The sequence below is a fragment of the Ostrinia furnacalis genome, unplaced genomic scaffold, assembly GCF_004193835.3.
Source record: "Ostrinia furnacalis isolate ACB-3 unplaced genomic scaffold, ASM419383v2 OfSCF4672, whole genome shotgun sequence".
Taxonomy (NCBI): domain Eukaryota; kingdom Metazoa; phylum Arthropoda; class Insecta; order Lepidoptera; family Crambidae; genus Ostrinia; species Ostrinia furnacalis.
In genome coordinates this window covers 527,073-597,573 of record NW_021134911.1, presented here as the reverse complement: position 1 = coordinate 597,573, position 70,501 = coordinate 527,073, and the positions used below count along the sequence as shown (strand labels likewise).

At 36.2% G+C, this 70,501-nt stretch overlaps 9 protein-coding genes across 16 annotated transcripts in view; 4 read left to right on the top strand and 5 right to left on the bottom strand.

Moving 5' to 3' along the window:
- Tango6 (transport and golgi organization 6) overlaps window positions 1–2,287 on the bottom strand; it is a 5,436-nt gene extending 3,149 nt beyond the window's left edge. Inside the window, exon 1 of one of the 2 annotated variants that reach the window (XM_028314372.1) lies at window positions 2,094–2,287. Coding sequence is in view for 1 of the 2 variants with exons in the window: in XM_028314370.1 (XP_028170171.1) it covers window positions 293–344 (52 nt within the window). In the remaining variant the exon portion in view is untranslated. Of the gene's footprint in view, window positions 1–292; window positions 456–2,093 lie in introns of those variants that run through there. The other variant, XM_028314370.1, reaches the window with a different exon arrangement.
- Window positions 710–1,609, top strand: Nedd8 (Nedd8 ubiquitin like modifier). The gene is made up of 3 exons (XM_028314373.1): window positions 710–853; window positions 927–1,057; window positions 1,429–1,609. Exons 1-3 carry the CDS (start codon window positions 836–838, stop codon window positions 1,511–1,513), a joined length of 234 nt encoding a protein of 77 aa, XP_028170174.1. The 5' UTR covers window positions 710–835; the 3' UTR covers window positions 1,514–1,609.
- Window positions 2,288–2,936: 649 nt separating the features above from the next.
- On the bottom strand, window positions 2,937–16,990 carry LOC114359884 (ubiquitin-conjugating enzyme E2Q-like protein 1). The gene is made up of 5 exons (XM_028314414.1): window positions 16,700–16,990; window positions 6,475–6,664; window positions 5,637–5,838; window positions 4,857–5,099; window positions 2,937–4,474 (listed from the first exon to the last, which is right to left on the bottom strand). Exons 1-4 carry the CDS (start codon window positions 16,828–16,830, stop codon window positions 4,864–4,866), a joined length of 759 nt encoding a protein of 252 aa, XP_028170215.1. The 5' UTR covers window positions 16,831–16,990; the 3' UTR covers window positions 2,937–4,474; window positions 4,857–4,863.
- A 12,676-nt stretch (window positions 16,991–29,666) lies between these two features.
- On the bottom strand, window positions 29,667–39,753 carry LOC114359864 (PQ-loop repeat-containing protein 1). 4 transcript variants are annotated; one of them, XR_003656456.1, is made up of 7 exons: window positions 39,327–39,753; window positions 38,916–39,052; window positions 38,269–38,394; window positions 36,566–36,782; window positions 35,376–35,508; window positions 31,296–32,557; window positions 29,667–30,958 (listed from the first exon to the last, which is right to left on the bottom strand). XR_003656456.1 is itself a non-coding variant. In XM_028314389.1 (6 exons), the coding sequence occupies exons 1-6, from the start codon at window positions 39,527–39,529 to the stop codon at window positions 32,501–32,503; spliced, it is 825 nt and encodes a 274-aa protein (XP_028170190.1). In that variant the 5' UTR covers window positions 39,530–39,753; the 3' UTR covers window positions 31,401–32,500. The 4 variants fall into 4 exon arrangements, 3 of the variants coding, with proteins under 3 accessions (XP_028170190.1, XP_028170191.1, XP_028170192.1); XM_028314389.1 differs by lacking the exon at window positions 29,667–30,958 and having other exon boundaries at window positions 31,401–32,557; window positions 38,269–38,346; XM_028314390.1 differs by lacking the exons at window positions 29,667–30,958; window positions 38,269–38,394 and having other exon boundaries at window positions 31,401–32,557.
- Window positions 39,754–40,193: 440 nt separating this feature from the next.
- On the top strand, window positions 40,194–41,333 carry LOC114359896 (mitochondrial import inner membrane translocase subunit Tim21). The gene is made up of 3 exons (XM_028314432.1): window positions 40,194–40,646; window positions 40,770–40,952; window positions 41,103–41,333. Exons 1-3 carry the CDS (start codon window positions 40,308–40,310, stop codon window positions 41,250–41,252), a joined length of 672 nt encoding a protein of 223 aa, XP_028170233.1. The 5' UTR covers window positions 40,194–40,307; the 3' UTR covers window positions 41,253–41,333.
- Window positions 41,334–41,370: 37 nt separating this feature from the next.
- LOC114359895 (transmembrane protein 231) lies at window positions 41,371–42,936 on the bottom strand. The gene is made up of 5 exons (XM_028314431.1): window positions 42,618–42,936; window positions 42,369–42,538; window positions 42,146–42,274; window positions 41,826–42,054; window positions 41,371–41,736 (listed from the first exon to the last, which is right to left on the bottom strand). The coding sequence occupies exons 1-5, from the start codon at window positions 42,754–42,756 to the stop codon at window positions 41,480–41,482; spliced, it is 924 nt and encodes a 307-aa protein (XP_028170232.1). The 5' UTR covers window positions 42,757–42,936; the 3' UTR covers window positions 41,371–41,479.
- Window positions 42,937–47,014: 4,078 nt separating this feature from the next.
- Window positions 47,015–51,123, top strand: LOC114359898 (hemocyte protein-glutamine gamma-glutamyltransferase). Its single transcript, XM_028314434.1, has 9 exons — window positions 47,015–47,746; window positions 47,842–48,725; window positions 48,838–49,033; window positions 49,111–49,299; window positions 49,385–49,604; window positions 49,680–49,944; window positions 50,021–50,305; window positions 50,401–50,526; window positions 50,602–51,123. Exons 1-9 carry the CDS (start codon window positions 47,110–47,112, stop codon window positions 50,752–50,754), a joined length of 2,955 nt encoding a protein of 984 aa, XP_028170235.1. The 5' UTR covers window positions 47,015–47,109; the 3' UTR covers window positions 50,755–51,123.
- Window positions 51,124–53,522: 2,399 nt separating this feature from the next.
- LOC114359889 (annulin) lies at window positions 53,523–68,371 on the top strand. 4 transcript variants are annotated; one of them, XM_028314419.1, is made up of 12 exons: window positions 53,523–54,052; window positions 61,281–61,505; window positions 61,933–62,211; window positions 62,571–62,722; window positions 63,139–63,379; window positions 63,703–63,863; window positions 64,404–64,589; window positions 64,980–65,090; window positions 65,412–65,591; window positions 65,937–66,137; window positions 66,437–66,679; window positions 67,463–68,371. In XM_028314419.1, the coding sequence occupies exons 1-12, from the start codon at window positions 53,932–53,934 to the stop codon at window positions 67,676–67,678; spliced, it is 2,316 nt and encodes a 771-aa protein (XP_028170220.1). In that variant the 5' UTR covers window positions 53,523–53,931; the 3' UTR covers window positions 67,679–68,371. The 4 variants fall into 4 exon arrangements, with proteins under 4 accessions (XP_028170220.1, XP_028170219.1, XP_028170223.1 ...); XM_028314418.1 differs by having other exon boundaries at window positions 61,915–62,211; XM_028314422.1 differs by lacking the exon at window positions 53,523–54,052 and adding an exon at window positions 59,996–60,244.
- A 354-nt stretch (window positions 68,372–68,725) lies between these two features.
- tilB (touch insensitive larva B) lies at window positions 68,726–70,275 on the bottom strand. Its single transcript, XM_028314417.1, has one exon. It carries the CDS (start codon window positions 70,273–70,275, stop codon window positions 68,977–68,979), a length of 1,299 nt encoding a protein of 432 aa, XP_028170218.1. The 3' UTR covers window positions 68,726–68,976.
- Window positions 70,276–70,501: the final 226 nt, after the last annotated feature.

Below are 70,501 nucleotides of genomic sequence, written 5' to 3'. Positions count from 1 at the left end.
GAACATTAAAATAAAATCTACATAATTATATCTTATGTTAATACATAAGATATAGTTACTGAATAGTAAATGATGCACGCAAATTTAATAAATAATAAACCCATTAGAATATATCCTAGTTTCAAACTTCCATTTTATTGTTTGGTGGAGATAACAAATATAAACTCAGTAAAACTATGTGCAGCATAAGACTATCAAAATTAAATAACTGTAATAATAAACATGTGAATATTTAAGAAAAACTCAGCAAAAATTGATAATTTTGGAGGTTATAAAGCAAAGCATTTCTTACCTTCAAGTGTAATTTTTTCTATGTTGGAAAATATCTGGGACACTTTAGCCATATTTAGAGCAAATTATGTTGTGTAATTATAAAAAGAAATGTGGCACAATTCCACTGTGAATGTGATTCCACACAACAAAACAAACACCAGGTCTTATGTCAATGTCAATAATGGTCAATAATGTCAGTTCAGTTGTCAATTTGTTTTTTTTTAAAGATATTTTACGGCTTTGGTTAGTGTCAATTTGTGACAACATTTGTGACTTTACACTTAAGGTAACCGCACACAGTATGAACAAAAGTAATGATTTTACATTAACTAAACGCAAATAGTACTGTGTGGTACTGTGTTCTGTGGGGCAGTCTGTTCACCTGTCAATTACGTCAAATCAAAAGTAAATGTCATTGTCGAGATCACAGATGAGAGTCGAGATAGCCGAAAAATTACTTACTGCATTTCCTAACAATTTTTACCGATATCTGCAAAATAGTTTACTGCAGATTATAATAAATAAGTATTAAACAGGCAGTTCTTTTTAAACTCAATTTAAAATGTTGATCAAAGTGAAGGTAAGAATCGTTATTAGCATTTGAAATTTTATGTAAAAGCATTTTGTAAATTCTATGGCCTCGTGTTTTGCAGACTCTTACCGGGAAGGAGATTGAAATAGACATAGAGCCCACAGATAAAGTGGAAAGAATTAAAGAAAGAGTTGAAGAAAAAGAAGGCATTCCACCCCAACAACAACGTCTTATATTCTCAGGAAAACAAATGTAAGTCACTTGGTCTTCCATGCCTTTGTTTATTATTTTTTCATCATGTAATCAATAAATGAATAATCCGGTTGATGCGTAGGAGACTGATCATGGTTCTGAGTCATGGATTATTACGAGAGTGTTACTTGTTGATGTTGATCATTTATTTTAATGACAAATCTACCTTTACTTAGCTAAAAATGTCCAATTTATAATCCATGAAAAAGTTACAGATGAAAGGACAAGATCAGGATCTGATCTTTTTGATAGACAAGTTTGTTAACTTGTACAGGAACAAACTTTAAATGAAAGTAGGTACCTATAGGTATAACTTTAATTAATTGATGTGTACTGTGCATTGTGATATAAAATGCTCATTTTTGTTGCAGGAACGATGAAAAGACTGCACAAGACTACAAAGTCCAGGGTGGTTCAGTTCTTCATTTGGTTTTAGCGTTGAGAGGAGGAGAGTGATCTGTCTGGTGATAATTTGCTTCTCATATTTATAATACTTACTATTATTTTTCAATATCATACTTGTAAAAAGTCAACATGAAAATAATGATTTGATTCTATTGTTTTAATCAAATATTTCTCCTACCCTATTGACAGTTATGAATGTGATTAGGCCTAGGTTTATTCTAGCATTTCTAGCTGTCTGAAATTATGCCTATCTGGGTAAGTTTCTTTAAGAAAAGTTCAAAATGAAAATTATCTTTATTTGGATACACTAATTGAATTAGTTCTTACAAATCGTCAAATGCTCTTATGGAGCCTTTAAATGCCTCATTCATGCATGTTCAATCTTGCTGTTGCAAAATTGCATTTCATGCATAAAAGGAATAAAATAACTTTTTACATAAACCAAATACTTATACAATACATACATAACATATAACATAATATTGATAAACATACGATAGAGATAAAAAAATTGTGTCTGTGTAGGTATTATGTGACGTGTTAGGTGTTGTATCCCAGTGAACAAAATCAAATTAAGGGTTAACCCTACTTCTAAAGCTATATGTTTTGGAGATGAAATAATTTAATTTACCTGGGCCTTATAGCTTGAGATTTGATATGTATGCTGCCTGTTGGACACTTTTTAGACTACACATTTTTCTGGTAATAGTACAATTTCATCCCCCTTATACCGTTCGCGTTGATATCTTATTTGTTAAAGCTAAAGCTAAAGCAAAAAGTCCGTTCCTTGTCTTTTGTTCGTATGTACGGCGACTGACGCTACGAGGAGGAGGAGGTAGGTAGGAGCAAAACAAGATCCACCATGCCACCAGGCAGGATATACCATCATAATCATTATTTTATATCAAATATCATCATAACTTAGAGCTCTAATTATCTTGACACTATGGTGGACGCCTGTGGGTCTAGACAAAGTGCAAATTATAATCGCAAACCAGTCGAAAAGTGGTCGAAAAGCCCCTTTTTTGTATGGAGTTTTGACGGATTCGATTTGCGATTCGATCAAAAAGTGCGTTTTGTCTAGGGGGGCTGACCTGCCCTCCTAGACAAAACGCACTTTTTGATCGAATCGAAAATCGAATCCGTCAAAACTCCATACAAAAAAGCGCGCCACCATGCTGTCCTAATGAGATAGGGCCCTAAGGGAAAGAGTGGTTAGGTCTACCTGAACTGTAGTGAGGTGTAGTGTAGTTTAACTCTTTCTCGATTTTTGTTAAAAATGAGCTTTCAATCTGTGCATAGGATATCAATGTACTATCGGCAACAGTGTTATCTGCCCATTGCCAGTCATGTCATGCCCCTGTCATCTCGTTCTATCGCAAAGAATCACAATTTGATTAGAGCGAGAGCAAAAACGGAGATGGATAGTTAACAGTGTGGCCGTGTGCACCTATTCAAATAAAAACACCATAGATCATTGCAGGTAATTTATTTATTACACCCATAATAACGTTGTACATAGAATCCACTTATAAATTCATATCTTGCACTGGATGAATTTTACTTATACAAAATAAACATCTTTGGTTCACCAAACAAATTAACAACATCCATTTCCTAAAGTAAGTCTATACATAAAATGTTATATTTACTTTACACTTTTATAATACCACAAGCCTTTAATTTTACATTTTAAGAAAAATATCCACAAATTTGAGCGATTTCTACTCATGGAAACACACTGTAGTTAGGTAATAATTTGACTTTACTACTAATTATTCAGATAATAAAGCATGCAATTTATAGCATGTGTTATCAAGTATGAATGATTCAGGTGGTTCATTAAAAAAGGAGTTTAAAATACGAATTTTCAATCTGCTTTTACAGTAAATTGTTTGGTTGAACTTTAAAATACTACTAAATTTATCTATAATATCAAAAATGATTAAATGACTTTGGGACGGAAACATTTACTTTCAATCGTAAGCTTCAATCTGCAAAAAAATATGGAGCTTCAATTTTAAAAAGTTTAAAATATTTTTATTTATACACGTAGAAACAGATTTGTATTGTCGTATCTAAATACGATATTTTTGTAAGTATACATTTAATTACATACTTATTTATTTTGAAATTAGCTTTAGTAAACCATTAACATCAAAAAAGAGCATTTGTTTTCTCTTAAAATTGGCGGAATTTTTCTTTATACATTAAAGACACATTAAGTATTAATATTGATGTTGGTATTGAGCGTATTTCGGAAATTAATGTTTCTATTTACAATAAGTTATTTATGGTGAATATTAAAATAATAACTGAGCATTACACAATTTTTTTGGCACACACGCTTGATATAGTGATAACATCGTATCTGAAATACCTACCAAGATTAGTAAAGAAGATTCAAAGGGGAGATCCTTGTCACCTACACCTTAACTTTGATTAAACAAGGCTCTCAGAAAAGTAAGATGAGAGTACCTACCTACATTGCTCAGTGGCGTAGTGGGTAGCGTCATGAAAAGTTTGTCCCAGGTTTAATGTCCGATAGAAAAATACGTTGGGTACACGAAGCCAATCGATCAAAGGAGTATTCAAAATAAGTCCTAACTGTGATATCATTGTAAAAATATTACATGCTATTGTATGGTTGCATATAAGAAATATTTATAAATACATATTTGTACGTTAGAACATTCAAATCTTATTATCATGGGGTGCTATTGCTTCAAACTTGAAACTTGGCATACAGACCTACTCATGTTAGACTTTTTTGTTTCTATCAACTAAATTGCAACATCCCACTCACAGTCGGAAAACTACAAACAAATACATTTTAAAAGTTATCAATTCAAATAATCACTCTTAATTAATTACCATCCATTTATGCGAATTGTAATATTGAACTAATTACACAGAGCGGAGCATTATTTATCAAAATTTGCACTAGTAAGTAATTACGACTAAAATAAAACTAAAAGAGATCCATACTGCATTTCAGTTGAACACGTCGAACTGAAAAGAAAGTAACAAAGTTTAATATTTACATACACCTAAAAAACATGACTGTTCTGAAGCAGTCAAGAAAAATATACAGTTACATCAGATGCTAACTTATTAAAAGTTTCATAACCAATTTCTTATTTATTTAGTGGATGGAATAAAATGAAATACATAATATTTCCCAAGATGTCATGTAGCTCAGAGCCGAGCAGTTCCCAGGGAAGGTGGGTTTGATTCACATCTTAGGCATTTCGATTTTTTCAAGTTATTCGAAAGTTAGTTTGAGATGCACTCTTAATCTGGTTTTATAACTAGAGTAAGTACGTTAAGTTCGAAGCACGAAGAAGTTCGATGTTCTAGGGACTTTTGAAAACTACCCGCAAAAAGTGCCCACCTTTGACTCAACCATCCGACAGCGCCGGCGTGACCCAGCCGTATTTGTCGTGCGTTTTGACGAGCGACCGGAAGGCTTCCTCGGCGCGCCGCCGCGAGAACTCGCGCGATGGCCGCGGCGGCGCCCGCGCAACCCGTCCCTGGCCCTTGACAACGGACGCTGCGAACTGCATCACCACTGCTTCTACCGTGTACGCGGACGCCCAGCCTCGCGGTGTTAGCAGTTCCATACAGATTGCTCCTCCTGTTATGAAAGAAATATTTGATAATGTGTTTTTCTCCAATATAAATCTCCAGTTAAAATTACGCTACTTATGCTGTTGCTATTATTATGAAGTCAAACTAATAGGCAAATATTAAACATATTAATTAGGTAGGCAAGGAATTTTGAGATAAGTCAATGAACAAACACATCCGGCTATTTCCTCGTAAAGATAACATTAATGCACTTACAAACAAAAGATAAACCGATTCCCAAGCTCTAGCATCTAACAATGGACACCACGAAACCGAAACGTTGTCTATTCAACTTTACAGTGCTGCGTTTTCTTTTTGCGGCAGACTAGACTTTGAAAAGTCTTTTGAGACGAGTTAATCGACCTCTATTGTTACACGAAAGTGCATGATCGAAGTTTAATCTCACTCGACACTGGCTAAAAACGTCCAAATCGCACGCCATAAAATTAAAATAAAAAAAAAACTTGACTCTGGCAGTCCTGGCACTTTACAAAAAGCATGAAGCCAGAAAATAAAAAAAAGTAGAAACAAAAGTGCATCGTACCTTCCATGACAAAGCCCTTCTCTATCCTGGGCTCGATGACCCGCATGAAGGGCGGCGCGAAGGGGAAGTTCTCCGGGAATATGAGGTGCAGCAGGATATGCGGGATGTGCAGCTCGCGCAGGTCGCCGGCCAGCTCGCTCTCGGGGTCGATCTGGTGCAAGCGCACGTGCCACTCGAAGAGGTTGTCGTTTACTAGTTCCACCTGTAAATTAAACGTCATTTGTCGGTTAAATAACTATGCGTGTTAGTGAAGTCCGTCAGTGGTAACGTAAAAAGAAATATAAAAGCATTATTTATAATATGTGACGTCATCATGAATTAACCTACAGAATGAACCTAATGAAAATGAGTTGCACTTATTTGTAAGCACGAGTTGCGCTAGTTACTTATACCTACACTTTTTATTCATTCTGTGCAGCTAGACTGCATAGAGTGAGAGACCTGTAACTACCGCTAGACTTAACGTAGAGTAGGTGCGTGCACACACAGGAAGGTAGAGCTGTTAGGCAGGACCAGAGGGAGAATTAGTGAGAAACCACAGTAAGCTCACTGCATTGCAGGCCTAACCTAAGATGCACAGGAGACGGGAGTTCATTCAAGTGCTGCTTTTACACTATGCGGAAATTAGCCGAGTCAAGTCAAAAAAACAGATGAGTGGGGATGAAATTCATTCATTTTTCACCCACCCCACTGTTTTTTTAACTTGACTTGGCTAATTTCCGCGCAGTGTAAACGCAGCAGAGGATTTGTCACACTGGATGCGGTCAGGTCAAAGTAAAGCCTTACCGCATGCAGACTGCATCCAGTGTGGCTTCTTTAGTTTTCAATTTGAACTCACTGTGAATATAGGTTCAGGCCGGCTGTCCTGCAACCGCTGGATCTCCTTGAGCTCCTTCATGAGGCGGCGCGTGCGCACGGCGGCGGCGCGCTCGCGCACCTCGTTGGCGCCCGCCGCCTTCTTCTTGCCGCCCGTCGCGCCCGGGCTGGCGGGGAGGCTCGCTGCTGCTTCTGCTGGGCTGACGCCGTCTCTGGAAAATAGCACGAAGAAGGTCAGGATAAATATAGAACAAAGTTAACCAAATGTAGAAGCATTAGCATAGCAGCATTTCTGATATGTAATAGGTACAGCAGGCATTAGTATCTATGCAGGAATGTGATTTCCGAATTGCAGGACGTGTTTAGCACATTTTTAAGTTGTTCTGGGACTTCGAAGTAGTTTGAGAAAAGGATAGTATAGTACCTACCTACCTAGTCTTGAATTTACTGCGAAAGTAGCTATGTATTCATTTTGTGTAAGACGTTATTACCTAAAAAAGCTAAGATAAAAAAATACAAATAAGATGGATGGTAGAGCATTTATTGATTTACGAGTACCAAGTACTTACCTATAATGAAACGATTTTATACTAAGTACTTACAACAAAAAGACGGATTTAAGTTAATACAAAGGACCGTTGACCTACTTTAGTTAAATTTCCTTTATGCCATTTGCCACAAGTGTTCGGGTCTGGACCATGGACCTATAAAAAAAGTCGGACGGAGTCTCATCAACAAAATACTGTGACATTAGGATACACCAGCTTGCCTGTACGTACAGGCCGGCACGCACACATTCACACCCTGTTACACCACTTCGAGAGCAAACTTCACACAGTTGACATATTTAAGCAGCGAAAAAACAACACGAATACGACATGTCTTGTGTGATGAAATTGTGTAAAAACCGTTCTGTTCGAACAAACAAAAATTAAGGAATCACATTTCACAGGTAAAATAATAATCCAATCACTTATTTCCCGACATTAAAATATTGAAATTAATTGAAATCAAACGTCATTCACTCGAAAAAATAATACGTCAAAGACCAGTGTGCTCTAGATTTGTAATTTTGATAAAGACAAGTTAGATTTCAAATAAAAACAAAAGATTTCGAAGTAAAATAAGCGTTTTAGTTAAAATTAAAATTGTCCCTACCTGTAGCGGAGAATAATGTTGTGGTAGGCCTTTGTTCAAACTATCATAGAAAATGTTGTGATAGGGATAGAGACATGCGATTTTTGGTTTTACAAAGGTAATACGATAGAGAATAATATAAAGCAATAAAAACCACCTGTTATACGGGCATTTTTTGGAGAAAACCAAAAAAACACGAATTTATAAGCAGATTTTTTCAAAAAGTATCAATTTTTATTATTTGTTGGCATTTTCTTAGTATTTTTTTAGTATCTATAGTCTGTTATTTAGCATTATTACTGTTTTTATTTTATCAGGATATACCTCTTAGTTTAAAAGTTATTACGTTTTCTTTACAATAAGTAATTTTAAGAAAAAAAAATATATAAAAAATTAAATAAAAATCTCAAAAAAAATTTGACCTCTTTTTTGTCGATAAAAATAGGTCTAGTTTCACCTAATTTCATATGTACACTTTATCGTGACTCACACTGTATAATTAACGAATCTAACAGTTCTTGCCCCAGTAGAGAACACAGATTAAGTAGAGGTAGAGAACGAAGTCTCGTTTTATGCGTTTTAATGCTGAAAATCGTCTCTCACAAGTCACTTGCGTGAATGAAATTGTGAGAATTAAACACTGTAATAATTTACATAAAAAAAGCAAAATAAAATTCCCATCATTTTCCGAGTATTGCATTTATTAGAGAACGAAATTTTATTTTTGGGACATGTGTGGGTCAATGTGGTCAATAGAAGCTTATCCTCAAGTTTTTGGGGTCGCCACCCTTGTCCCCCAACCGCCATCTTGAAAAAAGGGGTGAAAACACTTTTTTAAGCGTCTTACAAAAAATCGCTATGTCATAATTTGTAGCAAATTGTTTTGCCTACAAATATGTTTACACAGGGCCCTCTTTCCCACTGGGCACTTTGGGCACGTGCCCAGGGCCCCACGACGGAAGGCGCCCCCGTCTGCTNTACATGATATTGGCTAACTTACCTCAAAGTTTGATTCATCTGACCACACAATATTTTTCCAATCTTACTCGGTAAAAGTTTGGTATTTTAAAGCCTACTCGTAACGAGCTGTTTTGGTCTTTACTGAGAGCCATGGCTTCTTTCTGGCTGTACAGCCCTTAAGCCCAGCTTCTTGGAGTCTTCTGCGAGTTGTTCTTGCAGAAATTGGCGTATTAATTTCAGCTGATAACTCAGCAGCGAGGTCAGAAGAAGTTTTTTTATGATTTTTCAAAGACTAACAATACTACAATATCATAGCTAAACATCTCGAAACGTGTTTTATTGCACGTTGTGCCGTGAGTTTATGTTTCAAAACCTGTCAAAGAAAGGTTTTTATCAAATATCTTTGAGTATCTTTTATAGTTATCATGTATAAGCAGTATTTAGGGGGTGCTCAATACTTTTGGCCAAGGCTGTAGAATGCATCTAACCAATCTATGCAGGAATGTGATTTCAGGATTACAGAACGTTTTCAGCACATTTATAAGTTGTTATGGGACTTTGAAGGGAGTTTAAAGAGTAGTTTGAGAAAAGGATAGTATAGTACCTACTAGGTACTACCTAGTCTTGAATTTATTGCGAAAATAACTAGTCACTTTGTGTAAGACGTTATTACCTAAAATTAAATTGAAAACACATCAACTAAGATGGATAGGTAGAGCATTTATTGACTTACGAGTACCTAGTAGGTACTTACAATGAAACGATTTTATACTACTTACAACAAAAAGACGGATTTAAGTTAATACAAAGGACCGTTGACCTACTTTAGTTAAATTTCCTTTATGCCATTTGCCACAAGTGTTCGGGTCTGGACAAATAAGGGTGACAGTTTTCCCACTAAGGCAGCCTTAGTTAATGCGGCACTTTGCCGAATGTCGAAATATTCACAAGGGCCGAGCCACTTTCGGCGTGACCCACATGGCGCTTTGTTCAATTACAGAACACTAATGCTTACCGAGTTAGTTAAACAACAAACCATCGCCCACTCGTTACCTTATTAAGAGCTTTTATGTAAGTAGAAATTCTATTTTAGGCCAAAAAAAGTGGCGCGGAAAATGTCTAAGGAATTAAGTAGTTAGGTAAATGATTCCTGTAGGTAGAAAGTTACCTACTCAATGATTTATTCGTGCTAAATTAGTAAGTTGATTAGCACCTAAATAATTAGGTAGTTCGAATTGATTTGTCTGGAATTTCGGGAAAATCTAATATAATACGTGTGCCTGTAGACAAGTAACCAATTTATGTTAATTAGGTACTTAATAGGTAATATCAATTACAAAATAATGATCGATATGCTAAGTTTCCAATATACTCGTAAGTAAAATAGAAACAAAACAAGTCGGTATTGAAACTTACTATCTGAAAATTTGGTTTTTTTTTACAGGCATTCGTTAATTTTATGAATTTTTTTCGTATTATTTTATGTAGAGTTTGATGTTGCGTACGTTTTATTATGTAGGTTACATAAGTACGTGCGTTAAAGCAATTATTTAATGTCTAAAAAATAAGTAAAGGTAGGGTTTTGCAAAGAGGCTGAGAGTTAGATCGTTATCTTCATTTCGTAGGCGGTTTATGTATAATTTGTATTGTACGCGTTTACGATTCGAACAAGCGAGCGGCCTTAATCACGTCGTCTTAACGCACCATGAATATGAGAATAGCTATTAAAGCCCTTTATGTTTTAGCAAGACGTACGAGTAGGTTCTCCTCCAACGATGCGAACTATCGTATTGTATTTACGTCGTTTGACCTAATTTGAATAGATACTTAGAAACATAACTACTTAGGTAGGTACTATGAATCTAAGCTATTACAGGTTTATGAATTAATCGTGAAGTCGTTACTTTAAATGTATGGTTTCCTTCTGATTAGGTACTTTTGCCACATTAAAAGATTAAAAGATTGCCAGCATTTAATCCCTAGATAATCCCAATAGTGTCGTTCTATTAGTCAGCGAAGACACTGGGATTATTTTATACCCAAGCGAAATTTTGTCAGCAATTCTAGAGAAAAGTTTACACATTACGTGTNAACATATGTATTTGTAGGCAAAGCAATTTTCTACAAATTATGACTGTACAATTTTTTTGTACGACGCATAGTTTCCGAGACATGACGCGGGCAACCGTAGCACAGGGGCCACGCTGCGCGGGCCCCCTGTGCTACGGTTGCCGCATGCCCCGCAACCCAGGCCGTGGGGGCCCGCGCAGGCTGGGGCCCGGCTGGCAAATGCCACCCCGACTGTATGGCCAGTCCGACGCTGGTGTCGTGTTGCTCAGGAAATAGAGTCGCAATTGAACCCGGCGACACAGTATCGAACCGCTACAGGACCTTGGGATCGGATCGATGATAATATCTTTTTATTTTATCCATGTTTCAGTTAAATTAGCAGCACGCATATATATGCTCAAACCTCTTTGCCTAAGTGGATAACGCTTTTTATTTTGCAAGTTTAGTTAAACACTTTCTTTCGTGAAGGATTGTCATAATGAGTTTCAATAAAATTCCGAATTCTTACATAAAGTATGAATTATGTAGTATATGTCAAAAATTTCAAGCATTTGCAAGTAATTAACTACCTACTTTTGTGTCAGTATTTGCAAAATAATAATATGTAGGTAGAGTTAGGAAGATTGAATGAACTAGATTGTATGTTATCGTTTTTAACTTTCCAACATTTATGGTGCAATCCAATTTCATTGTTTTATTAACTAGTTATGACCCAATTAAAACGCATACAACGCTGTAACGTAAAATTTGATGATTAATAAAAATCGAATTGTGTTTAGGTAGGTTCTATGTTTTGATGACAGTGTTTGATCGCGTGCACTTTTGCGTTGAAAAAACCTACATAATTTATCTTTCAATTTAAATTAATTTATTTTGCAAGTAGGCTATTACAAAGGTCTTTTACACGCCCCAGTATTCCACTGCTTCGGGAGAAGTTCACTTCAGCACAAGATTTTCCGTGCTGAGAAGAATATATTTGTGATAGTTGGGATAAGTAGCTAATTTAAGGAATATTTCAAGTGACATTTAGAAAACTTTTTAATTTTACATTCCATACTCAACAGGTAACCTATCGTTAGGCAGTTTAGCTAATTAGGTACCTAGTATCTAGTAGGCTGAAGTGTTGCGGCGTGATATCAGCTAGATTAATATGCTCGCAAGAAAACCTGTCGTAAATAGTCTTATCACAACCTTGGGCTTGGATTGCGTCCAACGGGTGGAACGCGCCCGCGGCTGGTCGTTGACTTGCAGGAGATTTATGCACAGATTACGTAAACAGCTTCCAGTACTATACAGCATGATGCAGTGGCAACTCATGCCAAATGGTAGCTTCCTAGCCTGCTCTACCGAAGCCTTCTTCGAAATGAAAACCTTACGTTTACTTCTTTACAGTGTCTAACTAATGTATGTTTAACACTGTTGCATATTATAGAGATGTAATAAGGTGCTTTTTTCACTATAAAAGTATACAGTCTGATGTGTTGTTTGTTGACTGAAGATACACAATCAAGGTTTAAAAAATTAAGAGCTACAGATTCTAGAACTAGAATAGACAGCTAGATGAAAAATATGGTTGGTAACAGATTTTCAGCAGGTGCCTCGTAAAAGTATGTAGGTAATTGTGATTAATTAATTTCTCAAATCTCATTTGAAATACTGTTCTTTTCCGATTTAGTAATAAGATGAGATTATTTTATATTTCAGATGTTCGTTGAAACACTACTTTCAGCGACGAAAACTTCGATTTGTATTGTTCGCAAATGATACAATTATTTTTATAACTACTTATTAAAGAAATATAAAATGTAAACGGAACTAAATGCGAACAATACTTATTAGAACCAGTTAGGTATTTTATCTTAGAATATTTACTCAAAGAATTCTAATGACTCTACATTTTCAGTTTTCACCGTAAAGGTCAGCTATCGCTTTATGATAAACCTATCGCTTTATGATAAACTCATTAAAAGGTGTTCTGGAATTAGAAGGTAATAATTTCTGATCAGATTTTTAAATCAATCTATGTCATCTCGGATGTGTGAAAGTAATATTTTTTAATTTTACAATCTTAAATGCATCACGTATTTTAGATAATATAATAACTAACATAAGTTCGGCTAAGCGTGTTCAATGTTAAGGTTGGATAATGATTTAGACCTTAATTGGGGTGTTAATGACATGCTTAACCAACGAAGCGTTAGATGCGTGAAAAACGAGTTGTGTTTTTCCGTATCCGTGTAAATAAACAATTATTGAATTGCGTAGCCTGTAATAGAATATGAAAAGAAGAATTGTTTCAAGATTTATTGTGCTATTTAATTAATTATTATTTTATTAATATAGAGTAAAATTGGAATCGTACATCATCGCGCCCGCGTGCGTATAGATAAATCATATTCTTTATTTCTATAAGTTCTAGAATAATTTTTCAATTAGGCATGGGTATAAGTTATGAAATTAACAATTAACTAGGAACATTTTGTGTTTTCCTAGCCAATTAATTATTCTTATCTAATGTGCGCTAAGGATGCGACAGAAATAGAAGTGAAAGTAATTCAAGTGGTCTCAAGCTCAGAGCTGCTAAGTGCTTGGTTCATGTAACAAGTTCCGGAAAACCAGTCGGCGTTGGAAGCAATCTAAAGTTTTCATAGACATTTTCTACATTTGAACCTGCCTAGTTTGTCTATTCGTTCTAACTATAAACTTCGATTTAACATTTTATGCAAAAGTTCTGTTAAGATTTATTTATTTAGCTTGGGCTCTACTGATCACAGCGATATCAACGTTAATGGAAAGTGACCAAGCGTTAAATTATAACTATTGGATAACTGTTGGATCTTGATTTAGGTGGGTCACTATCAAACTCTTCAGATCTGTTTTCGAAAATTAAATTCTAGAGATAATTCCATACTTATTCGTTGTATCGAGAGTATGCGGAAAAATTGTTGTAAGGTTAAAGCGAAGAGACCGACACGGATCATATATTACCTACATACACATTCTTAAATTCATAACACAAACAGCTACAAATAATATTTGTGTAATCTCGCACTCATTACGGAAAAAAAATTGTTAATTATTGTGTAATCTCGCACTCATTACGGAAAATATTTTGTTTGGTGATTCAAACTTTCAACTTAGTGCCTACTCCGTAGAGCTAAAAGCTCTAGCTTATTGCACACTCTTATTTTTCTCATCAGAGTGGATAAGTTTATTTGCACTTCGTTTTTGGTGCAGTTTGTACTTTTCTTAACTTTTCTCTAATTAGAAAACAATTAATTGGTAGTATCCGTGTTACTCTACCTAATTAAGTGTTATAAAAACTGGTCGTCAGTAAAATTATCATTAATTAACAAGGAAATAAAATTATTAAAAATGTGATAGGTAATCGTGGATTGTAGGCGCTAATTGCAATCCGTGTTAGTAACATAATTTATTACTTTGTTGAGATGTATATTTTTGTCTTAAAACCAATTAATTTTGCGGTCACGATGGTTGATGGGCATCCGGCTGAATGGATTTGTGTAGAGTTTCATACTGGACATTTGAAAAGATAGTTTTTTTACGCAAAAAATTATTGCAAACGCAACCTTAGCTTTGGTTTGAATACATAAACATATTTGGGCATGGGCAGTGCGTAAAATAAGTATTCATCGTAGCATTTGTTAGCGTTGGAGTTTTAAGCATTTTATTTAGCTGTGTATCAATTGAAAAGTCCTTAGAGCTAGTTAGTCTCGACGGGCATTATTGTTTTGTTGTTGCGCGTTGTGCTATTATGGCACGCAGCGTCGCATATTGTGCGGCGTGTTGCGCCCGCGCTGCCACGATCGTGCGAGTAAACAATGTCTTTGTCTCGAGTTGATGCAGCAACCACACAACACAAATGACGCAGTCTCGGGTTCGCTCTTCCTTGAATCAACCGTAATGGATCGTTTGTCGAGTTTCATCGTACTGCAATGAGGATCCGATACTCAACCCGTTATGGGCCTATTAACCTATGATTCACTGTAACTCGACTGGTGATGTAACATTAAATGGTATTCAAGTGCCTGTGTTGTAAGTCATTGATTTTGAATAGAAACATGATATGAATTGAAACATTGATTGATATGAATTTGAAATGAGCATCGTAAAAATTAAGTGTGCATTTTAAGTAGATTTACGTCGATAAAACAACGCAATTAAGACACGGACAATACAAACGAGTGGACTTTTTATGGAACAAATGTGTTTGTTTCATCTTCTATTTCCTACATCTCAACCCAAATACAACGTTAAACGTAAAAAAGAAATCGCACAATTAGAGCACGACGTAGTGATTGATCTCAAACATTACAACAAAAATATTTTGCAGATCTCGTATGTAATAATAAAACAACGTGTCAGCATCGTGTGGGGCTTACAATGCGCAGACTCAATACCAACATATGACGGACGAGACAATGTATCTACGTATGTATATCTACTGTGCGTATTCATCAATTTAAGTACGAGTGTACCTATCTCTAGATTGTATTCATTGGAGATATTGTATCAAATATTTGCCTCCAGTAAATTTTGGAGAAAACCTCCCTATTCCTCAAGTAGTTATCATAGAGATGCACGAAGAAGGAAAATGTAAAGACATGAGGATTATTTTTGGTAACCCATCATTCATAATCTTTTCAGGGCACTTTTACACGTCCCAAATATAACTTGCCCCACCAGTCAGGTCGCAGGTGAGCGATAGTGCTGAGAGAAGCTATATTTGTTCACATTTGGTCATTCGGATTTCGGGCATGTAGAGTGCACCTCCGTGCAAGACGTATACAAGCGGTTAGGCGCTTAATTTAGCGTTGACCTCAAATGGTGCAAATAAAACATCGTGGTTACGTGCAGGTGTACATGTTTCGACTTAAATGAACCTTGATCTGAATCAGCAATTCCGTTATGTTTATTATTTTGTATTCGATATACCTACCCACTTGGTTCGATATCATCTGGTTAGTTTCCGTGTAAATGAAAATGCATTGTTTTTGTTTTGTAATTTCGAGAATACTAGCTGAGTAAATGCTTCTTTGTGTCTCCTTTGTACACGGACTTCCTCGAATTTTGGGAATGTTTCAATGCTGTTTCCCACACTTGACTTCAAGAGCCTCATACCTCTGAGAATAAACATTATCTGAAAATAAACTGTGTTCCACTACCGCTTTCATAAATTAGGTTGCTATTTATGTTCAAGCTTCGGTTCAATTGTTCGTTTGGGTTGATTACGTGTTGAGCACGCTATATTTGGGTGTAGATTAGGATCCTAAATTACTTGGTATGTTTGTTTTTCGGCTGATAAAAACAATACGCTTGAACTGTCTGGAATAAGTAGTAAAAAATCTATAAATACTTCATGTTCAAACAGAACTTTATCTTTGTTGATCTAGTTACTAATGTTATTTAAAATGTTCTATCCTTAGAATGAGTACTGATAACTACTAATTTTATAACTCAAATCATTTATCTATCGGTGGCTCGGTGCAGTACTGAAACTTTCAGGATTCCATATTAGTTTTAAGATTTGTTTTACAATATTTTTTAAAATTGGAACTTAGGCCGGATGTTAAAGTATTATTGAATTTCTCCCACGATTCTCAGGTGCATGTATGCAATTGTTTTATTCTTAGTTATTCATGAGTAATTCTATAAACATTTCGTCAGACAAAACGGATGCTGACGACCGTGGGAGTTAAGGATGTTCAAAAATAACAATGCGTGCCTTATTCACATTCCATTAAGTTATTAAAAACATTGGAATAACTTCGATAAATGTTTGTGTTGTTGACTACGCGACCGGTTGCCACGGTTATGTTATCCAAACTTCGCCGAGTGTTGCAACATGAGCACCTTACACCATACTTTGCGCGGTTACCTACATACATGTTGGTACTCAGCTTCTGAAATTGCTACAAAATCATGCTCCTCAAAATTAACCTGACATGCAAGCTCCGAACTAAGTTCTGTGTAAGCTATGTATTGTGTTATCAATGAAGATCTTTATGTGATCTTAATAGCTGTAATATTATAGAGACAAGTTAAAAATGGTTATTTACCTGTGTCGCCGCAGCAGGCCTCGCCTGGCCGGGGACCCGCTCGGTCCAGCCCCGTCGTTCTCTAGTTTCTCCGGCGACCGGAACAACTTCCGGAAGGCAGCTGCTACCTTTTCCTTCGAGCGTGACGTCATCTTGCACTAATTCAACAACACTTTCTATCCTTACACTTATTATCAACTTTCACAGTTCACAAAGCATCAACAGATTTGTTTACATCCACAAATTGGCTGTGCGTCATGTCAATCGAACTTCAGTTTTGAAATACGAATGAGCGCGTTGCCAGTTCGATCGGCGGTCGAAGGAGGCGTCTCGCACGGGGTGCGTCTGCCGAAGCAGGCGTGCGACTACGGAGTGAGCCGGCCGTTGAAATCGAAACTTGGCAGAGTGGAGGAGGTCGGTTATCGCTCCTCGACGCGATGCGGGCCCGATGTCAGAGTGCGTCGGCGGCTCGCCGCATATCACCGCCACCGGCTGGTCGCTTCGTGTGAACGAACTTACAGCTGACTTATTGCAATCCTTGGAATCCAGTTTCTGTACTTTTAGCTGCAGGAATGTTGCTGGATTCTACGGTGAAGTCGTCTGAAACAAAGGGCAACATATTTGAGATTAAAGTTCTGCTAAACGTTAGCGCAAAATATCTTAATGAGATCGGTCCCTTCTCTGAACCGCCTACACAACACGTTTGTGATAAACGGCGCATTCATCCCCAGACAGCCAAAATGGAGTGTTTTCTTTATATTACTTGGGGTCCACAAAGAAAACGTTATTACCCTGAGGGAGCGTCACTAATTAAATGGAGTGCTGCTGAGTGCTGCTCACTATCAGTACGGTTTATGTGCGAAAAGAAAGGATTTGTGTGGAAAAATAAAGTAAGAGTAGGTACGAGTTAGGTAATCTAAGATTTTTTTCAAAGCTAATACTGGACAACTCCAATAAAATGTTATTGTTTATTACTTTATTATTATCGCTTTGGGGTAACCTGTAATGTTAGAGATATGATTGTTGATAATTAAATAAATCTTTAGATATATTCCACTTAGATCTCGGGAAAATTAGAGAACTCGCTCAAATTACAATCCATATAGGGCACTCGACTCTACTAGTCTACCAGTCAGTTGAGAAGAGATAAGCTGCTAAAGTTGTGTCTGTATGTAGGTTATGTCATGGTTTGAGAGGAAATACCTACCACTTTGACATCACTTGTGGGTAGTAGGTACTTCTCCTGACAAATGATTATTATTGATTACATCACAACTTACTTACTCATCCGGAAACGGATGAAAAAGACTCGCATTGTGTAGTTTCATTATTACATTTATCTAACATCAAGCAACAAAGTAAAATTATAACTGTAATTCTTTGTTCAATGTTATCTACTTATTGGTTAGTCAGCCGTTCCTGTGGATGTACTCGTAACATCGAGAAAGAGTATTTTCATTACAACTTACAAGTAATTTGATTGCACATGTTGATGGTCGCTTAAAAGTTATGCAACGCTTCTTAACGTTAGGTTGTTTGTAAGTAACTTCAGTAACTTGTATCGGCCAGTGCCCACTGTTTGTATATCCTTCCTTATTATTCACTACCACATTAAGAGCAATTAAAAGACACATTATTGGTTAAGATAACTGCTATAAGGCTTTAATAACACCCTATTTATTTAAGCTTTCTAGCAGCCAAAAGCTAATTTTGTCCCAAGCACATTCAGGCTTAACGAACTAATACTACGAGACACCGTCAGACCTCCCCTCTTTTAAATTCGAACTAAATGAGATTGATTCTACCCCATCGAAGCGAAAGGTCACGGGATCAATTTGAACCAACACTTTTTCGTTGAATGGTGATTTATCTACAGCTAACGTCGTGGAATAATGTTGTTTTATTTTGTTGACTTCGCCTTACTTGGTTAGTCCAAGAAATTGATGAACTTTTATATACCTAAATTAGTACCTTATTAGATACTAATTACTAATTAGCAACTTAATGCAAATATTCCTAAAAATAATTTAATGGCCATCGATATCAATTATTATAATTTTCTCAATTTTTACTAACTTTACTGATTGCAGTTAAATATGTCAACGTCAGCACAAGCAGCGACTAGCTCATTTTTATAACGCATTCGTGTTACACGACGACAAATATGAAATATGTGGTTATAAATAAAAAAAAAACATTAAAATTAAATGATTGATTATATTATGATAAAATATATACGCTTCATGTTTCTTATGTAATACTAGCTTTCCGCCCGCGGCTTCGCACGCGTGAAATTTCGTTTGTCACAGATCGTTATAAATTATAGCCTATATGTTATTCTGGATTATGAACAATAATACTGTAAAGTTTCATCAAAATCCGTTCAGTGGTTTTTGAGCCTATTCGTTACAAACATACAAAAATAGGTACAAATCTTTCCTCTTTATAATATTAGTATAGATATAGATGACACATGGGTTAAAAAATGGATTTGATAGAGGCCTGTTCGAGATCCAATTATATTAATCCAGCTTTAATTAACTCATTTTCTTTTTTAAATAGCGTAAAAATAAAAATTAATCAAGCATAATATGATAGAGCTACCAGTGGCGACCAAACAAATGTGATATTGTGTCTTCTTGGCAGGTGTACCTACAACTGTAGCTATGAAAAACATACGTAAAATTTTTCAAAAATCACAAATTATTGTGATAAACCATGCAATTGTTCCAAAATTAACCTACCTCACTCCGCTCTAAAAATGGTAGTAAGTAACTGCCATTACAAGAACTGTAAGCACTTCATTGTGGAAAGGAAACTTATAAAAAGAAAGCAACTGTCTCTAGTGGAAACGTAGTTTCTTTATAGGCTGTCACTTTCTTAAGTGAATTATCATTAGTAAGTGAAAAACAGCAATAAAAATATAGAGTGAGAAAGTATTAATTAAACTCTATGCGCAACAGCTCACGCGACTGTAAAGTTTAACCAGATAATATTAAGGCTTTTAAAGTAATTTATAAAGTACATTGAAGGTTGTATCTTAGAAAGCATAGTTCTCTAGTCGCTCATTAGCTTTATTAAGTTTTGTTAGCAGCTACGCTAAATTGGGTAATTTACTACAAACAATATTTACGGTATTCTCGTCCTTCAGCTGCCCTTGGCACTGGGGAAGGACATCGTAGGATTGTAGCCTACGCACTTGGCAATCTGCCCGACGTAGTAGGGTGGCCATGTGCTATACATTTGTAGAGACAGTTGGTAAATGCCAGTTAGAGTCTCGCAACCGAGAACAAACGAAATAAAAATGTTATTTCTCTCAATAATGTTCTGTAAATAGAATTATTTTAATGAGACTGTCAATTTAACAACTGAACTTGTTAAACAAACGGTGGAATGGCACATGTCTGCTGTCTTGAACGCAATTTGAGAACGCAGCGAAGAGCGAAGTGATCACAATTGAAAAGAACCACAGAATTGAAAAGATGTTGATTAAATTGAAATTATCATATCGGTCAGTGTCGTGAAAAAAAGGCAGAATAGGTAACTAAAGTAAATAAACATTATACATTTAAATTTGAAACTTCATAACTTGCTACGATATATCTCTGAGGATATCGAGATGACGTTTTTCGTTAATCGACGGTGAACTGCTGCACACAGTGTGGGGTGCCATCGAAAATATGTATTTAGTATATGAAAGCATAATAATTTCTAGGAATTTTGGTACTTATTAGATGGTAGGATGGAAGATATTTGGCATAGAACCTACTTTTAGAACTGTTTAACGCAGTGTAAATCGTACATCGTTGATTTTTATAGACTCTACATGATTATTCAAAATTAAGAGGTTACTACGTACGTATATACGATACAATATGGGACATAATCACAATCATTTAAATGTTACACAGTTGTGAATAAACCCAAATCCTACATTAGGTTGTGTCGATAGACTCATGACTTGAACGACAAGAATGTAGGTACTCGAATTTCAATTAATGTATTCAAAAACCTTCCTCATTGCTCTAATTACTTGTGATATAAATTAAATTTAAATACTCGTTTAAGGGACAGGAAATCGAACGTTTAGAATTTATCAATCATCAATAATAATTGGGTTGGGAATGACGTTAAAATACAGAAAGGCAGCTGTTAATTTCATTAATTAAATCCATAATTGCGTCACAAACTACACGTTGCGCTATTCATGACGTTAATACTCATTCATATTTATCTCAATTCAACATATCAACAAGAGCCCAATCAAAATGAATTGTGAGCTAATGAACTCTTGTCAGCGCTGTATTCTGAAATAAATCAGTATTCATAGCAGAGTTGTATATGAACGTACCTACTACATACGAGTACTTTGTAAGTTTGCGCTGTTTGGAATTCCTTTGACTGGATAACATAATAATAAAGAGATTTTGTGTAGTTTAATTAATGTAATTACCTACTCGTATAGTTTGATGTAGCTGTAGGTAAGTACCTTTTTTATAAATTAGAGCTTTATAAAAGCTTTATCTACCTACCTAGTTTTTGCACAGAATTGATAGAAAATAAATACGTATTCTACCCACTATAAACATTGTATAAAGTCGGAATCGTCTTGATTTAATCGAATCCTTGGGTTTTTCCTCTACGCGGCACAAAGGTGCGAGGGTAGATATCGCTAAGCGGAGAGCAGCGCGCAGCGGGTCTGATTACCCTTGGGAATATAGTGTTAGTGTGCTAGCCAAGGCAATAATGGTACCTACAAGTATTTCGTAGTTAGAACGTATGAACATTTACAAGAGTTACTAGTCCAATTAAAAAAAGTAGAAGTAACTTTCGAGCCCCATATGGTCTTAGTAGCTAGCTGTATTGACTGTAACGCTATCAGTTGGTCATAATAGCGCCCAAATCACCGGTTTTCCACTAGTGAAAGCAAGTAGAGAGCATTTCGGAGGGAAACAAGTTGCTCGCCACGGTCTAATAGCAATCACGCGCCATTTGCGAGAGGGTGAGGGACCGGAGATCAGAATTTAATTTATATCTCACCACATCTGGGCGGATGCCCACTAGCACTATAGCTAATGGCTCTTCGAACGTTCGTATCATTTATGTAAAATACACTTTATGCTTCAGTAATTTATATCTTATGCCCAAGTACGTTGACAGCACTTCATGCTATATTTTTGTTGCATAATAGCAACTTTATTACAACTACTTATTATACAGATGGCACAGGTTTAGGATGTTGTGCTGTTTTCCGTACTTTATTTATACCTGAATAGATTGAAAACTATTCAAAATCCTATACCTAATTAAAGCTTAATGCAGAAACATAAGTAATTTGGAAACTTTCTTTTCTCTGACATTCCGTCATCGTCATCACTTCAAAAGTTCATCGTATATTAAAATTACGCTTTTAAGTACAAGTAGTAGGTTCGTGTCTCGCCTTGACATTACCGATTCCATTGTAGAGTTAATTAACAGTAAATTATACAGACTGCGGATGCTTGCTTTGTGGAAAATGAGGCGTTTAAAAATGCACTATATTCATTCAATTTTGATTTCAAAGTATGAAGCTCTACACGATATTGGCATAAATGTTTCATTCTTCATTGTCAGTATTATAGTAAACGTTAAAAGTATTCTAGCTATTAATAAACATTAGCATCTGTATAAAATTTACATTTTCCCACGTGTCGTACAACTTAAAGCTATAAGTACCTACATAAATAGGTAAGTATACAGCATTGGTATGCCCTTAATACTTGTATGTATATTACATACGTCGCATTTATTACTCTACTAATGCACGCAATCAATCATTTTCCCTCTCCCGGGAAATGTTCGAAAGTAGGTAGGTAATCGTTTAATTTATCAAAAAATTCGACAGTTCTATATTGGAAGAAGAAACCTCATTACCTAGCATTTCCTTATGGGAAATACTGATTGTTTCAAACCACATGTGGCCAGTCGAAGTCTACTCGTACGGTCGTCGGACCTACCTACTAAAACTTAGAGTGGGTAGGGACGTGAGCTGAGAGCAAAAGAAAACCGAGGTCTCTTGCCCCCAACGGCGCGCCGAGATTGCAGCAACTATACAGAATAAAATAGTTATACCTTAATGCAGTAAAGCTTACGTACTGCGACAAAGATTTATAAGAAGAATCCACTGTGCGAGCACCCCTACTGTTTGATGAGCCAGTCATAACTGTCTATCAGTGCTATTTATGACCTAGAAAATATCATGAACTTATTTACGACACTGCAAGTAGGTAAAAGAATGATTCCATTTAGTAATCAAAAGTATAAAACTGCTGTATGTTCAGACTGTTTCAGACACATATTCAATACAAACGTCGACATATCCCCCCGTTTTTTTTTTCAATTATTTCAGTGTCGGTCGGTTATAAATCTCATATTGAATGAGAGACATATTTCTACTTCATATTCTCGGCATGGCATAAACGGTAAATTGTGGAAATAAAAGTATTGGACGAAAAATCGCGTCGAAACGTGGGTCGAAACAAATGGCGCGGAGGGATGGGTCACTCGGCTCAATTGGCGATGAACCCCGACCGTAGAGTTGGGGACAAGGGTAGAGATGCCCTCCGAAACCCTTACTTATGAATTTTCACATGTCCTCCTACCCACTATTTGTAAACGAAGGTGCGTAAGTTTTTATACGCAACGGTAGCCTAAGTATTCCAAACCACACTTTCCGCAATCCACGCCATTTTACGAAACTCTACCTAAAAGTATTTGCCAAGAATATTAACAGAATAATGCAAAACAAAGTTGTTGGGAAATAGATTAAATAGTCGGTTACTGTGGCTACAGTATGAGTGGATAGTCGTGTTCAGAAGTAGGTATTCACATGAGAAGTGAAAAACTTTAGCTCTTCGCTAAATAAGCAGTAGGTACGATACTACGTAAAGTTCGCCAATAATGGAAGGTCCTTCGAAACTCGGCAGCCATCATCCGTCCATCCATCGTGATGGAATTGGAAATGTGCGGCGAGCGCGTTCTCCTTTATGATCGCGATATGACTGACCCTCGCTAAATGCTTATGAGTTTTGTTTTGAATTTGTTATCAGCCCTACCAAAAGCCTACTATTTTCCAAATGTTTCATTTTGTTTGTAAATAAAATAACTAGGTAGTTTGGCTGAAAGGTGGAGAATGTTAAATTTTCATTGTTTTAGAAATATGAAAGAAATGGTAAGGTAAACAGTTTTGCACCTATTTCATAAGATAAGAGCCGCAATATTGTAACTTTCTGTCCTGCTATCTGTAATTAACGAAAACTTATTTCAAAACTCTGCTTACTTGGTTACCTACAAGACCTAAATAGCATTATTTTTTATGCTGGGATTTGACTGGGAGTGGCAACAGACATTTTCTATGCAATAGGATATTTTCCAATAAACGGCATCGGCGACAGCTGACGACGGCTCTGCAAAAATGTATAAAATAACATTTTATGCGCTCGCTTTTAAACTCCGCGACGAATGCGCTGCTTTAAAATTCCGAAGTTACATTTTTACACATGTCACATCTGCCGTGTCTGAGGAAAACGACTTCAAGAAAAACCCCAACATGAATTTTCATTTTGTAGGTAGGTAAGTACAGTAACAGAATATCAGACTCTTTTTTGCAAAATCGCATTTATTATTACAACTGAAAAAAAAAGCCTTGCACGTGCCGTCGTCTGTAAACTGAGCATCATCAATCCTGCTTTGCCATAATCCGACGCAGATTAGATGATTAGAGCCAGCAAGACTATTAGATTCTACTATTAGGTTGATACAAAGGTCTTAAGTCCATGTCCAATTTAAGTAGGTATAGACGTTCATTGCCCATTTGATTAATGATAGATAAAGATAACTTAATTCTTGTCTTCAACTACACTCGACATCAAATAAATCGCACCTCCCGCGACAAGCACTTTCAAACGTATGCTTCCCCACTTTCCACCAATATTGGCACTATTTAAAAGCCTAGTTCTAAACTTCATTTCATTAAAGGAAAGGTTTTTACCCCAAAAATATGTCTTTAGAAGGATCTAGAGTAACTTCTTCAAAAATAGGTAGTTACGCTTGAGCCAACTTTTATAATATGGCTATAAAACTGTTAAATTGGAATTAATCGGTATATCTGTTAATTACGACACGTGAGACCATTATAACCATAAAAATTGGTCTAATTGGTCCCAGAAGTGAGCCCCAAGTGAGGTCTTTTTTCAAGTCACATTTATGGTACCTGTTAATTGTTTATAAAAAAAATCAATGTGTTTTTCTAAAGCTTTCAAATAACACCAATATTGGTGGGGCACCATGATTGTGTCAGAAGAAAATCTTTATAGTTCGCGTCGCGGAAGGTGCGATTTATTTGATGTTGAGTAAGTATACATATAATAAGTTCTTCAATTAAAGTTGCCTTCCTTTATATCATAACACGTTAAGAAGAACGAGGTTGCTAGACTTGTTAGTACTTTGCAAGAATTGCGTAATCCTCAGCTTGTACTTACATGATTATACTAAAACTTCGTAAGTACGGTGCGTAGTCACGTATCAAGCCTTTTAACAAATACGACATAAAACCGTACTAAAAGAGAAAATGCGGCTTGTCACCCTTTTGGCCTTTTAGGCTTTCAATTACCTCCTTACTTCTTTCTACTGAAGTTTATTTTCATTACATAGGTACCTACAATAATTTACGATATTTTATCAATTCACTCTATGATAAGCTGTATAAGTACTGAGGCTGACTCTAAGATGTTTTAGAGGACCAGTTTAACTCCACTTTAGGCATGGAAGAAGACAAATATCAAAATCAGACAAGGTCTTCATAAAAAATAAGCGAGCTGCCTAATTGAGAAGAACAAATGAACCATCGTCATAATCCGGCAAAAGCACGTCTTCAGAACTCGCGTTACCAGCTCTTATTACTCTTTATTGCCTCTTGATAACCTATTTCGAGCAGGAGGAGGATGTGGAACAGCTTACAAAGACAAGACAACGCCTTTGAACTGACTTTATTTCACTTCTCTCGCTTGACTAAACGAGATTTTCAAAGTGTTTGTAGTGTCTCATTTTACATAATGGACATTTATAAATTTTCAGTAGAATTACTTATCACGGCTGTAACTTAAACCTGCAATAAACTGAACTCTATAAATCCTCTGCTCATCATTTTAATTATAAAAATGAGAGCAATCTCACTCTATGATAACACGATAGGCAAACCCTAATCAATATGCTAATAAACAAATAATTAATTTTCTTTGATTTAATACTGTAGGTCCTACAGTATTAAATAATAACATAGCAATAGGTAGATGATAATCTCACACACATCTATGCCGTCTGCCTTAATTTAGGGACGTACACGATTGAATCTATGTACATAATGAATGGTAAAACATCTAGAACTCTAGAAGCTTTGCTTTAGAGAATTTGCGTTCATTGAAAACGTTCGATAAATGGACATTCTATAACAAAACAATACATTCAGTGTAAATGGCACGAGAGAGGCATGATATGGTGCATTGCAGACCGCAGCTTCTCATGAGGACAGATCGCGTGTAGACCGTCCAATGAGAATTTAGTTCAGGAATTAATTCAGTTTGGTACAGCGGTGTGGAATTTACATAGCAACCTCGTAACACCGTAAACCTCGTTTCACAGAGACTCGTGAAATGGAAATGTGTGGATTGCGAAATGCAAAATTATAAGCAGGACTGGCGAAGTCTAGGCAAGGAGCACTTTGGGAGTTCTAGTTCTGTTGGATATTTTTTTCATTTTCCACTTAGGAAAACATTGTAATGACAATTTAGGCAATAGTAATAATAATTAAAGTCTGAACCAAAATTAGTACCTAGCTTTGATTGAAGTATGAAGCGGCAGCACCCAATCTTCTTCTTTTCGTGAATATAGGACCACCCAATAAAAAGTTTATACTAGATAAAATGAAACTATGAATGAAACTACAAGTGTAACGAACGAGGAATTATTCCCATTTAGGTAGGTACATCTATTTAATTTATTGTGTTGCCCAAGCCCATGTAAGTAATTTATAAAGGATGTCCTTTGTTAATTTAGGAGCAGAGCAGGCAAGGTAATAATTGTACAAAGGTATTGTGGATGTACTTATGAAGGTTAGTGGTTAATTAAAATGCTTTGTTGTGTTGCGAAATGTTGAATTATTATTTAGAAGCTTTATAATAAGTTTGAATACAAATGAACATTAATAAAACTCATCTAACTGCTACTTGTTTACTCTACATTATTATGTAAGGCGTATCACACGAGTTGACGGCCTTCCGCGGCCATAATGGTATTCCAGAGCCCTCAGATAACTCAGAAATATGCGATTCCGACGTGCACGCTTCCTACTTCGTCCCCGCGAGCATGAGCAATATTTAATGCTTATTTCATTATGCTTTGTTTGTTGGAGTATTATGACGACACATTGTTATGACGACAAATTGTTGTTTTCTTAGAGTGGGTTAGCCCACTCTAAGAAAACAACAATTTGTCCTAGATATAATATGCGAGTGTGAGACAGGTAAAATACCTAGTAGGTATTATATTATTACAAAATCCTTTGATTTATTTCAATGGTTTGCGCTTTGATAACTCTCGTGTCTAGTTAGCGCCTTTAAGGTTTCAGGCTAAGTTTACTGAAAATATCTGAACAATAACTGAAGCAGGTGTTCTACCAAATTATTGTTTATACCAGGACTAAATAGCTTTTTTTTATGGAAAACTTTAATTAAAGCCCGTTCTAATAACATTTCATCAATGAAGTTATTTAGGTATGTAATAATAATAGTCTGTTACATAATAAGTAAATTATCCACTCGTGTAGGTAGGTTATGTTATTTAATATTGTAGGTAGACATTAGAGATGTAGCGAGCGCGCGCGTAGTCGCTACGAGATTAAAAGCTACGACGCTACGAAGTCCAAATCTTGATCTAGGTACAAACTTTTTCCACTGGTACATTTACAATAAACTCATTATTTGCTACATTTTGCAACTCTACTTTAAAATAACTCGTAGTCGTAGTGCATGAACTTAGAATTGATTAAATTGTCTATAAAAGTGATTCATATATTCCATAATAGTGTCGCTTTATGTATAATGGCATACATAAACAACTTCAATTTGCATACTATTCTTTCACGAAGTGCCGGGAATAGGCTTACGGAAAGCGAGTTATATGTTAATTAGATTCCTTTGAAGATTTTAATTAAAATAGTTCATCGAAGTAGTGAAGGTGAGATACACAATATAGCCATTATACACAATGACATGCTATGCTTCTTAGACACGTGTATAGCAAAAGCAAATAAGTATACCTCATACTACCTACTTAGATTTTATGATAAGAAAATTTTAATCATAAAAATGAATTACTTAAATGGTACAAGTGTAGTTTCAACAAGTTAACTAATATGTATGTGTAGTTCAATGGTTAAAGTAGTAAAGGAAAGGTCGCGGGTTCGAGTCCTGTTTGAGGAATCTTTTAGAAAGTTATCATGTTTTAGATTCGACTTTCTACACATTGTAAATATGAGTATGAGCAATGAAGGTATAGATAGATCCTTTGTACAAAGAACACATACACAAATCCAGCTGTCGCATAATGTTTGTTTATGCGACGCTCGGTGGTAGTAACAACAAACAAATAAAACAGAGAGGACGACGTGACGTCTGCTCTGTAATCTAATGAAATATGAATGCCGCTCCACGCTGGAAAATGGCTGGATTTTCTCTTTAATCGTAGGTGTGACGTACTTAGGTGTACTTATAAAGCTCTTCCCGCGGACTTAGATAACATTAAACAGGTAGTTCAAGGAAGCCCATATTGCGATAACAAGCTTCGTTAAAACGTACACCTACACACGACAGAATAATCGACTCTAGACATCTTAGAGGGATAACTTTTCACGTTATTAAATGTTATCTTTTATTGCTAACGACTTAATTAAAAGTTGTACACACCTACATATCATAATGTGATTACTAAAGTTGAGATTTGATGAGAAAGTTTAGTGTTTTCAAAGATTACTTATAGGTAACAGGATACCTGCTTAGTTTGTTGTTAATTTCATTAATTTTATGTGTAAAAAATACTAAGCTTATTATGAGACCACAATCTCAAGAGCTCTTTCGTAATCAGTAACCTAAACTCGTAATCAAAACGACAACAAGTCGTGCGGCGGGTGCTTATCTAGAACAATAAATAAATCGAAACGTGTCCCGGAGTGGCGTGGTTAATTGGGTGTCAGATTAAACTGCGTGTTGCTGTCAAGTGGGTCCACTTACCTCGTCGAGATGACGTCTGCGGGCTCGCGACACACCCGGCGACGGCCGCCAAGCCTCGCGTACTGACGGGCCCCAGCCCCACGCCAGGCGCCTACTCTACTCCCGCATCCATCGATCCACCCTCCATCTCCAGAACACAACCCAAACACACCTCTATTCTCACCGCAACAGTGCTCAAAACCCAACAATGATGTATCCCACTCCGGAGGGACATCTATGACGACGATCTCTTGCTGACGTAAAGCTTCGTAATGATGATCACCGAGCTTTATTTTCGCGATATTATACAGCCTATTGTACAAATTAACCCTCTGAAAATTTGTCATACTACCGTTAATTACACTTTTGGATCTTGTTTGTTGTCTGTTTCATTTAATGTGATTAAGATAATTTTAATTAATAATGGGAGTAGGTATTTGGATTTATAGAATTTAAACAATGATTTAAAAAACAATATATTTTATTTCGTATAAGAAATCGTATCTAATAAAATCACAACATGCATACGTCATCATCAGCATCATATTTCGCACTATAGGTACAAGCATGTACCTATTTATTATTGTAATTGACACGAATGTCTAGTTGGATTTTAACCCATACAATAGAATTTTATACAATTTAATATAAATATGATATGTTTTATTGAAATATTTAGTATCTCTCGTGTTGAGGTCGTAGCGGTTTATTTGGGAGATATCATTTATATCAGGAAAGCTTTACAGATACAATTTATGTAATTGAGTTTACATTAAACATGTCTATTTTTATTATTACAATCATTTAATAATACTGATGTGAGTAGAAATGTACATATTGCCTAGTGAATCAATTCGAACTCCCGAAACAAACAGCTCATTTCAATTTCAAATTGGTCTATTAATCCATAGAGGATTGCAAAAAAGGAAGACTTTAAATTAATTCATATTGGAAAACGTACCGATACTTTAGCTAAGTATCAACAATCAACATGGAACAAATGCTAAAAATATTGACTTTTTAAAAAAAAAAATCTATTTAATTACATAACGGTTATTTGAAATGTCTAGAAAAATTACACTATTTATTCTCACCTATAAACTTATGTACAACACACAAATTGTCACACATTTAATCGTCAATAATTTATCAATATTATTATTCTTAAACACAAGATACAAATATGAAACAGTGTGCATTAATGAATTTGTATGACCACGATAAGTTATCACACAGTTATTGCACATTATTTAATTTACAAACAACATCTATGGAGAATTGTCTACTTTATTTTTGTATTAAAATTATTGACTATTACAACCTATTCATTATTTGTTTATAAAATTAAGATAGGTTGCCATTTTTATTATAATGGAGTAGAAAATATTTGAGTAAAAATATTTATTTATCAACATTTCATTCTAATACAAAGAAAGTGTACTTTTAAATAAACCCAACACAGGTACCAAGTTATTTTAATTCTTAGTATTTGTACATGTAGGTGACACAACTTATTGCTTAGGTATTTTAAAAAATATCACAAATAGATACCTATCAAAACTATTTGAAAATTATGAAGGATACAAACATTATAAGAGAGTAAAATAATTGTAAAACATGGTTTAATTTATTATTTTCAATTAAACATCGATTCCAAGTAGGTATAGACTGGCTTTAGTTGTGCATTCAACGTTGAACGTAACTTTTTTGGCGTCTATACGATTTTTATGTAAGGTATTCCTTTCTAACTATACTAATGTTATTTTCAACTGTTTTTATAAGTTTGGGCGCCATTAGGGCGTTAATTTAATGATAATATTATTGGAATGATCTAATCAGCTATCACGAAACCCCATTGGAAATGGAAGCCCAAACGCTTTATACAAATCTCAGATTTAGTAATATACAACTATAAATGTGGTGAACATAATGTGATATAATTAGATGACGTCTTATAATAAAAAACAGGCTTCAAGACCTGAAGTAATCTTGGAAGTTGTCAACAATTGCTTCTGCTCTCAAACTTATTAGACTAATGTTAATAAATATTTACAGCAGCAATAGTCCTAATATTCTTTATATACAGGTTGTACAAAAGAACGGAGTGCCTTTGGAAATTACGTAATCTTATACCTATAGTTACAGCAACATTTAATATGGGAATAATAAGGAACCCGTTCTCTTGTATAGCTCGTATAGATATGATTTCGCTAAAAATAATGTAACTATAAATTTATTTACACCCTTTAGTTACTATAAAACATTATANCTAGCCTATTAGATGACGTCTTATAATAAAAAACAGGCTTCAAGACCTGAAGTAATCTTGGAAGTTGTCAACAATTGCTTCTGCTCTCAAACTTATTAGACTAATGTTAATAAATATTTACAGCAGCAATAGTCCTAATATTCTTTATATACAGGTTGTACAAAAGAACGGAGTGCCTTTGGAAATTACGTAATCTTATACCTATAGTTACAGCAACATTTAATATGGGAATAATAAGGAACCCGTTCTCTTGTATAGCTCGTATAGATATGATTTCGCTAAAAATAATGTAACTATAAATTTATTTACACCCTTTAGTTACTATAAAACATTATATAATGTCGATAAATTGTACCATACCAGTTACAGTAGAATTGTACAGCAACATTATATGAACTAGACAGTTATTATCAATTCCGAATAGTTTAGATTTACTCAATGTAAAACTAAACTAGACTAATTTAAAAATCGTTGTTTTAATAAAAGATTTGTTTAAACTACAAAAGTCGACCGTAACAAGATTTGTAAAGCTTCTAAACAACGACTAGTAAATCACTCGGCATTTTGGCCAGTTGATATTCACTAAGCTGCTCTACTCGCCCTAAATTACGTCTAAATTCAAGTAACAATACTCCAGGTAACCAATATTTAAAAGGACTAAACGTCGTTGGTATATTAAATTTTAGGCACAAACCTATAGCACCGCGAACCTATGAAATTGATACAAATAAAAAATAGGTAAAATCATTTCAAAACAGTTCTACTGTAAATTCATCTAAAGACAATAATTTTGGTTAGTTGTTGTGCAGGTAGTGAATTTTAACACGAGGTGAATTTCCACGAAGCGTTTTTCAAATTCGAAACTTTATAGAATAGCTGCAAGAATATTTAGGATCAATTTTGTTTAATATTAAAAAACTGCATCCTTAAATTTTTGAAATTGTCACATTCCCTTAGTTTGCCAAATTACTTGGTTTTCTTAAAATCCTTTTCCAGAAAATCTGATGATAACGTTTTGGTATCCACCAAAATCGGCTAGGAGACTCCTTTCAGCATTTTCCACAATTCCAGCTTCAAATTTGGAACGACGCACACTAGAAAAGTACACTCTGTATACCGAAAGTATAGTCGGTTCGAGTAGCACAACCTAGATGTAGGTAGACTGGGTCATAAGCAGCGTGGGAGGCATAGGGGCACCGAGGGCGTGTGGGCCCGCGGGCGCGAGTGCTATAAGTCCGTTTCGGTCCACTGCTAGTCGCCGCGCCGCACGCGCCGCGCCGCCGCCGTGTTGTGGCGGTATAGCCACACCTGAAACAACAAATAATCGAATAAATCGTCGCTTATGTAACCCTTGGTAACAACTGTAGTCTGCAACTGGCTATGCAATGGTGATATTTATCATAGAAATAGCTAAGTAGAGTCCTGGTGCAAAAAACCTGGTGTTTTTACAAGTTTCGAACGCTTTGCATCAACGTAAAGAAAGTCATGGGTTCAAATTCCAACCATATTTAAAATGAAAAATCGTACTTATTCAAGACAATTTTACATATTCTCTACATTACAGTAAATTCCATACAAAAAAGGGGCTTTTCGACCACTTTTCGACTGGTTTGCGATTATAATTTGCACTTTGTCTAGACCCACAGATTTTCTCGGATGAAATGTAACCTAAGTAGACGTGACAGAGCATATAAATCTCAAGTCTTGCAAACGTTTGACGTTACAAAAACACTCTCCCTTGCCGCTCCCATACATCAGGTACTGAGTGAAGCCACGGTAATACTATCTGTACAGTATTCCAACTTGGCCATATTTTTGAAATAAATGTCATCAGCCGCGCGGTACGTCACCGTATGACAACATGCGATAGGGCTGCTCACCTACAGTACCCATTTTAATTACATCTGCGTACTTAGAATTTGTATATCTAGTTTTGTGATTGTAATTTTTTTTGAGACAAACAAAATACTTTGTGAATGGAATAGGATAAAAATGCGTGTTGTTTTGTGATTAGTAGATTTAATTTTAAAAACTACTAAAATAATTTTGAAAATTTGCTAAACATAATAACCTGTTACTTTAATTTCAGGCGGGCAAAGTCATGGTGGTATAAAACCAGCTTTTGCCCACGACTAAACTTGTATAATCATTTTTGATAGTTAATGACTAGTTTTTGACCAAATTGACCGTAAATGACGGTCAGTCAAATTCAATCACTAGTCATTTTCAACACTAGGCCACCGACGTCTGTTCAGCACATTCGTGACACCCCCGACTTTTGCATGTCGAGCGCATACCGAGATTTGAATTTCGAAGGAAAGCTCGCGTTTCGTCCGTTTATATGAAGTTACAATACTGTATGATATTATTACCGTGGTGAAGCGATAGACCGATATGACATCTACCTAGCACATGGTATATACTGGTATAGCACCGAATATGTATTTAAAATAGCTGACCCCGTGAACTTTGTATTGCTTAACAATCAATAAATGGCGTGATATTTTATAAATTAAGAAGAGATAAGTAAGTCATAATAAACGTGTGTGGCGTGTATTTTTGTTAATTGCTCCGCCGTATCCAATATTGTGGAGATCCAAACCTCATTTGTCTAACAATTAATTTTCTTTGTATTTTGTGAGGTTTTCCGATATTTAAGTGGTTTTTTCGCTAGTCAGGCTGGAGACGAGTCCAACGATCGTTCTTGAGTTTTAAATCTATACTAATATTATAAACTAGCGGCCGCCCGCGACTTCGTACGCGTGGATCCCGTTTTACCCGCTTCATCTGTCTTACGCGGTTTAGATTTTTTCATACAAAGGTTTTTTCCCGCTAACTCCCGTTCCCGCGGGAATTTTGCAATATCCTGTTGTAACTAAGCTTTAAGTTTACTAAGGTACCTGCATGCCAAATTTCAAGCGTCTAACTGAAGCGGTTTAGATTTTTCATACAAAATGATTTTCCCGCTAATTCCCGATCCCGTGGGAATTTCGGGAATTCCTTGTTTTAACTAAGCTTTCAGTTTATAAAGGTATCTACATGCCAAATTTCAAGCGTCTAACTTAAGCGGTTTAGAGTTTTCATACAAATGGATTTTCCCGCGAATTCCCGATCCCGTGGGAATTTCGGGAATTCCTTGTTGTAACGAAGCTTTAAGTTTACTAAGGTACCCACATACCAAATTTCAAGCGTCTAACTTAAGCGGTTTAGATTTTTATACAAAAGGATTTTCCAGCTAATTCCCGTTGCCGTGGGAATTACGAGTATTACTTATTGTAACTAAGCTTTAAGTTTACTAAGGTACCTACATGCCTTTCAAGCGTCTAACTTAAGCGGTTTAGATTTTTCATACAAAAGAAATTTCCCGCTAATTCCAGTTCCCGTGGGAATTCCTAAGTATACTATAACCTGCCCAGGAGTATGAAGAATAATCGTACCAAGTTTCGTTAAAATCCGTCGAGTAGTTTTTGTTTCTATAAGGAACATACAGACGGACAGACAGACAGACAGACAAAAATTTTACTGATTGCATTTTTGGCATCAGTATCGATCACTAATCACCCCCTGATAGTTATTTTGAAAATAAATTTCATGTACAGAATTGACCTCTCTACAGATCCCAACTAATATTATAAATGCGAAAGTAACTCTGTCTGTCTGTCTGTCTGTCTGTTACGCTTTCCCGCTTAAACCTCGCAACCGATTTTGATGAAATTTGGCATGGAGATAGTTTGAGTCCCGGGAAAGAACATAGGATAGTTTTTATCCCGGTTTTTGAAACAGGGACGCGCGCGATAAAGTTTTTCTGTGACAGACAAAATTCCACGCGGGCGAAGCCGCGGGCGGAAAGCTAGTTTATTATAAGTATAGATGCGAAAGTAACTCTGTCTGTCTGTCTTGCTTTCACGCCTAAACCACTGAACCGATTTTGATGAAATTTGGCATAGAGATAGTTTGAGTCCCGGGAAAGGATATAGGATAGTTTTTATCCCGGTTTTTGAAACAGGGACGCACGCGATAAAAATTTTCTGTGATAGACAAAATTCCACGCGGGGGAACCGCGGGCGGAAAGCTAGTGGTGTATAAATAGAAAAGAAAATAAAATGCTATAGCTATGAAAACTTACTTGGAAGAGAATTACTACATCTAAGGAGACTTGAAGCGCTCCACACACCCAAAACTGCGTCGGGGCTTCTCTTAAAACGAAATAAGCAGTCTTGAAAACGTCACCACAAGTCCACATTATCACCATGCTAACACTGAAAATAAAAAAAAACGTAATGTCATTAAAACGCAGCAAAAACAAAGGACGGGGGCTGCTTATCTTTTTTTTATATCGTGTGAGTCGTAACTATGTAATAATTACTTTTTAGTGTCTCATTTTAGCCACACATGTATGACTTTAGCCGACGCGATGCGCCGTATTAGTTACCTAAACTGTCCGAAGCTCGTATTGAAATTTATTTTCGACACAATCTGCAAAGAAATCTGAAAACTGCAGTTTCTGCTAATTGGGGCATAGATACAAAAAAATATTTAAAACAATGTCACCAGGGAATCGCACTCAGAAACTTTAGTGAATGATAGAGTCCAATTTTATCTGCCTTGCCTACTACATTTTCAACCGACTTCAAAAAAGGAGGAGGTTCTCAATTCGACCCGTATGTTTTTTTTTTCTATGTTTGTTACGCGATAACTCCGCCAATTATGAACCGATTTGAACAAATCTTTTTTCGGTGTATAGGTAATACCTCAAGGGTGGTCCCATTTAAATTTAATAATAGAAAAAACAACCCCCAAGGGTGGAAAATTGGGGATGAACTTTTTTATACGCAATATCTCCGCCGATTATAAATCAATTTGAACGATTATTTTTTTGTTGAATAGGTATTATCAAAAGGGTGGTTTCATGCGAATTTGAAGAAAATATTTCACCCCCAAGGGTGGAAAATTGGGGATGAACTTTTTTATACGCAATATTTTTAATTTTTAGTTTTTTTTTGTGTTCACGCATTTGAAGTCGGTTTTATTTTTTTTTAAAGTTAATTATTAAAACTAGACATGATATTAAAAGCTCTTTCGCGAACTTGAATACAAATATGATCCATCTGTTTCTATTAGAATTCACAGTAGAGTTACATTAAAGAATATTGCTTAGCAATCATGAAGGTTTAATCAAATCGCATTTAAAAACTGTATATTTTAAGACTCATATCAATTATTATCAGTGTAGTTAAGTGCATTCCCATCCATCTACTTTTATATTCTGCTTACACAAGATCTGATAAAGAATTGATAATGTAGTCTGATACGCACCTCATCCCTTCGGTACTTTTGTTTTGATGATTTTTGGCAATCTGTGGCGCGCCGAGCATGGCTTCCGTGAATACGGCTAGGAAGCCGATCAGCTCAACGAACGGCGAGAACTCTATCAGTAGGTACGTCACCGCCGCACCAAATACTGAGAATACGAGCATGCAGTCCAAGTAGCTTTGGAAGTCTGTCCATGCCCAGAAATACTTTCTGTCCATATCTGAAAAAAAAAAAGTGTTACTGAAAAGCTTTTACATGTAGTATGGTCGACGGCACATCGTGGCTTTAATAAGTGCTTGCAAATGTAAATTCTGATGTGCTGGCGACGGTATCATTATCATTGATTGTTTCAACAATACCTTCATACATTTATTTATTTCTTTTGTTTTATGTATAAAAAATATTTACAGTAATTTTTCATATGAAAACAACGGTCCACTTTACCCACCAACCAATTTTGCAAAATGCGTCGGTCTGGCAAAAGGATCCCTAGCCACAAAATAATTAAATTAACAGAAAGATAAAGAAAATAAATAACAAAAAAAATCCGAATTAAAAAAACAGCCGGTAAGTGAAAACCTACATAAATTAAGAAACTACGAACTATCGTAAGATGAATGAATTGGAAATAATAATAACTATCTTCTGCCGCGTGTATTTCGGTCTGTCACTGAGTCTTTATCGCGCGTGCGTCTCAATAAGAAGCTATTTATTATAAAAAAAAGTCATTGAAAAAATCATATGATAAGTTTCTCACAAAAAGTTTTATTTTATTGTAATTTATCTTGATAATGCGATGTTTTATAGTTATTCTCGGATAACTTTCCAAAGTTATAAAAGTTTATGAGAATGAGTGGATTGATCCAGATAAGGACATCCTTCGGAAATGTTAACCAATAGTGATTGATAAGAGGATAGATTGCGAGGTAGGACCGTCGGAACTAACTGTTCACCAGGGAAAAGTGTACCCTTGTTTTCAGAGGTGTTATTATAAATGGAACATTAATAATGTTTGTGTACCTTCCCTCGTAATTTTTTAAGTAAGTATTGGTTCATTACAAATGGTCTAAAACTAGTATTAAAATGCGACAACCTTAAATATCCGAAACCAGCATTACACATGAACATAAATGGTTGGTCCCAAAACCTTGATGCAGTAAAGCGTATGATTAGAATAAATTTTATAACACATGCAAATTTGAACTCATCACAAATAACTTGAATAACATAGTAATAGTAATTACATAGTCTTTAAGATAACAAACAATCATAACTAATAAGGAAAGCGTTACAGGCAAATGACATCCATAGATAACATTGCAGACACACAAATTTGACCCGGGCATTGCTCTGTCAGTCAATTCAATATAGATAATGGGCACTGTATGTTACAACAAAAAATATAATAAGAACTAACCAGACTTGATCAAAATTGTCTCTTTATTTCACAAAAATAGGTGTAATACTTTGTTCTAAATCATTCTAGGTATTTTATCCAACAAAAAATAAAAACAATAAATAAAAAATTATAATCAAAATCTGATTACCCATAACATAACATTATAAAAAAATAAGATCACAAAACCATCCAAACACAATGGCAAAGCATGACGATTATTGAATGCTGAAACAAAAATAATAAAGATGACTAATCATTAAAACATGAATGCAAACATCAATGATCGAAGTCCCGATTGGACTCTTACCATAGAAGCGGCGAGGTTTTTCCCGCCCTGCGATGCCGCTGCGTTGGTCGAGCCAGTGTGCAGTTTCGTCGGGCTGGGCTGATCCATTCACACAACACAACAGTATATATAACATGAATATTGCACCTAATGTCCATCATTTACACCAACCACCAAAGAGAACATAAAATAATATTAACATAAAATGAAAATTAGTATAAAACACATAATATAAAGTAATACATAAAAATATAATATTAGTTGGTCAAAACAAGCAACTAAAATTAACAAAATAAAAAAAAAGTAACAAGCAAAAAATAACAAAATAAAAAAGTAATAAAATAATAATAATACTTGCCAATGAACTCAACAATTTTATGATAAGAATTTTCACTTGATTTAAAATAAAATTTTTAGGCTTTGTCTAAGTTTACATAAATGGATTTTGGATTAATTAATTTTTTTTATTATATTGCTTTCATAGTAACATTATTATTAGTGAGTACATAAGTCACCAGACTATAATTTGTTGTTAATGTTGTTTTATAGAACTTTCTCGAAATAACTGCTTATGAAAATGCAGACAAATTAGCAAATAATTAATTAATTTTACTTAATAAATACCCAATACCTAGAAATAAAAATTGATTTCATATTATGGTACATACCTGTAAATATTCTTTCTCTAGCCCTTATGATTTGGTTCTTTTTACGGACAGTCACACAAAGGTGAATCATGACAAACATTGTTATGTTCATAACAATACTTTGTATTAATAGTGGTAATTCATAACGCTTTCCAAACCTGAAAGACAAAAGAGCAAACAATTTATAATCCACTATGAACCAAATTATAGAATTTATTTTCATTGTAATCATCACTGATATTAAAATACTGGTTCTTAATGAATTGCATTAATTATTATGCTGCCTACTAATGACATCTGGTAGGTATTAGATTTAGTATTGAATTAAAATACAAATAGGTATGAATGTCTGGAGTAATAAACTAAGGACAGATTGTTTTAAATTCTAATTAATGTAACGCAAATTACGCAAATGATGATCTAAATACGCACCAAAATAATATCCTAAGAGTATTGGCTATAAGAAGAGCTAAACAGACATAAAGGGAAAAGCCTTCAGCATCCTGTGTCCTTCTTATTTGCCTGTATTGTGGAATGTATGGCGCTACACCTCCAATAATCATAGCACCAGCCGCTCCCCAGCCCACGAGATGGCCCACAGTCAGACCCAACTCATCCGAAATAATCCAATCCATTATTTACAAATTTAAACGTATCCTCGTAGATGCACCAAGTAATAAATTAAATTCGATGGCTATTTATAAGTAAAGACTACACACATATCTTTTTTACAACAAATCCATTGTTGTTGAACCACAAATATTTAAAAAATGTACATTAATTTTAGGGAACGACGAACAAGCAAACAACAACTTCACATGAAGAATTTTACCACACACAAATCAATCGATAGTTATAGTTGTCAGCTGTCATAACCCGTCATCACCACAGATCTGTGGTCATCACCGTCATGCTGTCAATAACGTCAACGGAGATAATATCAGACATAGATAGATAATCCTATTGTGATATGAGCATTTAATTTTATAGCATCAACATCGGTCATTACTTCCCCCCTAAAGGGGTTCCCAGGCCCCCTCCTGTAAAATAGCCCTAGAACTAGATGCGCCAATAACGCAATAACATCAGTAACATCACGCTTGGTTGGGACATGGGATTTTTTGCTTTTGAGAGCAAAGAGCATGCCCTATTCTTTACTTATATCTCTGTTATACCTACCTTACCATCTGAAAGCAGGGACACACAAGGAGCGCGCGCGCCTTTAGGCGCCTATTTTATAGCATATAACGGAACGTACGTGGCCTAAATTTGACATTGATGTGAGATGTCACTGTCATTACTGTCAATGTCAATCGTCAACAGCTGGGAGCCAGAGGTTAATTTTACATAAATTGCATTAAAAAACAAAACCAAATAATTCTAATCATTGTTCATTTAATTTTGCCTAATAATATGACAATCATTTCAAAATTTTTGCCAACTGTTCGAATCATTAGAACGGTTGAGTTTGCTCCTGCAATAACACAAGTGACTAAATTTGGATACAGCCGGTGTTATTCAACAGATAAGGACACAAGTTTGGCGAAAAGTAAAGAAAGAGCGGAAGTTTCCACAGATGTGCGACCCATTGGAGAAAAGATTAAAGAAACGACAAAGACCGTATCCTATACTGGAGTAATTTTGCTCGGTGTTGGAGTTACTGGCATTATATTTTACTATGTCTTCAGAGAGCTATTTTCAAGTAATAGCGCCAATAGCATTTATTCAACAGCTCTCGAAAAGTGTAAAAATGTAAGTTTATTTTAAATTTATTAATTAGATTTTTTGGATTTGGAATAATTAGAGAAGTTTATTATTTTAAAAGAAATGATCTCCTAAATAAACTTAGGGTTGACTTCCATTACCTTATTCCAGGACCCTAGGGTGGAAGATGCCTTAGGTGCACCAATAAAAGGATATGGAGAAGAAACATCTCGCAGGCGGAGGACTCATGTCAGTCATGCTGTGTATGAAAAGGATGGAGTCAAACACATGAGAATGAAATTTTACATCAAAGGCATTAGGAATAAAGCTGTAGTTGAATTGGACATGAAGCAGGTATGGTATGGTTTGGTAGCCTGACTATTGTTTGTTTTATTTAGTTTTCATCATCATTCCACCATAAAATATCATTGTACCACATATAAACATATGCAGCATAATGCTTTCTTTATAGTTTAGCATTAATTAGAAGAATTCTTGTTTCAGAATGATTATGGAAATTATATGTGCCGGTACTTGTTGGTCCAACTCGATGACTACAGTGGAAAAACATTTATTATTGAAGATAATAGAGCTGAGCTGGACACACAAACTAAATTTGGAGGGGCCCTGCCAACTCTAACGCTCAGTCAGTAATGTTAGTGTGAAAAACTGTATGTATAATTTGTAAATTGAATATAAGATAAGTAGTAATTATTAAATTGTTATTTAGTTAAATACTGGTATTATTTAATCCTAATGTTAGTTGTATGTACCTAACTCAATCAATGAAACAAATATGTTATCAATTTGGTATATTTTATCACTTTGGTTGTATGAATAAATTGGCTAGTGTGAGATCTTTGGTGGTTTCTCATATTATGTCAGTGTTTCTTCCATGGCACCACTTCCCAAGCCATAAGAAGACGATTATTAAATACAAATTTCTTAATTCTATTAAAGATCCAGTAGAACACAACAACTAAAGACAGGTACTGTGGCCAAGCCCATTTTAACTCTTGTAATATACTTGGAAGATATCTAATCAACATTTCTGGCACTCTGAGGTAAATATTTATTTCCATGGAAGAAGTGTGACCATTTTGACTTCTTGAATGTAGAGTCTTTACTTGGGTAGTAACTGAAAAGGATTGTAAGATTATTAGAAGTCTATTTATTTTTCCATAATAACCATAGTTATTTATAGACAAAAATTTCCATATTACTCACCTTCTCTACTAAAATAGTTTTCTAGGATAAGATCCACAACATTGTCATTGTTATTATTTTTATGGTTGAATAAAGAGCTGTTGTATTTGGTATGAATTATATTTGGTTCACATGGCAGGTGTGACACTTGGTAGAGCTCAATATCCCCATAGAATTTCAATCCAGATGGTGCTACTGGAAATGCATTGTCAATGACGGCTAAACTCTGCATTTGCAATGGGCATACTGACTGAAAAATAAAATACCATAAATGTAATAATTAATAAGCAACTTTATAATAATATGTAGGTATGATAGTAAATAGTATTTTCTGAATTTACCTTCAACTTGAATTCCAAACCAAGAATTATGAGAACTGAAGTGATAGTCCTGTGTTTTGGTACATTCAGATTTAATTTGAAGTTTAAAGCTTCATGCTTTCCATCATAATTGTAGTCAAATTCTTGGACCTTTTGTAATCAACATGAATAATTAATGTAGGCTTAAATTAATTATGATAAAAAAGTATTGAAACATAAGTTATGTGATGGTATGTTACATTACTTGTAGTTGTGCGCAGTTTTCTTCTCCATTTAGAGCGTCTTCGTTCAGGAGAGCAGCTTCTCCACATACTATTGGCTGACTAGGATCATCGGTTTCTGCTACTACTAAATATTCGTAAGTAAAACGAACTAATGGCTGCTCGTAAAAGGTATGCGAACGCAACCAGAATCCTAAAAAATAGCAATAGGTAAAGCAACAAGACAGAAATGATAATTTTCATTTGCTTGTCGGTTCTATTGATCCACTCACCTTTACTTTTGTAGGCAACAATAAAAGGCAAAACTATATTCAACATAGTTGTTATCAACGTAAACAGCATAGCTTTCGATAAAAGGCAACTTTTATACTGAATTTCCACATTGCAACTGAACAATTTATACAGACCCATTTTGAACCGCTCTACCACGACTTACCCGACCACTTACTTATTATTTCTTTGCTTAGCTAAAAGTTAAAATAAAATGGATGTGTTTGTGCTTAATTACGTTGTTCCCCATGAAAACTTAAATAAACACAGCACATAATCGCTCAATAAACACAACAGCAACAAATTACGGCTTGTTTTCAGTCGTTGTCAATGTCACATAGAACTTCTGTCAATTTGTTACCATAGCAACACAAATGTAAGCCCAAGCACACAGGACATGCGCGCGCCGTCAACTCGACTTGCTCTACTATATTTTACCCGACTGCGCCAGAAGGAGGGTTATTGTTATTACGCTATGTTATATTCATTAAGTTAGTCACAATAATAATACTTAATATTAAAAACACTGTCGTACTCCACACAAAATAAAACAAGAAGGGAAACAATACAAAAAGATACAGTATAATTTAGGCGGTCCTATCGCTATTAAGTGATCTCTTTCAGACAATATAGCTAGGAAGAGGACACAATTAATGTTTTAATGCAACAAAGTAACAGAAAGTTGCTTCATTTAAGTTTAGCTGCGCAGTTGACGCGAGCACATACGGGGTCGACGACACGCCTGAAAAAGAAATAGCGCCTAAGAGAAAAATTCAACATGAATTATTATTAAAAAAATAAGTTTAAAAAGGTTTTGGTTTTAAATATTGTGTATGTAGGTTCATAATATGGTTCTGCCCGCGACTCTACTATCCAGAAAGCTTCACTTACTTAAGCAGTTTCTAGCTCTATCACCTACTTAACTACTCGTAAGTAAAACCGATGCTTCACATCGTTCGTTCCTTTTAGCCCAATTACGTCCACTGCTGGACAAAAGCTTCCCGGGGAAGTCATCCCCAAGGATTTCCATAATCACTTCATGTTTGATTTATATTTATTTTTCAATTCAAGTTAATTTTTGTTGAGGTACCTACTTATTTTACATAATGCTGAAGAAGAAAATCTTTTGGTTAATAAATTCAACTATCTGATGGACCTGAAAACAATCTAAGGCCACATTGAAAAAAATCTTGTAAGGTAGATATTATTTGGTAATATGAAAACAAAGATAAACCAAGTACAGCTCTCTTTCTCTATTTTACTGCTTTTCCTAAGCCGTTAGGGCTTTTCAATGTTTAAAAAAATGTAGTACTTTGAAGACTTTATTTGTTGTAAATCTATTTAGAAATAATTACAATGTCTATTATAGTTATTGTCAATGATTTTATTTTTATATACTTGGAGCTTCCGTAACACGGATTTGGGAACAAGACAGTACGGCAATACTTAATTTCTCGAAGATAGTACGGCAATACTTAAGTTGCTTAATTTGTGAACGTTTGTTAACTAAATAAGTCCTTTGTTTTATTTTTCTGCTAATTACCTTAATCTAAGTACTTGGTAGGCCTACAGAAGCTGGTGTCAATTACTAGTGTAACGTGGGTGCTCGTCCTATAACAAAAGACGTGCTGTCAAAGTTTAAAACAAAGGAGTAAAAAGGCTGGACTCGGACTGTTAGTACAGTCAGCAACAAAAGTGTTTAAAGATTTTTTTTATCTCATTTTAACTTGTGGTTTACATTTCAAAGACCAGCTCTTTCAAGAGGATTACTTATAAAAATAGCCCACTACCAGAATAATAAGCACATGGACAAGCCATTATCTAATCGTAAATGTTTACGAATGATACGAAATTTTGTGCTACTTGTAGTCTTCTCACGAAATATGACGTTCGAGTCGAGAGTTCTAATGATAATAAACTATAAACCATCTTGGTCATCGCCAACCAGCTAAGAAGGTAATAGGTAGTCCTACTTTACTGCCTCTCACACATTTTTGTGGGTAAGTGTCTGTGTGTGTTTTTACAGTTTTTGGGATTTTAGATTTTCATAAGTACTAGGTATAATTTATGTAGGTTAGTGTTTAGATTTATACTTTAAATTTAGACTCTATATAGGATCCAAATGGTATCTCATAATTCTCTATTATGTAACTATTTGAATAATATATCGTAGGTAAGTAGCTCCATACCTACTTTGTGCGTGTCGGTGGACAGATCCCGTTTNGGGCTCCCTCCACAGCTGAGTTGACACTGCGGGAATCTATCATGGATGGTAGAGCGAAAAAGGCAAACTGGTTCGGGAAGAGCGCTCGCAAAACCTTGTCTAGCAGAGCCTGCTCTTTAGTCAGTGGAGGACCAATAGGCTGTAGTTGGTTTCTAGCATAAAATCTCCCACAGTTAGTATCGTCGTCCAAACTTGCGAGCATTTCTGCCCTCGCTCGGTCTTTGGCGGCTCCGATTTCATAAAGGCAAGCCATATGACGGGTCTCGTGAACGTTTACGCCAGCTACGAGTGAACGCAGCTCAGCTAGTTCAGCCGACCACCAGTAGACAGCACGACAAGGTGTGCGGTAGCGTGATCGAGGCATGTTAACATCACACACCTCAATTAACGATTTTCTTAATTGGATGGCCGCCATATCACCGTCCGTGACTATCGCATACGAATGCAGCCTCCTTGGCCATCTCCCGATCAAAGCGGGTAAGCGCCCATCTGGGTAAGGGAGAGGAAATTGAGCGGGTCGCTCCCGCACCCTTCATTGCTCCAGTGCGGTTAGAGCGGGAGTAGCACACGAAACGTCCACCACTAACCCTCCCTGCTATCGCACACTCGTGTGCACCGTCCCTCTACCCAAAAGGGATGGGGAGGCTACTACAATGATTTTTGTGCAAATGAAAATTTTCTACCTTGTATAACTTTTTATCAACGCGACGTACAGAATAAATAAAAATACTTACTTAAACAATTGAAATTTTATCGTCTTTATACTTCTCAAAGACATTTTTCTCATATAGTCAACTATTGAAGCGTTAAATGTAAAAAATAATTAATGTTCGGCCCTTTAACTCAAGATGGTGACTAACGCTCTGACCTCTCGAGTTCGAAAACATACTTTTTTCATAACTAGCCCATACATAAAAATATACTTAATACAAATTAAAACATTTTACTTTCCACCTTTTGCAGGAAAAAAATACCAATTGATTGGACTATTAAGTTTAAGAAAATATGTCATAGCATGAAAAATGAGAAAACATCAATTAAATTAGCCTTTTTTTTGACAAAACTCATTAAGTAGGTAGTCGCAGGGCGGCATAATCGGTTTTGCACGCGGGCGACGAAACAGCTAGCGGCGGGCCTGCATCCAAACATCATGACATCCAAACTTTCGCATTTATAATATTAGTAGGATTACAATGTCTAGTTATTGACAATGATTTTATTTTTATATGCTTGGAGCTTCCGTAACACGGATTTGCGGTAGTGGGAACAAGATAGTACGGCAATACTTAATTTCTCGAATTTCTGAGTTGCTTAATTTGGGAACGTTTGTTAACTAGATAAGTTCTTTGTTTTATTTTTCTGCTAATTACCTTAATCTAAGTACTTGGTAGGCCTACAGAAGCTGGTGTCAATTACCTAGTGTAACGTGGGTGCTCGTCCTATAACAAAAGACGTACTGTCAAAGTTTAAAACAAAGGAGTAAAAAGGCTGGACTCGGACTGTTAGTACAGTCAGCAACAAAAGTGTTTAAAGATTTTTTTTATCTCATTTTAACTTGTGGTTTACATTTCAAAGACCAGCTCTTACAAGAGGATTACTTGTAAAAATAGCCCACTACCAGAATAAAGCACATGGAAAAGCCATTATCTAATGGTAAATGTTTACGAATGTAAGTTAAATTTTGTGCTACTTGTAGTCTTCTCACGAAATATGACGTTCGAGTCGAGAGTTCTAATGAAAACAAACTATAAAACCATCTTGGTCATCGCCAACCAGCTAAGAAGGTAGGTACTTTACTGCCTCTCACATGTTTTTGTAGGTAAGTGTCTGTGTGTGTTTTTACAGTTTTTGGGATTTTAGATTTTATAAGTACTAGGTATAATTTATGTAGGTTAGTGTTTAGATTTATACTTTAAATTAAGACTCTATTTAGGATAAAAATGGTAACTTATAATTCTCTATTATGTAACTATTTGAATAACATACCGTAGGTAAGTAGCTCCATACCTAGTTTGTGCGTATCGGTGGACAGATCCCGTTTAGGTGCCGCTTGGTGAGCACAAACAATAGGACTGCCAGAAACCGAGCCGAGCAGGCGCCGCTACTGACAACTGACACCTTAGCGGTGAACGATCCTAGAACAAGTCTCCGACTATAAAAGGGCTCCAAAAGTTGTCAACATCAGCATTCGCTCTGGTGTCAACCCGGAGCACAGTGCGCTCCACAGCGGAGACGGTCAAATCGACTCTACGTACAGCATTTACGCCAAGATGTCCATGGTCCGCAGATCTAGTATGGACAGGATGTCCTCAAGCATGACATCCAGCATGACTGGAATGGGACTTGGTGGCATAACTGGACTAACATCTGGAATGAGCACTCTCAGCTGCATGAGGGAGCAGCAGATGACTGTTGGTGGGATGCCTTCGAACTACGTGCCTGGTCTATCGGCGTATTACAATATTTCGAGTTTCTGTCAGCGCCCTGGGCAAACCCGTCGCTGGCCGATGCAGCGAGCGGGGCCCACGGCGCAGCATCGCCCTGGACGTTCCCATAGCACCGGATCGTTGCATCGCATGAAGCATTCCATGAGGAATAGCCCGAACACCCAATACACTCATAACTTGATCTGTAAGATGGCAGATCAGAATGAGCGTCGTCGTCGTCAAGACACCATGGATATGATTCCTCAAAGTTATTACTCGCAGCAACCGTTGAAAGTAGAGCTCACTGAGTTTTACTCGCGAGATAACTCCAAGGATCACCACACTGAGCAATATGACTTGGTGAACGATAACATTCTACCCAACCCTGTGTTGAGAAGGGGGCAGAACTTCTTCTTCGCCGTTCGATTTGATAGAACTTATGACAAGCAGCAGGATATGATCCGCGTCGTGTTCTGCTTTGGTAAATATTCTTTTTGTACGGTGTTTAAGTTACTTAGTCCATCATTAATTTTTAAATAATGTAAATATGCCTAATAAATACATTTTATTTCACAGGACCTAAACCGAGCGTCACCAAGGGTACTCGGATTGTCTTGCCTGTGAACTGGAGCAATCAGCAAGGAGTCTTCCAACATTCTCGTGACATGATGGGAATGGGCATGGGCATGGGCATGTCTCGAATGCAAGATACTAGCACGGCCATGGGCACCATGGGCTCTATGGGTACTATGGGCACAATGGGAACGATGGGTACAATGGGAACTATGGGTACCATGGGTTCCATGGGCCCAATGAGCGGCATGAGGGAAACAACTACTTATGGTGTACGTCGTAGCTCCTTCAGTAACGAGCCATTGCCACTGCAGCACAGCCCGCTCAGCCCTCATGGGCCTATGGACAGACCAATGATCGATCGTTATGGTGGAACTACGCAGCATTCCACCTTCGGCCGTGGATATGGTTCACGCCATGGGTCTCGGCACGGGTCCATGCAGAACTTGGCATCTCTTGCTCATGATATGGATCGGTGGGACATTAGCATCCAAAGACAAGATGGAAATACGATCACTTTCCAAGTTCACGTGCCGGCCACCGCTCCTGTGGGTGTATGGAACTGCTGGGTTCAGACCAACCGCTTTGGCCAGCGTGACAACCGCCACGATTACAAATGTGACGAAGATGTCTACATTCTGTTCAACCCATGGTGTCGTGAGGATCCCGTTTACATGGATAACGAATCTTCAAGGAAGGAGTACGTTCTTAATGAGCAAGGGAAAATATGGTGTGGCACATGGCGCCAGCCCAAGGGACGCAAATGGATTTATGGCCAGTTTGATGACGTGGTTCTACCTGCTTGTATGTACCTGCTGGAACGCAGTGGTCTCGAGCACTCAGAGCGCGGTAATCCGATACGAGTTTGCAGGGCTATTTCAGCAATGGTGAGTTGTAAAAAATTTTATCTACTTAATTGGTACTCGTAGTTAACAAAAGTTATATTTTTGTAATTATACAAAACAAAAGTTATATTTTTATAATCAAATCAATTTTTAGATCAATTCAAATCACGACGACGATGGGCTCATGGTAGGTCGTTATGACGGCGAATATAAGGATGGCGTGGCACCACATGCTTGGACGGGATCGGTGGCCATCTTGGAACGTTACTTGACAGATGGCGGTAGACCAGTTGAATACGGGCAGTGCTGGGTATTTTCTGGTCTTGTCGTTACCATTTGCAGAGCTTTGGGTAAAGCTATAGAATCATTTTTTTTACTAAGATTATTAGCATTTTGAGAAAAAGTCTAATGTCTATTTATGATGCAGGTATCCCATGCCGTTCGGTTACCAATTACGTATCCGCTCATGACACCAACCGAACCTTCACTGTCGACAAGTACTTTGACCGTGATGGCAACGAAGTGCCTAATGGTCCAGATGAGGACTGCTACGACTCCTGCTGGAATTTCCACGTCTGGAACGATGTTTGGATGCAACGTCCGGACTTGCCTCAAGGTATGTATGCTGCTTATAATAATATGAACTGAGAATAATCAAGTCATCATCAATATTATTATACGTATATTTTCTGCTACTTTAGGATACAGTGGCTGGCAGATCATCGATTCTACACCCCAGGAGGAAGCAGAATCGGTGTACCACTGCGGTCCCGCCAGTGTTGAAGCGGTCCGTCGTGGGGAGGTTGGATTCCAATACGACACCCCGTTCATGTACTGCCAGCTTAACGCTGAACTTTGCCACTTCCAAGAGGAAGACAACTCGGAATGGGGATTCATCAGAATGGCTTCGAATCAATATCAGTAAGTAGATTGACTTTGGAGAACCTTAGGAGACAAAAAAACAATGGTAAATAATGTCTTGTGTAAAATTTACAGAGTGGGCCGCAAAATTCTTACCAAGAATCCTAACCGTGATGACGACGAAGGTGAAAGCGACATGCTTGAGATCACTCACGAATACAAGACAGTGGATAGCTCGTCTCCTGAACGCCTCGCAGTGATCGCCTCTTGCCGTGGCTACCAGCGCCTGCAACAGTATTACGAATACCCTGACCGCAACTTCGAGGACGTTTACTTTGATCTTATGGACATTGACATTGTACCATATGGACAGCCTTTCGACTGCACCATGAATATTCAGGTTCGACTGAACTGATTTTGGATTCTTTGGTTTCTTCACTTTAACAGAATAATGACACCTTTATTGTTACCCACAGAATAAATCTCACGAGGATCGTACCATTTGGTGCGTGTTGACTGCATCCTCTTGCTACTACACTGGAGCGATTGCATCTCGGCTCCGAAGGGCTCAGGGTGAATTCATAGTGAGGGCTGGCCAGCGTGAAGTTCTCAAGCTACACGTCACACCCCAGGAGTATATGGACAAGCTGGTAGACCATTCCATGATCAAGGTGCATGCTATGGCATACGTCAAGCAAACGCGTCAGGCCTGGTCCGATGAAGATGACTTCCCGCTTCACAAGCCAAGGATGCAAGTGCAGGTGGGTGCCACATTGATGTACTTTAAAAGACTTGTCCTGCAACTATAATTTATTGTTATTTACATTTTGTGGCTGATAAATGAATGATGTTTTAGGTGAGGAGTCAACCATGCATGGGACAAGAATGCGCTGTGACGTTCAGCTTCCAGAATCCTTTGAACGTTCATCTCACCGACTGCTACTTCACATTCGAAGGGCCCGGCGTGCAGAGGCCACGACAGGTTTGTTTCGGATTGGTTATGAATTTCAGTAAATTAATACTAGGACGAGGAGCTCATTGATGATTTCTTTTGCAGATCCGCTTCCGCGACGTCAAGCCGGGTGAGTTCGTGAACTACCAGGACAAGTTCGTGCCACGACGACATGGGGAACGTCGTATTGTGGTGACGTTCTCGTCGCGGCAGTTGGACGAGATCTTCGGTTGCACGATGGTGAACGTGCGCGGCTAGCTAGCCCCCGGGCCCCGAGCGGCCTCGCCGCGAACATCCCCGGGGCCTACCTCTCCTGCCGCGGCGCAAATGGAACGCTCCTACGTTTCTTATGTAGCGCCGGAACAACACTTGTATGTTCAAGAGGAGGAAGTCGTCATCTTAAAATCCATATAACGCCGTACATGGTCGTGTTAACGTGTAACTTCCTCACAAACTTTTTAAGGCTCTGTACACAACAGTGTTCAGTCTCAGTGTTGACTAGATTTAATTTTTCTATTTACTTTACTATAACTACGACGACTTGGCTTACGAAAGGGACATATTTATCGATAATTCAGCTGTGTGCGACACATTCACCGATCAAATGCATAAAATAATAAAAAAAAACCTCACATTTTTGTCACTGTGTGAATTTTATTAAGTTTATATTTTTATGGGTTATGTGTTGTTTTATGTAATTGTAAGGATATAACCGATGCTCCAAGTGCCATCTATCTTATTTAATTATAAGTATTATAATTTTAATAAGGTTTAGGTTTAAGGTAATGGAAATTAATTATTAATTTGTATTATAAGTATGTAATGTCGAAAATATGATTTTTTATTATTATAAAACATATCTAATTATATAAATAAAAATACAAAAATATACGTTACTTACTTTAATATCAAATTATGTGATTGCACTGTGTTTGTGTGTTTTTGGGATCTCAAAAATATAAAAAGCATTCACTGCAATAAATGATTTTTATTTTTACCTACCTATTATTATGTTAAAGTATCAATAATATTATCTAGGAAACAGTATAATGCCGAAATATTTACGTAACTAGGTAATTTATAATTTTCATAGAAATTTTAATTTTATTCTAGATGCAAGATGCATAACTTAGGTAATCATTTTTTGTCAAAATTTAAAGAGTGGGTGGACATAATAAATTGTCATCTAATTCTATTATAAAATATATTTTTTTTACAGAATGTAGAGCAAACAGAATTAAATTGAAATCAGTGAAGTTCTGAAACGTTCACAAAACGTGCCTTGGCGTGGATTAGCGAGACTATGAAACAGTTAATAGTAAATTCTATTGCCTACCTATTTTACGTTACCTTCACAGGTTATACTAATTAACAGCTTTGTTTACCTACGTACGTACTTTATTCACTATTACCTATTTTACATGGTGAAAAATAATAGAAGATTATTACAAATGTATGTGTACATACAATGTGACTAAGTTGTTTTACCACGTATTTGCTACCATTTCATTTTATTCTGTATCATTGGGAAATTTTTCAATTGTTTAAATATGAAAGCCTTTCATATTAGATGGGAAAACACTCTCGTCATGCCGTCTCTCAGTCACGTACCTAGTACGAGTCCTATTTATGACCTAATTGGTGACGTCTCACTACTTAGTTACTAGTAACTAAATTGATTTTCTTATAACTGAAATATGTAGAATTGTCATAAATTTCCTCATTGATGACTGATTCATAATAACGTAAGCAAAACGTCATGAAATCGTGAAACACTGCTTATTACGAAGGACATTGTGTATGATTTGTGGTACCTACCCGCTCCCACAGAGCAAACTTTAACCGGCTCCAATGGGATATAATTGAAATTACATGTAGGACAAATTGCTGCTTAACTTTATGATAAACGTTATTTTTCTACATTAGCTGCTTATCATGCTGAATGGGCTAGGGTTTGGCATTCAGTTTTGTCACATGCCAAAAATTGGTAATCAGCGATGTCCTTTTTGATTAGTTAAATAATATTATAGTTGTTTAGTTTGATACAAGGGGATATTTTCTTATCAACTTTTTTTTTACCATTATTACAGCTCAGCATCCCTAACCAGTACAAGAAGGGCATATAATTTAACTCATAGAGTACTATTGACGCGTATTGTTTCAAAGAACAGGGTAATTCGACTAAAAAGTTAGTTCATTCATGATCTTAATATTGAGGAAAGAGCCGCGGCCTTCGACGCGCGCGCGCATTCCTCGGCTGTGTGATGTCACCCGTAGTAAATTAACATTATCGTGTGTGCGTAATTTTAATAATACAAGTGCAATCTCCTATCTACTGTGTTAATCGTTGTTAATAAATAAACAAACAAGATTTTACATCTAAGGTACAATGGAAATAACAATCTACCCGTAAACTACGTTTCCTTGTATTAATTTCAGCCAATAACGATCAATCTGGCAAACAAAAAAATAGAGAACAAAAGATTCAGGAACCACCAGTAGAAAGCTATCTAATTTAAATATGTAATACAATACAAATTTTTATATGACCCTATAATCATATTTGAACCTAAACGGTGCCTAAATAAAATTGTAGAGTCTAGTAATGAATGTAGTATCGCCTAATTTCTGTCTAGCTGGACGATATTCCTTATTATCTAGTAATTGTAATAAGAAAAGCGAGAGTTTGAGCCTCGATTTATAAATATTGATAAAAAAATTAAGGCCATATTAAAATAAAGGGTTGAAAATGAATATCATAAAATTAAATATTGATAGAATTTTAATGAAATTAATCTAATTAGGTACATACTTGCACAACATCGAAGGTCACTATTATTCATGGAGATATTCTTTCTGTGACGAAATCCTCGCGAACAGAGCCACAGTAGGCTTAGGTACAGTACAAAAAGTGCGTCACATTTTTATTGTGACTAATTTGACACAATTAAAGTGAGTCAATATAGTTTCGATTTTAACATAAAAGTCCCTAGAGGATGAACTTATTTTGCCATATGTGATAAGAGGTCACGTCGGTACGTGACGAGGTACTCGCGGTCGGAGATCCTCCGCAGACCAATCGACCTCGCGCTGAGGTGCGCACGCGTCGATACGAATACGAAAATACCAGTTCAATCGACTCTATCGATCCAATATACATTTTAAACGCCCATTTTACTAGTTCAAAAGTGATGTGCGCGGGCTATGGGGTATCGTACAATCGAAATAAAAACGTAACCCGATACGTAAACATTCAGTAATTCAGAAACAGCTGATTGTTGTGTTTAATTTGTGGCAAACTGTATAAACTTTGGATATAAAGACCGGTTTCGAGTATGATCTAATCGTGTTTTATATTCTTGAGTGTGATAATTGGTGCTAAAAGTGTAGTAGATAGGCGGTTTATTTATGAGTTTTTGACTTTTGACGGTAGTCATGGGTAGTGTGGGCAGTAAGTTAGCGAGTTATACGCGGCCACTGTGCTGCAAGGGCTGCAAGTCGGACTCCTACGACCTCAAAGACCTGCCGCGCCCGCCTCGGCTGGACACCTCAAACGGTAGGTCAAGGCTGCTGTATGATAAGCTTTCGAATTGGACGATGATATCATGCTACTTATATGAGACATAAAATCTATATTATACGTGTGTTTAAAAACATATTTGTCTTACGGAATAAATCTTTTTAGAGGAAAAATATGTTTTTTACGGAATAATTATTAAAAGGATGCGCAATTTGTTTCGTACGACTGCGTGATTTGTTTATGTTTTTTGGCATTAATTGCTCGAAAGTTTAGTTGTTTGGGTACATTTAATTTAAAAAGGGACGTCTAAAGTACATTTTTAAATCTAAACCAAACCAAAACGTTAAAATCACTCAAAAATCAAAGATACTCTTTTATCTGTCTGTCAAGGAAATGTAAACAAAAGATTTAAAAATGCTCTAAATCATCAAAGAGATTAGCCGGAAAATGGGCCAAAGACGCAATGAAGTCGATTTATTATTCCCTATTCTTTTTGATGAGTGGTTTAAAAATAAATGAACGCGTTCAATAGTAGTCGTTGATCGTAAAACTTAATTTATTATTGTTTTATTAATGATTACAAAAACGACAAATAGCTTCCATGGGGCCAGCGGTAAGATAGTTGGACTCTCCACAAGATGTTTTGGGTTCTATTTCCAGATGGATTACGCCTATTTCACACTATATACCGTTGCTGATTTGTTTCCAATTTACATTAGGATACTAAACCAACGATTATCCGAAAATAATGCAGATAAAGTATTTCAGACGTTTGTTGAACTTAATTTGAATCATTTTCTCAACCCTTTGTCGCATTAGTATGTTCATTGTTGTGGCCACTGAATCATTATTAAGCAGTGACAATAGGTAAAACGCATTCAAAGAATGAGTCGTGAATATTTTTTAAAATGTGCATCCTTAAGTATGTGTTTTGAAATAGTAAGCAAAAATGTATTTGTAAACGTATAAGTACAGGTACCTACCTACCTATGAATAGTGCGATAACATTTCCAAACTATCACACCAATTGCTTACCTACGTACGAGTATGTATGACATTATTAAAAATAGGATTCGAACTTGCAACTGCCGGGATTGCATTAATTTCAGAGTGCGAACCATTCCTAGGTCAGGCGGCCATCAAGTCACGGCATTATGAATCCGATTTGTCTGTTTGTCTTTACTGTTAGCACATTGTCTCCAGAGGCCGTATTACTCAAACGCTACTGTTTGCTTACTGGTTAGAATATTGATTTAATAAAGAAGATTTCGAAGAAATATTGCCTACTGTAGCAAATAACAGAGTACTTCGTATTGATGTGAATACACCTGTCAAAATATTTTTCAAATTGTAGGCAAGTAATTCGTTTCAATTGATATGAGATACGTTTTTAGTTTTCTTTGTATTGAAAGGAAAACGCATCACGACCCTACTACATTTTCCGCGCGTACCTACCTAATGAAGTATCTCCACGACACGCGCATCTATTGTACCAATGGACAATATAATTTTATGTCCATAACTTATGCTGGGTATGAGTAAAAGGTAGGTACCTACAAATGCTTTGTGTTAAATACGGCAGGAATTACAAATTGCTCATGAACATTATTAAATAATCAAGGCTTAAACTTGGATAGATTTCAAAAACAAAGGCAAGGAATTGCAGTTGCAGTCTAACATATTTATTACCAAACTGGCTTCTGCCCGCGGCTACGCGTGCGTGAGTTTACCTAAAATCGCACGCGTGCATTCCTATCATAGATGTACTTGTACTTGTAGTTAGGTACTTTGTTTATTTTTTCGTTACCAAAAGTATTTATGACGAGTTTTACATGGAATAGTTAGCTAACCCATACAAACTTTCATCCATTTATACTCCTTAAAGTTTTATTTTAATATAAGTAATAGCACAATTCCTTCTCTTACTTGCTCTACTACGAGTAAACGTACTAAGTTTAATTCGTGAAAATTGGTTTAGTAGATTAAAAGTGAAAGAGTAAAACATGATCGACAGAGTTACTTTCGCATTTATAATATTAGTACAGGGGGCACCTCGTAACTACAGAGTTTATTAAAATAATATTGACATTAAAAATCATTAACAAATATTATGCAAGAGTACACATTTAAACGTAAAACGGTCAATTGTAGGTAATTATGATTACCTAAAGTGTAACAAATTGATAACGAAACTATTTAATTGATGTTTAAGATGAATTAAATAAATATTAGTTTTTTAGTTCAAACGTGGGATACCTAGAAGTTAATAAAACGTGATAGAGCCAATAGGTGATTTGATTTTTTGAGTCCCCCGCACACTACAGACTTTTTTTATCGGCTGATAGTTTTGTCGGCGGAATCGTCCGATAACTAATCGGTGATTTATCGTCTGACAAAAAGTCTAGAGTCTGCAGGGACTCTTAGATCTACGTTCCTTTTGATCAAATCATCTATATTGATGTCTCGAAAAATGTCTTTGTTTTAATGCTTTACAGACATGTAGTAATTGTTTCATCAAATTATTTTCATTATTATACTTGGACAAAGGAGTGAGTCATCCTGAACGCACGCACTCCCGGTCACAGGATAAAATTAATCGCGAGGTTTGCGCAATGATAATTGGGAATTTCACGACGTTTTGCTTTACATGTAGGTATTGTAGTATCAATGTGATACTATTGTATTGTATTCATGACGCATTATTTCTTAGCAGGACGATACCCTTTACTTTAGTTAGCAGTCATGTAACTGGCCACTTAAAAATGTAAAAAATTCCCGCCGGCCGGGGATGAGATATACATTTTTTTTTAATTGTACACTATGGTACAAAATGTACTACAGTTATTATAGTCGAGATCTAATGGACCTGAGATTATAAATCAATGCACAATTGCTTCTTATGACGTTATCAAATACATTTGCGAGGTAAAATCAATTTTCGTTAGCTTAATCTTATCAATTATTTTATGAAAAATCGATGTTTTTCGCACATGAACCGTGACCACAAATTACATGGAGTAGCTGGTACCTACTTCAAGGAGGCTTTTAACTCATCAGACAAATGTTTAAAATACTACAATACTTAGTCCTACGAAAGCCATTTGTTACGATCACAAAAGCAGGCAGAGCAAATGTTCTATATTACGATTGTTTTTATCTCAGTAATGTTTAATCAGGTTAATAATAACAGAACTTTTATACAGCTGAGCCCTGTTAAACGACGAATATGAACCTATAAGAAGGTATGACAAGTAAGTACCTACCCTACATCCCAGAACCACATAGTTTTTGCATAGACGAGATTGACAGGGAGATTCTGTAGAGTAAGCTGTCGAGTTGCTCAAACTATTTCAAGGTGAACCAGTGCACAAGACATGTTCCAGTAACATTGACATAGAGTCGCCATTGATGGCTATTTAGTCGGCAAAAAGGCTTTACTACGAGTAAAACGAGTTTACCAACTGAGATTACTATAATGTGATAAATGTACCCATAGCTAATAGCTATGGAAATTGTCGCTCTACGTTAAACAAACAGTAGAACATAAAGTAGGGTGTTTATTGCTTATGTAATACAAGATACTTACTCATTTTAATATGAGTAGGAAGGTACAACAATGTGGATCATAATTCATATCGTATTAGCACATTATTGACATTTATTTTCATAATTTTCTTTAGGACTTCAATTGTTTAACTCTGTATTAAGATAACTCTAAAGTAAACATTAAGAAAACAATACAGATCTCCCAATGAAAGATCTAGGGCGAGCTTATAAGCTCCTGTGGTCACGGTTTATTGTGTTTATACATTTTTTACAGCTTCTTCCCCAGCCTTCCCTCTGGTTTTATGTGACCACAGTTTTGGGTCGTCTAATAAAGTTACGACTTTGAATATTACGAAATTCTTTTGTGAATTTTATCCCATCCACAAGTTTATACTTAGTAGTGTACTTTTCTTAGAAAAAATAATTTAGTAGAAATAAATCTAAAGTAAATACTTATTTCTCACAACTGGAGTGAAGGTAATTATTAATTTATAAATCTTTAACGTGATTCAGCTTATGCATTCATCTGTATGGACAGCTAAGCTTAGCGAATTAATAACTGGTGACATAATGATATAAGTTTTTCAGAGCCAAAGAAAAACTTACCATGAATAAAACAGAATTATATGGATGATGTTCTAAGCCTTGGGTATCTTTTAAACCTTCAGTTGCAACAGAAACGTAGGTAGTTAACGTTTTATTTTTTCTCACCTTAATTCGAAATTCGATTCTGCAATATCCTGTCGCCCGGGACTTCTTTTATGTGTTGGTACTAAAATAGAGTTGCCAGTCGGTTAATTAAAAGTGTCGGTCTTCGACGATCAATAAATAGTCTCTTCATAGAAATTCGTTGAATTTGTTTGTGGTGTGTGATATTCTCTATGTTTGTGCTTCGTTTTCTCGGCAGTAAGAATCAGCCTCGTGAGTTCATAGGTACCATGGATTTTTGGACCTTAATTATTGTATTATCTACGCAACCCCTAATAAAAGCTCTAGCAATCCAAAAGTATTAAAAAAAAAGTTTTTTAGTAGCTACAACTCACGACGTCACAACGTGCGGCATTTTTAAGACGTCACGGGCCTCTTCTTATGAACTTTGGGGCGCTTTATCTCTTTAAATTTTCATTAGTTTGAAAAAGTGAAAAATACGTGTAGAGTATTTTTTGATAAGTTAACTGACGGACTAATTAAAACTCTTGCTTTTTGACCCAGGCAACATCCCCATTATAAAATGTTTATGTTCATAGATAGGTAGTAGATATAGGTAGGTATAGTATATTCTTTTCCCTCATTTCTGGAAAAAAATAATTGAATGTTCGGTTTTCATCTAAAGGTGCGACTAATTTTACTAGCAAAAGTAAGAAGCTATTTATGAAATGCTTTGTGTCATGGTCATCTTTCTGCTCAAGTAGATGTAGGAATAATACAAAAAATGATTTAATTGTAACCATAAAAATAATGCAATTATACATATGAGTTATGTAACATAGTATATTTTCCATCTGTATTTCATCCATTACCTCAGACATGGGATGACCATAATCGCACTGCAACTAAGAGAAACCTACGCGGATGCCGACTACGGACTGTGTGGGAAATATCTATTAAATGCTTATTATTTCAAGGCAATATACATCCCGGTATAGTTGTGGCTCTCCCACACATGTAATTAATACTAAATAGGTAAGTTGTTAGGCGCCTTTGTAAAGTCCGCTAGATTTCGCATGCGATTAGGTATACAAGTTTTTCTAAAGCTTTTTCTAACATTATCTCCTAAAATATTCGTACAATATTAAGATAATATTAGCTGAGCAAAATTAAATGAGAATGATTCTCATGTATGTAAAGATATTAAATGTATAACTGAGAATCGTAAGTAATTTGTCTTGTCCCTTGACGCAAATAGTGGGTACTCCGATGACACCTTTAAGATTAATTGATTCATCAGTGGAGGTCAGAAATCAAGGTGGTCAATTGATTCATCATATTCGTATGGAAGTCCTTTACAGGAGTAAATGCGGATCAAGTCTTTTAGTATCAGTAGACGCATTGTAAAATTAATATTATTGACATTATATTACGGTAGGTATCACAAGTTAATTGGCCTAATTGATATAAATATTAGTAAGGTTCATAAGAATAAATTAAAATGTAGAAGAACGAGCATTTAACCTTTGCTTGCAAAATGCCTCTTTGGTGACATAAGTATCAGGATATGACACAATGCAAATAGAGTTCGTTTTTCTTATTAACCGATTGTATAGTTTTGGGCATGATTTGCACAGATAGAATTGATAGTATGACAAATCAGCCTTGTTCAATGAATGAATACTATTTCTCGGTACCGAGATGAAGCTTTTCGAGTCTTATTGACTTTATGACATCATCTTTGTGTTGGTGGCAGAAGTAGACTGTTTCCATCACTGGAGCTCTACAGTTTGTGACGAAATGTGCGAACAACTGCACGTTTGTCGAAGCTATTAGCGAAACGTAAATTCCTCGACGAAAACTTGTATTTGGCCGAGTGTTTTAGGCGAAATGATTGTTTAAACCTAAAGTGAACTTTTAATTTATATTTTGGATAAAAATATTAAGTGCTCTATGACATGGAATATATCAAGAATTTGTGGAGACATTATTTTGGAAGGCGGCATAAATACATAATAGTGCCCTTTCAACCAGGTATTAAACTGATAGAGGTATTGAGTGGTGTCGAAGAAGCAATGAGTTTCATTGTCTATAACTTCAAAAATTTGTGCATTTGGAAATACTGGCCACAAAAATGAAAATGCAGAAAAAAGAAATGCGTAAGGAAATGAGCGTCTCGATTGTCTTTGTTTTTTTTTAATTGAAAATTAAAAGGATTTTTGCAGCGAATCTTTATATCGTTCAGAGACAGCAAATAATGGCATTATCAATATTTAAAGCAACTGGACTCACGGTTTACAATTTAAGGGATTGTATCAAGAGGATTTGTTTAGTTGAAGTGTAGGAATCGTTAAAAAATTCGCAAAAAATAGTTAGTTTATCGACTTACTGCGACTTACGTCAAATTCAGAAATACCAGAAAGTGTTGATTTAAACAATAATTTATTTTCTGTTAACATCGTTTAGAAAACGTGGTATTCAAAGCAACGCTAACTTTGTGTGTTTTAGTTTCATAGCTCAAATATTTAGCCACAAACAATATCTAGGACTACTGTTTGGTTTGCGTGTATTTTTAACTGCTGATCGAATCGCGCTAACTTTCAAACGTAAATGAGTTCTCAATGTCAGTGGTGTTTCCTTTCGCAGTTTCATTAAAAGCAGTCCTGTGACGATTTTGAAAATAAAATCATAAGATAGCCAGTTCCTCCGTGGTTGAGGATACCGGGTGAAGCTCGCTACCACCTTCGGCCTGATCATCACTTACCATCAGGGGATATACAGGCCAAGAGCTTCCTCGTTGTGGATAAAAAAATTTATTCATAAATTGTAAATAGCATGCAAATAATTTTGATTACTTTTTATTCGGGGGAGGCATATTATGTTTAGCAGTCCTTTGGCTGAAATGATGATGATGATGAAGTGTGATTGGAATTAAGTCCAGAAGAAACCAATAGTAAAAAATAATATTGATTAAAATCAAATCTTAGTCAGTCATAATTACGAGGAAAAATTTACCTGGTTTATTTCTACAACATTCTTGCGATGACTAAATGCTGATTCCAATGTCCAGATGTCATCGATGGCACCAGACTGGGCGTGCTCGCCGTGCAAGGCATCGACTTTTGCATCGACTCCAATGGGGAGAACCACCACACCCACAAGTTCCACCTAATGACGCGGCCGGTGGACCGCTGCCTGGTCGTACGAAGAGGACAGGCCTTCAAACTGGACCTGTTACTCAACAGGCCCTTTGATGCCAATAGGGATGCCGTGTCTTTTATCTTTTATGTACCAGGTATGGTCTTTTGACTGTTCTTTTCGGATTACAAGAAAAAGTGGCTTCCAAAAGATTACAAAATGATTTATTTATTGATTTATTGGACTATCAACATAAGATACAGCAATAGACACTGATGACGATTATTGTATCAATATTATCTATGATATTTATATAATGTGCTTAATTTTTAAAAAAGTACTTATTTTATTGCACTTTAAAATAATTGCATAACAAAATCTATCTCTCAATGTCTTTAAAATGCACAAGTGATACCTATATCAAATAACTAAAAATCCGTGCACTGTAATTAATAAACGCAGCACATACATAATATTCTTTAGCTTATGCCACTCAAGTTCTTATACGCTTAAGCTAATTTTCCTGAACCATACTAAAGTGTAGTTTCCGTCGTCCGCGACCATAGATGCCTTGTCTGCGACAGATTCCGCAATGCGTGGGCCTTCCAACGAGATGTCTGCTCCCGTGCCTCTCCTGGAGAAGGGGTCTGAAGTGGTGGGAGGGTGGTCAGCGGTGTACGAGGGACAAATGGACTCCCACCTCATGGTGGCAATAACGCCGGCATCGGACTGCATCGTGTCTGCGTGGCGGATGGATATTGACACCAAACTGACCTCAGGAGGCTCCTTGAGCTACACCCACCCACTGCCGATATACGTTCTCTTCAATCCGTGGAGCCTTAACGACAGCGTTTATATGCCAGGTAACAAATGATAACTTGATATAATGTGTAGGTACATTGAAATCTATTGACTGAAGTAACAAGAATGCTATAGACCTTTGCCTTAAATTAATAACAGCCAATAGGCATGTTAAAAAAAGATTCATAGTAATTAAACTATTGTATTACCATAATTTGTTTTGTTAGCTAATGAATGGTATGATGCAAATGATTCTCAATTTGTACGTTATGGTGTGATTAATTGTTTACAACTGAAATCCCACGCATGCTCGTAAAATATGAGTTCTAGAATGCCTCAGGGCTGTTGCAGCACGTAATGTATAGAAATAACAACTGGTGCATATGCAAATCCAATGCTAAAACAGTGTTTATGTGATCAGGGCACAGTCACCGCGAGGAGTATGTGCAGGAAGACGGTGGTCTCATGTTCAGAGGAGTATACAACGTCATCAAACCTACTCCGTGGAACTACGCTCAGTACGAGAAAGACATTCTTGAGTGTGCGCTCTATCTAGTCAGTGAGATCGGAAAGGTTGGTATAAGTTATTAGATTATTAAAATAATTTACTCTATAACATCTTAAATACTTCAGATAACACAACACTCTATTCTTTAGTAGCTACCTCCTATCTTAGACAGACATCTACGAATATTAATCCTTTTTCTAGTTTTTTTACGATCAAGGTCAGCCACAATGCCATCTAATGTTTAAGTCGCATTACTGCCTTTGTTTACAACTTTTTGTAAGTAGCATATGTTAATAGTTCTAAGTATCAAAAACAAAATGCGAAATCAACGTCATACAGCCTACGTTGATCGTAAGACCATTATGGAGCGTAGCATCCTTCCACACTCGGTCAAACTAACAATTAAGCTGCAATGTTGAACATTACATGAACAACTGCTGAACATTATAAATTTAACAAAGAAATCGTTAAATTACTTCAGGTCAAGGGCCGCGCACGAGGGGACCCCATAAGAGTAGCGCGCGCTCTCTCAGCCGCCGTCAACGTCCAAGACGACAATGGGGTCTTGTTCGGGAACTGGGGCAAGGAGCTCAGCGACTACAGCGGGGGAACACACCCGTTAAAGTGGATCGGCTCCTTGACCATCCTGCAGAAATACTACGAAAAGAAAAAACCGGTCAAATACGCGCAGTGCTGGGTGTATGCGGGAGTTTTAACAACTAGTGAGTGTTTGATACAGTATTCTATTTTTGTGACCAGTCATAGACGACGTAGTGACTACGAATTAATCTGCGTTAGAGGTATCGCTCGGTTTTCTTTACAAAACACACAGGACATTGGTAACAACTTAAAATACAATCTGAACCGTTTACTTCGTGTGCGATTCTGATAACTTTTGGCGCATCAACGTCAGGGGTTATCAGCGCATTGTACGTTGCAAATTATATCATTTAATAATTAATTACGAATATTTATTGTTTATTTTATTACGCATAAATATTACAGGGAAGAACTTGAAATCACTAAATTCATATTTTAATACCAGTTTGCAGAGCTCTCGGTATCCCATGCCGACCGGTGACTGGGTTCGATGCCGCGCATGACAGCGGTGGAAGTCTCACCATCGACATTATTCAAGACGAAGACGGCAATATCATGGAAAACTTCACCAACGACTCAGTTTGGAATTACCACGTCTGGAATGAGGTAGAAATAAATATACGCATCATCAATTGGTATTACATTTGCGGGCAATGGCTTTAAAGTAAATATAGATGGAACAACAAATCGAACGATAAAGGTTACCAATATTGAGTGAATTTAAAGTGAAGATATCATAAGAGATCGCTATACGGATATAAATAGCGTGGCTGCTGCTAGCATCTGTTTTGTGTAAAGTATTTGTATTGGTGGATCCAATGTGCTGCCAATAATAACGAGACTGATTCATCAAAATGTCTATCTACACGATATATTTATAAACCATTTGCTGACCCTTTCATCAGAATTGACTTATGGAATTTTGATTAAAGATCTTGAGAGATAACGTTTGAGTCGTACAATATTATAACACTAGTCGTACAATATTCAGGAAGTCTGGTTATTCAAACACATATTTCACTCTTCTCTCTACTTTGGTGGAAACCGGGCCTAAAGCTTATCAAAATCTTACACAAATCTCTTGAAATCTTGGACAAAATTCCCATTAGTTAACACCCTAGATGCTATCGTTTGTGTTCACTCTAGGTATGGATGGAAAGGCCAGACCTCGGCTCGGAGTACGGAGGCTGGCAGGCAATAGACGCGACGCCCCAGGAGATGTCAGAAGACATGTTCCGCTGCGGCCCGGCGTCGCTGCGCGCTGTGAGGGACGCGGACATACAAAGGCCGTACGATGCCGGTTATGTGTTCGCACAGGTCAACGCTGATAAGGTAATTAGAACCTAATGAATATTGACTATTGCTAGGTACTTTTACTAATTATGCAGCTGAAAAGCAATGGTAGTAGGGTCTCCAGAGATACCTATCAGAAGATAATAATTTCAATGTGATCCGGCATCACTACATGTTGTGGATGGTGGGCACATAATATGATCTTCATATTACGAAGATCTAGATTAAAAATGTACAATAGATGATATTTTCTCTCTGTATGATGGTAGACTGTCGTAATACGTAGTGCCTAGTCAGATTTAATTTGCTCCCGTGATGGGGGTCTCCATCTTAATATTTATATGCGCATGAAATGTAAACGATTCTTAGCACCATAAATTAGGAAGCATTCGGTCTTAAACATACTATAAACCAATACAATTTTTTCAGTTACTCTGGCTCTACACTGGTGAAATTCAACCCCTGAAGCTGCTAGGACGTGATACAAGATCCATTGGACAAAATCTATCAACCAAAGCTATTGGCAGAATGGAGAGAGAGGTGGGCATTATACTTAAGCATGGCTTTAGGCTACAAGAACCTTATACAGGCATAGTTGCCATATAATTTGCATAGGCCTTTTATAGAGCTGTAAATAGTTTTATTAAATCATTAAGACATATCTGACCATAAAGAAAAAAATATGCATGTTCTACTTACACATTTGGTAGACAAGTAATTAAACTAAAGGAATGAATCGGAATAACTACTTCGAGCATACGTATACGCTCAATGGAATTTAAAATGTAGGCTGTAATAGACATGTTAAAGCGCATTAAATTAAGGGTAAAAATTTAAATATATATGATTCTTGAATTCCAGGATATAACGAACCTATACAAATACCCTGAAAGCTCACGGGAGGAGCGGTCGGCCATGGAAAAAGCTCTGCGGCGTAATGGCACACTGTTTGCGCGGTACTACCTCAACGATGATTTCAATGATGTCACTTTTGATTTCGAGCTGAGAGATGATATCAAGATTGGACAGGAATTCTCTGTTGTGAGTATAGACATTGTTTTTTCAACAGCAGATACCACAGCTTATAACAACACTTATGTTATGAACGGCTTTTCCTCTTGCTTCTGCTACTATTGTGGTCTGGGATATCCAAAATAATAAAGAAGCCTTCAGTCTGTGCGTTCAAAATGTTACATGAAAAAATTACTAATTTCAGTGGTCTATCGTTAAGTAACCACAAAGTATAGAATATAATATTATAACTACCTAAATGTCGATTGAGGCGATCCAAGGGACAGGAATATTGAAAATTTTAAATTTTGAGTCTAGTATAAGGAGATTGGTTAGGTACAGAGTGATTTTGAACACATTACTTTGCTATTTCAGGTACTGCACATGAAAAATCGTTCAACGATACAAGAGCACCGTGTGAAAGGCATTCTACGTGTAGACACCGTCACGTACCGAGGCAAGACCGGGGACAACGTGAAGAGACACGAGTTCGATATGGTGCTTGCTCCCGCTGCGAAGCAGAGGGTAGACATGCTCGTCACTTTCGACGACTACTACAAGAGGCTGGTTGATCAGGTAAGACTACTAAGAAAAGGAAGAAAAGTGTGCACTTAGCAAAATGCGAAGTGTTCATATTGTGAAGTGCACATTTTGCGGCAGATCAAAGAAGCTTTAAAATACACATCAATAATGAATTCTCCTCATCAGAATACTTAACGCCAGAATAGACTTAGAAAAGTTTTGATGATCTAATAGATGCGTCTCGACGTGCTTTGAATTTTCAGCCAAAAATCTTTACAAAATGTGTATTAATTTCTCCTGAGAAAAGGTAACATATTGAAGAGTTGCATTTTAAACTTCTTTATTTATTACAGGCATCATTTAACATCGCCACTATCGCGACAATCGTCGAGAAGGAATTCGATTATTTCGCTCAAGACGACTTCAGAGTTCGAAACCCTGATATCAAGATCACCCTCGACGGAAAACCAGTATCGAAGAAAGAGCTCACCGTCACGGTGAAATTGGAGAATCCTTTGCCGATTCCTCTGAAAAACGGAAAATTCTACATTCAAGGACCTGGTCTTGACAAGCAGGTCAAGATTGAGCTGGATGAGGTAAGTGTTAATGATTAACGAAATGATAATTANGAACCACTGTTGCAAAAATGAGCCTTCTATACCAAAGTGGAGGGGTTCTTGCACTAAATTCCCTACTATTAGAAAAGTTTTGATGATCTAATAGATGCGTCTCGACGTGCTTTGAATTTTCAGCCAAAAATTTTTTCAAAATGTGTCTTCATTTCTCCTGAGAAAAGGTAACATATTGAAGAGTTGCATTTTAAACTTCTTTATTTATTACAGGCATCATTTAACATCGCCACCATCGCGACAATCGTCGAGAAGGAATTCGATTATTTCGCTCAAGACGACTTCAGAGTTCGAAACCCTGATATCAAGATCACCCTCGACGGAAAACCAGTATCGAAGAAAGAGCTCACCGTCACGGTGAAATTGGAGAATCCTTTGCCAATTCCTCTGAAAAACGGAAAATTCTACATTCAAGGGCCTGGGCTTGACAAGCAGGTCAAGATTGAGCTGGATGAGGTAAGTGTTAATGATTAACGAAATGACAATTAAAAAGTTCACAATTATTTACCTTTATTTTACTATTGTTTTCTTGGATAACCTTTCCTTACAATCTTAGGCTTCGGTTTATTTGGAAGTAGCCACGTAATTGTCATGGAACTTCTCATCTGAATATTATGTACTTCTGGTCAGCGCAGAACAATCAATCCTTGGGAAAAACCTTTGTCTAGCAATGAACTTTGTCTTTTGGCTAAAAGGTGCGCAATAGTTCTTCAATGACCACTGACTTATCTTTGTTATTTTCATTTCCAGACTATAGCTCCAGGCGCGATAGCTTCTGCCCAGTTCAAGCTGACACCGCCATGGGCCGGCCGACACCAGATCTCCGCCAAGTTCAACTCCAAAGAGATGCATGACGTAGACGGATTCCTCACCTTCAAGGTGGCTATGCCTGTTGAGACCAACGGGTTCAGCTCTGATAACAATGGATATGCTTCTGAGAACAACATAGAAACACATCAGGTGTAATTGATTGAGTAAGCAACTCAAGTACCTATTACAAATCTTTACTTTATCAGACAACACTCTTTGCCTGTTCGTTAAGGTGGATTTGTCGGTTACTTCAATCGATAACAAAGTCAGATGTGGAAAGAAAGCTACTTACTCCGGGTAGTAGGTACCCACATATCAGAATACTGTTGCCCTTTTGTCCTAGAGCCTAATATGTATTGATGGACCAAGTTATTATCAAGATAGGAAATCGTACAAATATGTAAAAATGCTTTTAAAATAAATAGTTTTGGTAGCAAATACCTACAAGCCGTTTACCTAGTTTGCTATTATACAATAACCCTTTAAAAAGTGAAACAGTAAAATTAAACGATAAAATTATTAAGATATTATCTCATTGTCAGAATGATCAGAAGCAAGTCAGAACAGATTAATAGGTAGCTATGAATTAATAAAAATAGTTGTAATTTATATTTTACAATATTTTTGGATTTTATTGCCAATGTTTTTATTTCATTTAAGCTATTTTTGGTATTGCTTTAAATCGACTCTACTTACGATGTAATCTATGTAAGTTATTTACATGATAACGTCCTTTTATTATTATGGCTGCTAGTATTTTTTGTTAAATTAACAAAACAGCTCTGAATAATCTTAGAACAGCTAGAGTCAGTGGATCCCAAAGTATTACCTACTTAGTATAGGATTTATTTAGAGAAGTGAAATTGAATAGCTTTTTTAAGTTTTCATTAAATCGTATTAATTAATGAATTCACTGTTAAAAGTAGAGTAAGTTTATGTACAGTCAATTGTTTACGAACTGTTCGTATATAAATTCACCAATAGGATGTTATTTATTTAGGAAGATGTAAGTACAATTAATGAAGTAATTAATATATTATACTTTATTTATAATTATATTGTATTGTTTTTATTTTTAAAATATAACTCGTAAATATAGAGCAAAGAAGAATTTAAAAAGGGAAAAATAAGATGGAAGGAGAATAAAAAATCAAGCGGATGCACGCATTAATGTTTATTTATAAGTGCAACAAAAATCTATAGAAGTTAAAAAAGACACCTTTTAGGTACATAGATGTTTTTGAATTATTATTACTATATTAAATTACTCAAAAGTATCTTGATGAGGCCTTACTTCAAGACTCAATGTGGCGCCATCTAACGACACGGTCATTCGTAAAATTGTAGAGTCATCGTACTGTGCTTGTTCAGAAAACGAGGCATGAAGTTTTAGATAGGAAAAGTAGATGTCTCGCTAGCAGGTGCTCTGTAGTTCTACAATGATTAAAAAATATTTAAATAAGATCTGGAACATTAGGATCGTCTACAAAACCTGGTGTTGGTTGTTTCAGTTCTAATTTTAATCTTGTTTCACTGTATTTTGCCGAAGATTTGGGTTGAGTCATTTTAGTAAAATCCAATGCATTATCATTTGGCCCAATTTCCAAATATTCTCTCTTTGATTGACCTAAACTTTCTTGGCAATCTGAAGTCTTATGCTCACTGTACAATTGGGCCTGTTTATTGGGTTCAGATTTTGGTTCAGACGGGGTCCGTATTGTGGCATTCGCTCGCGGCATCGTTACAAGTAAGTGCCCCGTGGTTTGCGAGCGCTCTGCTTTTGAGTTTGTAGTGTCTACTTCCTCCGGTAGATGGAGTTGAAATATCTTTCCTTTTACAGTGACTCGGACGTAGTTAGGTTCCACATCAATGTCCAAGAGACTTGTATCTAAATGTTTGTAGACTGCTAAATCAAGAACGTAAACATCTGGTTCTGAATCATAAAATCTGAAGTCAAGCTTTGCTTGATTTATATTGAAGGGCCTTCCGTCGGGAGCAAAGAGCTTATACACACGTTTTTCTTCCGTTTTCTCCTCTGTTTCATAGCTTTTTAATTTTAACTGCCGCATGTGTTCAATTTCGTATCGAACTTCAGGCGCATGTTCACATTTTTCAGCCCAAAACTTTTTATTTCTTTCTTCTGGGTCCATGTCTTTGTATTCATTGTCCCATTTGGATTGGATATCTCTTTGTAAGCGCGATTTTTGCTTCCTTCTCTGATGTCTGTAATTTTCTTGTTCAAATAAAATATCTGATCTGATGACTTTTAAATTTTGCAGTGCTTTGATTCTATCAGACCTTTCAATTTCCCTTCCATCCAAAGTACTTAGCTGTGGTAGAGTTCCAATGACGAAATCACGATAGTTATCATAGTCAGTACAGGGATTTCCGGTTAGATATAAATTTTCTAAATTATAGTTATCGGTAAGGTTTTCAACACTCACTATTTCTCCAATAAAATTTAGTGTCAGGTCAAGTTTTTGTAGAGATTCGCATCTTTCCAGGTTTTCGATTATTTCTATGTTATTTAGTGCTAAGTTAAGGTAAGTTAAATGCTTAAGCTTATTTAGATTTTCTATTTTGGCGATAAGGTTGCTTTGCATCAGAAGAATTTTAAGTTTTGGACACCAATCTTGCAAGAACTCAATTTTTTCAATGTTTTCCTGGTGTAGAGCTATCTCCTCCAGAGGCGCCAAGAGGCGTTCGTGGTGTTCTGCTTTCTTGCGCACCATTTCCACTGTTATTTGCACCATTTTACTACCACAACACAACTATTTCTTTGTAGGTATTTTTCTTCAATTTCTTACCAATATTGTAGCACAAAAATACCAATTTATGGTGAAATTGTTGCCTAGCAACCAATCATGGCAACCAAGTGCTAATTGTGTTGTCAAAGTGACAGAATGTGCAGTACAAAAAAATGCAATGCGAGCCAAAGTTAGCATCACGTTTAATTATTTATTTATAATGTATTAAAAG

Coding starts and splice junctions, on each gene's coding strand:
- Nedd8 (XM_028314373.1), top strand. Junction 1,058..1,428: donor ATATTCTCAGGAAAACAAAT/GTAAGTCACTTG, acceptor TTTTTGTTGCAG/GAACGATGAAAAGACTGCAC.
- LOC114359884 (XM_028314414.1), bottom strand. CDS start 16,830: ATGACGTCACGCTCGAAGGAAAAGGTAGCAGCTGCCTTCCGGAAGTTG. Junction 5,839..6,474: donor GGCCTGAACCTATATTCACA/GTGAGTTCAAAT, acceptor TTTAATTTACAG/GTGGAACTAGTAAACGACAA. Junction 5,100..5,636: donor GAAGGGCTTTGTCATGGAAG/GTACGATGCACT, acceptor CTTTCATAACAG/GAGGAGCAATCTGTATGGAA.
- LOC114359864 (XM_028314389.1), bottom strand. CDS start 39,529: ATGGATTGGATTATTTCGGATGAGTTGGGTCTGACTGTGGGCCATCTC. Junction 36,783..38,268: donor AAAACCTCGCCGCTTCTATG/GTAAGAGTCCAA, acceptor TTTTTTTTTCAG/ATATGGACAGAAAGTATTTC. Junction 35,509..36,565: donor AAAAGTACCGAAGGGATGAG/GTGCGTATCAGA, acceptor TTTTATTTTCAG/TGTTAGCATGGTGATAATGT.
- LOC114359896 (XM_028314432.1), top strand. CDS start 40,308: ATGACAATCATTTCAAAATTTTTGCCAACTGTTCGAATCATTAGAACG. Junction 40,647..40,769: donor CTCTCGAAAAGTGTAAAAAT/GTAAGTTTATTT, acceptor ACCTTATTCCAG/GACCCTAGGGTGGAAGATGC. Junction 40,953..41,102: donor TTGAATTGGACATGAAGCAG/GTATGGTATGGT, acceptor TTCTTGTTTCAG/AATGATTATGGAAATTATAT.
- LOC114359895 (XM_028314431.1), bottom strand. CDS start 42,756: ATGGGTCTGTATAAATTGTTCAGTTGCAATGTGGAAATTCAGTATAAA. Junction 42,539..42,617: donor TGTTGCCTACAAAAGTAAAG/GTGAGTGGATCA, acceptor GCTATTTTTTAG/GATTCTGGTTGCGTTCGCAT. Junction 41,737..41,825: donor AAACTATTTTAGTAGAGAAG/GTGAGTAATATG, acceptor AATCCTTTTCAG/TTACTACCCAAGTAAAGACT.
- LOC114359898 (XM_028314434.1), top strand. CDS start 47,110: ATGTCCATGGTCCGCAGATCTAGTATGGACAGGATGTCCTCAAGCATG. Junction 47,747..47,841: donor CCGCGTCGTGTTCTGCTTTG/GTAAATATTCTT, acceptor TTTATTTCACAG/GACCTAAACCGAGCGTCACC. Junction 50,306..50,400: donor AGCCAAGGATGCAAGTGCAG/GTGGGTGCCACA, acceptor ATGATGTTTTAG/GTGAGGAGTCAACCATGCAT.
- LOC114359889 (XM_028314418.1), top strand. CDS start 53,932: ATGGGTAGTGTGGGCAGTAAGTTAGCGAGTTATACGCGGCCACTGTGC. Junction 63,864..64,403: donor ATTACCACGTCTGGAATGAG/GTAGAAATAAAT, acceptor TGTTCACTCTAG/GTATGGATGGAAAGGCCAGA. Junction 64,590..64,979: donor CACAGGTCAACGCTGATAAG/GTAATTAGAACC, acceptor CAATTTTTTCAG/TTACTCTGGCTCTACACTGG.
- tilB (XM_028314417.1), bottom strand. CDS start 70,275: ATGGTGCAAATAACAGTGGAAATGGTGCGCAAGAAAGCAGAACACCAC.